Source organism: Bidens hawaiensis, unplaced genomic scaffold (genome assembly GCF_021521415.1).
Source record: "Bidens hawaiensis isolate Kalapana, Puna unplaced genomic scaffold, B.hawaiensis_p1.1 tig00004192_1, whole genome shotgun sequence".
NCBI classification, from domain to species: Eukaryota; Viridiplantae; Streptophyta; class Magnoliopsida; order Asterales; family Asteraceae; genus Bidens; species Bidens hawaiensis.
The window spans coordinates 602,279-674,367 of record NW_027491249.1 but is presented as its reverse complement, the minus strand read 5'-3'; the positions used below and the strand labels follow the sequence as shown (position 1 = coordinate 674,367).

At 35.5% G+C, this 72,089-nt stretch overlaps 2 pseudogenes; both read right to left on the bottom strand.

Annotated features, from left to right (window-relative positions):
- Positions 1–907, bottom strand: part of LOC143625681 (putative protein arginine N-methyltransferase 6) — a 6,043-nt pseudogene extending 5,136 nt beyond the window's left edge.
- A 46,104-nt stretch (positions 908–47,011) lies between these two features.
- Positions 47,012–53,049, bottom strand: LOC143625680 (putative protein arginine N-methyltransferase 6; annotated as a pseudogene).
- Positions 53,050–72,089: the final 19,040 nt, after the last annotated feature.

Here is a 72,089-nt window from a genome sequence, read left to right as displayed (position 1 = left end):
CATTAAAGGTATATTTTTTAGTAGTGAGTTCATTAAGTTTTTAAGGTATGCACGTAAAATCTGTCTGTCTTTGCTAATAAAAAAAAATAATTTAGGACACATGTCAATTTAACGTATCACATTAAATTGTCGCATTTTATGTACTAAGTGAATATAAAAAATGTAACATGTTAACTTTTTATTAGCCTTTTAAACTATTTTATCACATCGTTGATGCGTTGGGCATTATGAGTGTTGTGATAGGTGAAGTAATTCTCGGCTCGGAAAATCCAATCGAGAGGGTTCGAGCCATCAATGGTTGGTGGTTTGTGGGAGTTGATCGTGGGGTGGCGGCTGGTGTTGATTTCTGTGCCCGGGGCGTGGGACGGGTCATCGGTTGATTAGTGAGTTGCATCTGTTGTTGCATCGGTGACTCTTAAAGTGGGTTAGTGTCTAAGAACAACATAGAAGGAATAAGAACGCTAAAACAGTTTTCTTATTTTATTTCTCAAACAAAACGTACAATATATAGAAAACCAAAACATGATACTAATTGATAAGGAAGGAAATTAAAGATTAGTTGGAGTAATTTGGGCTTGATTGCTTGCCAGTGCTTTCTGGATATATTTCTTTGCCAACTCATCCACATCTATATATATATGCGCTGATAAGATGTTGGAGTATCAATGGACTCATCTTTATTCGAATGATTATGATTATTATGAACCATCGCGAATCGTGACGGTGCTTTCTCATGACCACTATAATAGTTGTTGAAGTTGGTTATAGAGGCGTTACCGCGAACTACATCATCAAGATCCGGTGCTTGAGCATGGGTTCCACGGTTCACACTAAGCTGACTAAGCTCATTAAGTGATTTCCAAACATTTTTAAAAGCAGAGTAAGATGGAGCTTTAATGTTACTCATGTAATATTCCACCCTGCGTTGATCAGATTCGTCGTTCCTATTCGCCGTTGATGATAACATGAATGGAGGAGCTTGGGTTGCATAATCACTGGAATGGGTTGAAGTTTTAAACACAGGCTAGAAATAGTGTAGGGAGTCAATGGCATCAATACTCTAAAGCCTTCTAATTTTAAATTCATTTTTTAACATTCGTTGATATTATTAGTTGGTTTTGTGATTTGTTTATAACTAATTAACCCTCTTGGCTTTGTTGGTTTTATGTAGCGGTGTCAACGGTTTGGTTTAAAATCATAAAACTGTTCACCGTTTTCATTTTAAGGTGTTTTCTTTAGACTTTCGGTGGGTCGGTTTTAAAAGTTTGAAACCATAGTAAATGGTTTGGTCTACGGTTCTCGTTTAAAACCGGCCGACGAAACGACCTTAAAGTTTAAGCATATTTTTGTTTTGATTATTTTATTTTATATTTCTATCTATTTATAATGTTTTATGTTTTAGTAAAAATAAAACTAGCTTATTAACCAAGCAATACTTTCTATTATTTTATATGTAATAATGTTCAAGTAGAATATATTACTTTGAATCATATTCACGCTTTCTTTTGTTTTAAATCTTTGTATGCGTTTAGTGTTCAAGTTTATGGATCATGTCAATACTTTCTGGTTTCCGCATTTTTTTAATAGTAAATTTGCTTTATTTTTTTGTGAATTTTAATCTTTTGCATAAGAGTCCATAAAAGGCCAATCCGTAACCAAACAAACTGTTTATAACGATTCACTTTGGTTTGTTTTAAATTTGAATGATTCGGTTTTGATTTTTTATTATAGAATCTCTGTACTAACTGTTTGATCTAAAATAGTCAAAACCAGATCACGAACACCCTATTCGTATTCAATTGTTTGTAAAATTTGTATATTAAGTTTAATAACATTTTGAAGGAATAATGTTGTACTCAAACTACCAATAACTAATACAAGAAAAGACCAAAGGTATCATGAGATACATAAGAAAGTCTAAAATCATTTGATTAAGTTCATAATCCAATTCGCTTATTTTAACAGTTAAATTTTAAACTTATTTATTTTATCAAATACGATCCTGATTTTAAAATTAGAATTATACCCTTCATTAATATCTTCATATCTCTATATCTTTTAAAAAATATGTACATCTATTTGGATGTTTTAAAAACCGGTTTTTAACTCATATCGAATTGGACTGTTGTTTTTCTTAATAAACAATTGAATGCAAATTAAATGGCATGATAAATTGTTGTTTTTCTTAAAAAAAAATTCAATATAAAAACATATGTGCCAGCTTATTACACAAGGTGCTGTTTGTTTTTAAAGACAAAAACTGTCTGCAATCTGATTTCATGACTGCAGCTGAAGATGTGTTCTGAAGGTCTGCAATCTAAAAATATAATATTGTTTGTATTATAAACTGAGTATCGTCTGCATAAGCTGAAAATTAGTTACCTATCATACATATCACAGTAGATATAAGTCATTAACGTCTGTAGAATAGTAAAATAGTTGGTGGTGGGCGGTGGGTGGTGGTGGTGATGGACGGTGATGGTGGACGGTGTTGGTGGCAGATGGTTGGTGGTGGTGGTGGGTGGTGGTGGCGGACGATGGGTGGTGATGGTGATGAACGGTGATGGTGGTGGGTGGTCGACGATGTTGGTGGCGGATGGTAGGTGGTGGTGGTGTATGGTGGTGGCTGACGGTGGTTGGTGGTAGTGGACGACGGTTGTGGCCGACGGGTGGGTGGTGGTGGTGATGGATGGTGGTGGTGGTGATGGTGATGGACGGTGGTGGTGGGTGGTGGATGGTGTTAGTGGCGGATGGTAGGTGGTGGTGGTGGGTGGTGGTGGCGGACGATGGGTGGTGGTGGTGGACGATGGTTTGTGGCCGACGGGTGGATGGTGGTGGGTGGTGGATGGTGGTGGTGGTGGTGGTAGTGGACGGTGGGTGGTGGCGGTGATGGACGGTGGTGGTGGCGGACGATGGGTGGTGGTGGTGGACGGCGGTGGTGGGTGGTGGTGGTGGCGGACGGTGGGTGGTGGTGGACGGTGGTGGTGGTGGCGGCGGCGGCGCATGATGGGTGGTGGTGGTGGACATTGGGTGTTGGTAGGTGATGAGTGGTTGTTTTACACATTCCAAATATATATAAATGAATGCTTTTATTCATAATTTTATGTTAAACAATCTTTATACAAGTGGTTTTTATATTTCATATGTTACAGAGTAAACAAGCTAAAACGATGCTTAAAAGTTTAAACTTTACTCACTATTATATATTGGTACTTGTAACGTTGATCACATCATATATGTTAAAAGATTGTGATAGTGAGAATTACAATAATGAATCAAACTCTCGTTGAATTGAATATGAATGTAAATCTAGTTTGATTAATTATTGTGGAGATAATTTATTATGCCAATAATTTATTTGAGCAGGTGACATTTGATGTAATGGTGGATGACCACATGTGGTCTAGTAATATGGTTTTATAACATGTGTACCTAAACCGATCAGAACAAGTGGGCTGCAGAATTTAATCATCACCGGCCCATCATGAAGGAAATTACAGCCCACAAGAAAAGGGCATATCATACGAGAGGTTTCGGGGGACAGGGGGGATTATCGAGAGTTTTTGGGAACAGAGGAGGAAAAGGGCAGCAGCCTAGGGCTGCGTGCACAGAAAATTAGAGTTGCTAGACGCATTTGGATCAAGGGCAACACACAAGAATGAGCGGCTAAAATCACCCGTGGTTTCCTTCAGGTGGACGGTTCGTAGGGTTTAACACTTTTCTCAATATTATTCATGTTTGGATTTGTTTTTGACATTGACAACGTTGTATAAACAAACTGATGTGTTGGTTTATTTAAATTATTTGCATGTGTTAGTAGTCTTTGCTTTACAACTTGTTCGGTTGATGACAAAACCTAGTAGCTTGTTGGATGACATAAAGTAAGTTGATTCACACTAGTAAATAGGGTAATTGAGCAGTAAAAGACCTGATGACAAAGACCTCTTTTTAATTACCACTTAAATTAACTAACTTTCCAGCACCATGTTTATGTGGTGTCGCATTAATTGATTAAATTGAGTTTTGTGTGACACCTAGAACATGAAATCCGGAAAAGGTAGCATTTTCTTTAAATTGTTTTTTAAAATCAATCTTTCAAATTTTGCTTGACATCGTTTGTCCACCATAGTTAGTTAATATTAGAGTAAATAATCAAACATATTTTGTAACACTGACCACATGTTTCTCGTGAATACGATACCTTACTTACTCTATCTATATAGTTTATTGAGGTTTTTGCATGACTAAAATGACGGTCATCAAAATGGCGCCGTTGCTGGGGAGCTAGTGCGCTTAGTGTTATATCGTTTGTTTGAGTTTTCTAAAAAAACGAATAATAATAATAAAAATTCAAAAATACAAAAGATTTTTCTTGTTTTTTTTTGTTTATTTCTGTTCCATTTTACCTCGGGTATTTTAGTTCTTTTTGCAGGTTATTTTTAACAGAAAATCCAGAAACCTGAGCACGCTATTGTCACCATGAGCAATGATAGTTATTTTTGTTATTGTGAAGGGCTGCATCACTATCGAGATAGTCCAGCAATTTCACAAAATAGGCAAATGGGTCAGTATGGGTCAGATGATAACTCCATCAATGAAAAATTGGATACAATTATTGAGTTAATGATGGATATTCAGAAAGGCAACGAGATCAGAGATAAGGAAATCAAGGCATTGTCACAACAGGTTGGAAAATTAACTGAAGAAGTGGCAATCATCAGAAGAGATCAAGGTAAGCTTTGTAGTACTACTCAAATATGTCCAGCTCACAAATCCTTTAACACAACGAGTGTTCACGTAAATGAGGCAAGTACTCGCCCTCTTTCTGAATTCTTTGTTGTTGAAACTCATTATCCACAATGTGTTGAAGGTGGGGTGAATGATATAATTGAGTCTCAGAATGAGGGTGAACATGATCAGGAAATTAAAAGTTTTACAAAATCTAAAAACGATTCAAATAACAAGTTTGCTGAAAGTAGTAATTTGAATGTGAAAGTTCCATTCCATTAGCTTTACTTGCATTAAAAAATTTAAGTAAACGGGAACCACCTAAGGGCGAAAGGTGGAAAAGTTTTGAAAAAGTGAAAATAAATAAACCGTTTCTTGAAAAAATTATAGAGAGTTCTGATCATGTTGAGTGTTTAGAAGAGTTAAGTACCCATAAACGATGTCACAAATTTCCTAAACAACTTGATTTAGCTGCTAGTGTGAACACTGTTTTGATGGGTACCCTTCCCCCCAAAACTTCAAGATCTAGGAACACCTATTATTTCAATACTAATAGGTGATTTTAAATTAGACATGGCTTTATTGGATCTTGGATCTTGTGTGAGCATTTTACCGGGGAGTTTGTATGATCAATATGAGTTTGGGCCACTACAAAAAGTAAAAATCACAGTGGTGTTGGCTGATCAAACTCCTATGTGTTCTAGGGGGATTGTAAAGGATGTGATTGTAAAAGTTGGTGAATTAGATTATCCTGTGGATTTCCTCGTGCTTGATTGTTTGTGTAAAGAATACACAGCCGACTGCTATTCTAGGCAAACCGTTCTTAGCTACAACAAAGGCTATTATTAATTGTGTTGAGGGAATGGTTAGAATGAGGTTTGGGGAAAGGAAAATGAGTTTAAAGGTGTTTTCTAATTCATTGAATCATAAAACTAACAATTGTGGATCTTCTGAGAAGGAGAATCAAACAGAAAAGAAAGAATGTTTTATGACTGACAGGTTAAAGGAAGAGAAAGTAAAGAAGAAGGCAAGAAGGAGAAGAAGAAAAAAGGCCAAGAAATTGTTAGAGTATGATTATTACAGAGAAACTTGTAAATTTTATGATCTGGTATGGGAAAAAACTGATGATGAGAATAGAACAAGTTTAGGAGCGGAAGGAGGCAAGCACCCCACGAGACCACCATGAATGGCACATCAGGTATGGTCTGGCTGAAGACCTTAACAAAAATTTAGCGCTAACCGGGAGGCAACCCGGCCTTGTATTAAGGTACGTGTATATTATGTTGTATTTAAAACTTTGTGGGTGTAGTGTACTATAAACCCTCATGAGACCATACTCGTCCACCCGGGCTACTAGGGGGTTTAAAGGACTTGTTGCGTATGCTAAATGCAATCGTGATTCCTACGAAAGTGAGTTAGGTCTTTTAATATGTGTACTTGTTTAACAAAACTCAATATGAAACTAAATATTTGGCTTGGTAATTTATTATTATTATTATTATTATTATTAATTGAATAAGAAATTTGTAAAATTCTTAAAAGAGCTAAGGTATAATATCTGTGAGAATTCTACACATTTTTAAAATTTGTAGATTAATTCAAGTCTTTGAGAAGACGGATCATCCCAAGCCAGCAATGGAACTGTGCTGCTAAATATCAGGTGATATTGTTTCATGCTTTGTTTTGTCATTCTAGTTTATGTGTTAAAAGTGTAATTGTATTATTGTATAGTTGTTATGACAATCACATAAGACCCGATTTTAAAATTAATAATCAGTAAATTTTAACCCCGTCCTCGCTAATGTCATTTTAAAAAAGCTAAATTTTTAACATTGAGGACAATGTTAACCTCAAGTGTGGGGATGGGGGAAAATTGAAAATTTTTATTGCCTCATAGTAGCTTGAATGTGCGCAAAAGCCGAAATTGTAAATTGTTAATTACCGTTATTAATGCCAAGTTAAAGGTCTTTGGTCATGGTTAGCTTTTAAGCTTCTCGAAAGTATTCTCATCAAATATTGAAAGTGTCAGTATTGAAAATTGGGTATGACCTTATACCTTACTAGTATTAATGATGATAATTGATGAACCATCGATCAATGTGTATGTGTTGCACGAGAGTTTGCTTGAGGGCAAGCAAATGGTAAGTGTGGGGATGTGATGAGTGGTTGTTTTACACATTCCAAATATACATAAATGAATGCTTTTATTCATAATTTTATGTTAAAAAATCTTTATACAAGTGGTTTTTATATTTCATAGGTTACAGAGTAAACGAGCTAAAACGATGCTTAAAAGTTTAAACTTTACTCACTATTATATATTGGTACTTGTAACGTTGATCACATCATATATGTTAAAAGATTGTGATAGTGAGAATTATAATAATGAATCAAACTCTCGTTGAATTAAATATGAATGTAAATCTAGTTTGATTAATTATTGTGGAGATGAATTCATTATGCCATTAATTTATTTGAGCAGGTGACATTTGATGTAATGGTGGATGACCACATGTGGTCTAATAATATGGTTTTATAACATGTGTACCTAAACCGATTAGAACAAGTGGGCTGCAGAATTTAATCATCACCGGCCCATCATGAAGGAAATTACAGCCCACAAGAAAAGGGCATATCATACGAGAGGTTTCGGGGGACAGGGGGGATTATCGAGAGTTTTTGGGAACAGAGGAGGAAAAGGGCAGCAGCCTAGGGCTGCGTGCACAGAAAATTAGTGTTTCTAGACGCATTTGGATCAAGGGTAATACACAAGAATGAGTGGCTAAAATCACCCGTGGTTTCCTTCAAGCGGACGGTTCGTAGGGTTTAACACTTTTCTCAATATTATTCATGTTTGGATTTGTTTTTGACATTGATAACGTTGTATAAACAAACTGATGTGTTGGTTTATTTAAATTATTTGCATGTGTTAGTAGTCTTTGCTTTACAACTTGTTCGGTTGATGACAAAACCTAGTAGCTTGTTGGATGACATAAAGTAAGTTGATTCACACTAGTAAATAGGGTAATTGAGCAGTAAAAGACCTGATGACAAAGATCACTTTTTAATTACCACTTAAATTAACTAACTTTCCAGTACCATGTTTATGTGGTGTCGAATTAATTGATTAAATTGAGTTTTGTGTGACACCTAGAACCTGAAATCCGGAAAAGGTAGCATTTTCTTTAAATAGTTTTTTAAATCAATTTTTCAAATTTTGCTTGACATCGTTTGTCCACCTTAGTTAGTTAATATTAAAGTAAATAATCAAACAAATTTTGTAACACTGACCACATGCTCATCGTGGATACGATACCCTACTTACTGTATCTATATAGTTTATTTAGGTTTTTGCATGACTAAAACGACGGGATTGGATGGTGCGGATCTGCATCTTCCACGAACTCATATCCGTCATGTGGGTTATAAACCCAACTCCCTGTCATTGTGAGTTACCTACACACATGAAACACAAAGATACCAAGCGTAAAATCAAACAAATAAAACTAAAAACAAAAACAAACTAGAAAAACAAAACAAAACACTAAGCTAGCACTTTGCGTGTTGATTCTCTGGCAACGGCGCCATTTTGATCGATGTCGAAAGGTCACTCAAAAACATTTGTAAAATACCTTTACTAGATAGGGCAAGTAAGGTGTCGAATCCACAGGGAATTAGTGGAAAGTGCTAATCAAGTTTAATGTTTTTTAATTATTATACTAGGGTGGAGAAACGATGTCAAGCGGTTTGGAAAGTAATTTGGTTGTAAAACAACTTATGAAAACAGTGACTACACTTCAGGTTCGGGATATGCAATAAACTGACTGACAATAATTTATACAAGTCGGGAAATCACATAGACATGATTTGTCATTAGAATAGATAAATGATTACTAGACACAATAGTTTGGTTATGATGATTCACAGAACTTAATTTGAAGAATTGACATAACTGAACACGGTCTATCTAATTACCAGTTCATTAATATAAAACTTAGCTTCTATCAATGATTAATGGTAACGGTTCAATGACGATAAGAACTTAATCCTAAATGTTGATGAACACAAACCAAATAATTGATGATAAACGAAAGTCCTAGAAACACAACGGTTTAATCAGTTCCAATAAACATGTAGATTCATTAAACAAAAGATTAATCAAAACTAACTCCCAATACATGTAATGTTCATAAAAATAATCAGTTCATATGCAAACCCTACACCTGAAGTGGTCACGAGTGGTTTAGCCTTGCCTCTTCATCATAATTAGCTTGATTATGGATTGAAAGGATGAAACCATGGATGATTATGGTGATTGAGAGGTGTTAAGATGGTGGAGAATGGCCCCAAAATCGCCCAAGTATGTTAGGGTATGAAGCATAGGCGGCCTAGGGTTTAACAGGGCTTAAAATAGTCAAGAAAAACCTAAAAATCGCGTTTTTCCACCTAGGCCACCATAGCCTACGGTCTCCCCACCGTAAGCTACGGTGGGACCGTAGCCTACGGTCATCAGACTCTGCTTTACGGTAACAACCCTCTCGCACTGATTTGCCCATAACTTCTTCGTTATAGCTCCGTTTTACGCATCGTTTTCGGCCACGTCTTTGTCTTCAAATTCATTATCATTACATTCAATAAAATCTTCATTTACATTCCATCTCATATGTTCCAATTTAGCTCCTTTAAGCTCCACTCACCTGTAAACGTAAAACCACTCAAAGTAATCATGTCCAAGGCATATAAACACATAAAACACACAATATAACTTACTTAAAACACATTATTTCACCCATACATCAGCTGCTACATCTGATTGAAGGGGAATTTTTTTTAAATAGGAAATTAAAGAATGGCGAAATTGTTTTTAGGAGGGAGAAAGAGTTGTAATGGTTTCTAGGAGATACGCAGCGGATCTCAGATTATATATAGGGTATGTCAGTTTGTTTCAGGTGAGGTGGACAATTATCTGGTGTTCCGCCATTTGAAATGGCAGGTGTGATACTTTTATTGTGTGTTCCGCCATTTCAAACGGCGGATGTCACTTTTTCTGATCCGCCACTTTAACTGGCGGTTCACGTTTCCCAAAGTAACTTACCCCTATATGTAGAAAAGACATCTATCATCTTGACATCCGCCATTTCAAATGGCAATGACATCTGTCATTTCAAAAGGCAATTGTAATAATACATGTACTACCAGATTTGACCTTTGATGATTGACACGTCCAATATCATTTTTCTTTTTATATGTATTAATATATGCTTTTTACTTTTATTTTATTTTTTAAAATAGCATTATTTATAAAATAATATAATTAATTATCAAAAACTAATTTGTGTTATCAAAAGAACTAATATGTTTTTACTTTTATTTTTTAATTGTTAATAATCAATTAGTATTATTAAAAAGTTAATAATTAGTATTATTAATTAAAATTAAAAAGCTAATAAATATAAAAATTGAGTTATTTTTGTTTTATTAGCTTTTTAATGAAATTAACCAGAACATGTCAGTAAAATCTAGGCGATGATAAAACTAAACGTTGTCGGTCCCAAGTGTTGAGGCGGTCGGTTTCGATTACGTGCGTTATTGTATTGGAGATAAAACTAAAAAAATTATAAAAGTTGAGGTGGACCAATAGAGTAGCATTGGTCAGTAAAACTCGATCATTAGTAAAACCCGACCGTTGTCGATCCCCAATGTTTAGGTGGTCAGTCTACGCGAATTTGGTCGGTTTCGTCATGTTCGTTACGATGCCGGAACTAAAACAAAATCAACATTCGGTTTGTTTTCGTTACATTTGTTACTGAATTGGAACTAAAACAAAACGCGTTGAGTTTACACAAATTCGGTCAGTTTCTATCACGATCGTGACAACACCGAAATTAAAACAAAAAATAAAAAATAAGTTGGCATTCAGTCGGTTTTCGCCATGTATCGGAACTACAACAAAACAAAAAGAATAAATTAAAAAAATACCACCAACAAGGTGCCGTAAAGTGGCTCAATCGGGGCTTGCGGCACCAAAGTTTCTAATTGTTATATACGAGGGGCTTGACGGCACCAAAGTTCTAAATTATATTATATAATAATAATAATTATTATTATTAGCTTTTTAATAATACTAATGAATTATTAATAATTAAAAAATAAAAGTAAAAACAGATTAGTCCTTTTGATAATACAAATTAGTTTTTAATAATTAATTATATTATTTTACAAATAGTGTCTTTTTAAAAAATAAAATAACAGTAAAAACATATGGTAATAAATATATAAAGTAAAATGACGTCGGACTTGTCGATCATCAAATGTCAAATCTGATAGTAGATGTACTATTCATATTTGTCATTTGAAATGGCGGATGTCAACACGACACCTGCCATTTCAAATGGCATGTCTTTTTTACATATAAGTGCAAGCTACTTTGGGAAACATGACATCCGCCGTTTTTGAAATGGCAGAACACACAACAAAAGTGCAACATCTGCCATTTCAAATAGCGGAACACCAGATAATTGTCCACCTCATCCGACACAAACTGACATACCCTATATATAATCTGAGATCCGCCATTTCAAATGGCGGATCTCCTAGAAGCCATTACAACTTTTTCTCTCTCCTAGAAACCATTTCACCTTTCTTTAATTTCCTATTTTGAAAAAAAATTCAACTGAAGTGGTGCCATATATTGTCCAATGCAGTCTCGTAGATCTGGTTCGGGATCATGCTGATAACATTGATGTTTACAATAATCAGTGTATCCAGGTGACGACAATAGTCGAGTAATCTCTTCATCAGTCAAAACTGATCTTTTTTTGATGCGCTTGTTGGATGGTTGTTTCCCATTATTGTTAGTGATCTTTTTGTGATGCGCTTATTGGATGGTTGTTTCCCATTATTATCTATATCTATGTGTATATCTATATTATATTATTAAGTATAAGTGATGGGCATGCATGGTAATATGATCTCCGGCTCCCAATGGACGTGTCAATGGAAGGAATTGATTGAACAATTGGTTTTTGTATTGTTATGATTTGTTAGTGATAACCCAAAATATCTGTTTGTTTGTATGTGCTCTAATTTCCTGTAGAATATCGTTTTTGTAAACGGATGCTTTTGTTGCAATTAAACTTGGGATTTTTGTTTTTAGAGTTGGATTTTCAATTCATAAATACCCGATCATTTATAAGAGATTAATCTTGATTGTGTATAACTCGTTAGCTATTTAGAAACGCCAACTGTAATATCATCCTGCAAGAGTTTTCACCAGATGGGCTGTTCATTATTACGTTACTGTTGACCGTGATTTCAAAATTCTCATTTTATAGCCAGTAATTACGCAATTTATAAATAAGATTTTCTTTTTTTATATATCATAGGTCTCTGTGTTCCCGAAGAAACCTTTAAATGGAGCTCATGAGATACAAAGTTATTGCCTTGGTTATGTCTTTAGTAAATAGAAAGGAATACGCTTTACAGATTTTCTTCAAACATAGCCTAAAAGCTTTATAGTGTCAGTTCAATGAGAGTGCACCTTAGGCTGTGTGTAGCGGGGGGTGTACAAAATATTGAATTTCATAGAATACAAAAAGGAGATTACAACTTAAATAATACAACAAATGAATACTAAAAGACTATAACATAAATGAACTCATAAATTCTCTAATAATCATCTAATATCCCCCCTCAAGAGAGACGGTGGTGGACCTAAGCGAAGCATCCGACGAAAGTAGTCAAATTGAGGACGAGGAAGGCTTTTTGTAAATATATCTGCCACCTGAAGCTTGGTTGGAACAAACTTGGTATACAACTTACCAGAAGCAACTAGTTCACGAATAAAGTGATAATCCAAATCAATGTGCTTGGCTCACTTGTGAGAGATAGGATATTGAGTGAGGAATAAATCACTTTGGTTGTCACATAAAATAGTCGGGCGATCAGGCGGTAAGGCATGAAGTTCTTGAAGAAGATGAGTGAGCCATACAATCTCAGCAGCAGTATTTGCCATAGCTCGATATTCAGATTCACAACTGGAACGAGCAATAGTAGGTTGTTTCTTAGCACTCCATGAAATAAGATTGCCCCCCCCCCCCTAAAAAAAATAGAGTAGCCATAAGTGGATCGACGTGTTTCCAAGCAGTGAGCCCAATCAGCATCAGAATAACCCAGTAAAGAAGTATGAGAGGGCTTACAGTAGTGAAGACCAAAGGCAAGAGTGCCCTTGATATATCTAAGAATCCGTTTGACAGCTTCATAGTGCGTAACTGTCGGGGCACGCAAAAACTGACTAACTTGATTAACAGCATAGGATATGTCAGGACGAGTAATCGTGAGATACTGAAAAGCCCCCACAATCGAACGATAATGAGTGGGATCTGAATATAAAGTACCTGCAGACAAAAAAGAAACATTAGTGGGTAAAGGTGTCAGTGCCGGTTTGGCATCCAACATCTTAGCACGTGTAAGTATATCAGTCGTGTACTTGGATTGGTTTAAAAAGATTCCATTTGAAGTATAAGTAATTGCAAGCCCAAGAAAGTAGTTGAGCTCCCCCAGATCTTTGATGGAAAATTCTTGATTTAGACGCGTGATAAATGATGTGAGAGTATGAGGCTGATTGCCAGATAAGATCAAATCATCAACATACACTAAAGGATACATAAGACAAGAATTTCGTTTGAAGACAAACAAAGATGGGTCAGCACGACTACATGTAAATCCATTGTTAATAAGGAAGGTGTTAACACGATGAAACCAAGCCCGAGGAACTTGTTTGAGCCCATATAAGGCTTTATTTAATTTACATATATGAGAAGGAAAGTTGGAGTCAACAAACCCTGGCGGTTGTTCCATGTATACACTTTTAGTGAGATGCCCATGAAGGAAAGCATTGTTGACGTCTAACTGATGTAATTTCCATTGGTTGATGACAACTAAGGAAAGAACTGTGTGAACGGTTGCAGCTTTAACAACAGGACTAAACGCGTGGAAGTAATCAAGACCCGATGTCTGACTGAAACCTTGAGCCACAAGACATGCTTTGTGACATTCAATAGTGCCATCGGAATGAAATTTTGTACGAAAAAGCCATTTAGAACCAACAATGTTGCGATTAGAAGGGCGAGGAACAAGAGTCCACATGTTATTTCGATGAAGAGCATCGATTTCACGTTGCATCGCAAGCACCAATTCTCATCGTGAGAGGTAGTTTTGAAAGATTTAGGATCAGATGAGGCTAAAAGGGCATGATGGAGCGGAAGGTTTAGTGTATGTGAAAAGTCGGCACGATGACGTGGTTTGAATACGCCCGATTTGGCATGAGTTGTCATTGAGTGAGTTGGCATGGAGGGTGGTGGAGGTGGTGGGGGTGTTGGAGAGGTGACGATTGGAGGTGGCAGGGGTGTTTGAGAGGTGTCGATGGATGGTGGGGGTATTGGTGAGGCTAGGGAAAGAAGAGAGGCGTGAGTAGTTGATGTGTGATCAGTAGTGTTTGGAACTGATGAAGCTTGTGTTTCACTATGGATGGTGGGTTGAGAATTGGATTGCATGGGGAAACAATCCATGCATATAGGGCATGGTGAAGAAATCATATTGGCTGAAGTGAAAGGAGATGGGTTGCTATTATTTGTTGGGCCGTGAGAACATGTGTTGTGACTTGGGTTAGCAATATTTGAGGGGTTATTAGAATTAAAGGTGGAAACAGTAGGTGTTTCACTTATGTGCACAGCAGGGCTAGTGGCTGAATTATGGTCTAAAAATGATGTAATATCAAGGGCAGAAATAGGTGTTGCATTATGTGTACCAACAAATGGAAATACAGTTTCGTCAAACCGAGCATGGCGAGTGATATACACACGAGAGGTGGTTGGATCGAGACACCTGTAGCCCTTATATTTGGAACTATAGCCAATGAAAATGCACGGTAGACTCCGAGGTGCAAGTTTGTTTGGAGCATAATCACGTAAAAGTGGGTACACCCGACATCCAAATGCCCGAAAATATGTGTATGCGGGTGGTTTGTTAAATAACACTTCAAATGGAGATTTACCATTAAGAAGCGGTGTGGGTAGACGGTTTATAATGAAGACGGCAGACGAGAAGGCATCGACCCAATAAGTGGGTGGTAGTTTAGCATTAAATAGCATAGCTAAACCAGTTTCAACAATATGTCGGTGTTTTCGTTCCGCCTGACCATTCTGTTGTGGTGTGTAAGGACACGACACATGGTGAAGGGTTCCATTTTGTTCAAAGATCTTTCGAACCCGATGGTTTAAAAATTCGGTTCCTCCATCACTTTGAAAAACTTTTATTTTCTTGGAGAATTGAGTTTGAACAAAGGGCACAAAAATAGATAGGATGTCAAAGAACTCAGATTTATTATGAAGAGGGTAAACCCACGAAAATTGTGAAAAAACATCAATAAAAGATACATAATATAAATAACCTTCAACCGATTTGACCGGTGACGGTCCCCATAAGTCACAATGTATAAGATCCAAAGGTTGAGTAGCCCGTTTATTATTAATAGTAAATGGTTGTCTTTTAGCCTTTGCTAATTGACACGGAGCACAAAGGCCCGGTTTAGGCAAAATAGACGATAAAGATAAGTGTCCAAGTTTTTGTAACAAAACAATAATATCAAATGGGACATGCCCTAATCTTGAGTGCCAAATTTCAAAAGAGGCTTTAGGACGAGAGGAAGATGCTACCAAGGCTTCATGCTTGGTGTGAAGAACATAGATACCGTCTTCACGGCATCCTTGGGCTAGAACTTGTTTGGTTCGGCGATCCTGTATATAAAAATAAGGATATGAGAAAAGTACATCCAAACCATTATCTCCGGTTAGCTTACCAACCGAGAGGAGGTTCCTTGTAAGATTAGTAACCACCAAAACATCATTTAAATAAACGGAACCAAAAAGATGCATGTTACCCGTATGTGAGACCGGAAGACTTTTTCCATTACCAAAAAACACGTGAGGATACTAAAAGACTATAACATAAATGAACTCATAAATAATACAACAAATAAATACTAAAAGACTATAACATAAATGAACTCATGAATTCTCTAATAATCATCTAATAGGGGGCTACACATCGGGAACGATTTTTGACGTGTGACGTCCAGTCAGCAAACGGGGGGCTTTTGTTTTAGGGGTGAAGTTAGCTTTTGTTTACAGTCAGGATTGTCGACAGGGGTATTTAGTCTCTGGAAGCGGTGATGCAACATTAAGAAATATTACAGCTATAACTTTTTAATAGCTTGGGTAGTAATATTTTATTCTCTGCCTAATAACTTAATCACCAGTAAGAAATATTACAACTTTAATTTTTTAATAGCTTGGATAATAATATTTTATGCTCTGCCTAATAACTTTGACACTCTTGTGCTTTAGGTTCGTTTGTGGGATTATGCATCTGGAATGCTTCTTCATACATTTGATGTTGGATCACAGGTTTCTTGTTTTTCTTTCAAATTAGCAGGTTGAAGTAATATAAAAGTTTATACTCATACCTATATTGGTTGGTTATAGGTAGGAATTTAGGAAGCTAACGGATCAGAAAGCAATCATTATGCAATTACAGATCTTTGTACAACATCTGATGGCTCATCAATTTGTGTAGCTGTTCAAAGGTAAAGTCTTGTGAACTTCAGTTATTTCTTTGTTCAATGAGGAGCTTGAACACTCTAATATTGTAATATTAAAATGCAGCGTGCCAGGAATATTGTTGTTGAGTTCTGATCTTTTTGCTAAAACTCTTTCTGTTATAAGGGTAAGTAACTGCACTTCCAAATCCATCTCAAATTCATGAAATTAGAATGTGAATTAGGTGTTTTAATTGAAGTGTGTATGATTTAAATTGATTTGGGAAATTTATTTATTTGTGGAATTGATTTTATTGATATAGGTATAGAGCATGATTTTGAGAGGTTGTTCAGTCGCATGTGGCGGATCCTTTTAGTCGATCACTGCATGTTTCTTCTGGTTTAAGATGCAAGTTAACGGGTAATGATTCTATATCCTTCTTCATTTGTCCTAAATTGAAGTTTACCTGGTTTTAATCGTGCGATTAATTGTACATGTTTGATTGGGTGGTTTTAGCTTTAATTAGCTTTGAGTTTCGTCCATAATTCATAGCATTTCCATCAAGTCATATCTTATTCATCAGCACTAATCGTGGTCAACTTCTAACAATTGGGTTCTTGCATTGAACTTCATGACATCTTACAAGTTATGTTGTATTATCAAATCAAATGACATTCATTTTATAGCATGCGTTAACCGCTTGCTTGAAACTTTTGTTTGCAGTATTTAACGATTGTTTTGCTTCAGAGCGATGTTCCTGCTATAATGCTCGGACCGCTATCGCTCCTAATTCCACCTGGTGCTATGTTTGAGTTTGCTGGTTGTCGCATTTAAGCTTCGTGGAGCATATAACATGATGGCAAACTTTCTAAAAGAACAACTGGCATAAGGTGTCATATGTTCATCTTCTGGTAATCATGCTCATGGGTTGAACTAGCAGCTAAAACATTGGGTTGTAATGCTGTGATCGTCATGCCAATCACCACACCACAAATAAAGATTTGCTCTCTTTTTGCTTGAGGATATGCTTTTCAGTTGTTTATTATGACAAATAGTAACGTATTTTGTTATTTTTTTGTAGTTTATAGGGTCTCCTGAGGCAGATCCTCATGTGATCAATTTGATGGACTACAAGTAAGTTACATCTCCTTAATATATATATATATATATATATATATATATGTATATATGCTAAGTTTCTTTGTTAAATGGAATGGTTTTATGATTCTTATGGTTGTGCACGGTTCGGTTTGGGCTAAAACAAGCCAACACACCTACATTTTGTTTTTTTTTGTTTCTAAAAACTGTTTGGCTTCGGGTTTTCGGTTTTTGATTTGGTTTTGTCATTCGAGCTTGAAATCTCTGGGCCGGGAAAAAAGTTTAGGCCCAAAATAATGAATGAATTTAGGCCTAAATCATTATGGTAATCAACAATAACAAGTAATGTTATACATTTTGGCTAAAATAAGTTACATATTTTTTCAATATTTATAAATTACTTAAGATAAACAATAAACAAGGAAAATGAAGAATTTCAGTTCGGTTCGGTTTCTTTTGTTCTTATTACATGCAAAACCAAAACCGAACTATAAGTTCGATTTTCACAAACACATAAAAGCAAACAATCGGTTTTTGTTTTTCATTTGTTTTTTGGTATTGGATCGTTTTTTTTTTGGTTTCATGTACACCCCTAAATATTCGTTTTAACAATTTAATAAGATCTTATATCGATATTGACCATAAATTAATAAATGAACTTTACCAATACATTTAAAGATGTTTATATACATTTTTAATTATATTGATAGATTCTGAGAAAAAAAACCTTAATTGAGCCTATACTTGGCTTGAGCTCATGTACTACCTTAAACTTTCATTGCATAAAATAATAGAACAAGCAGATAAACTAAAAACAAAGCAGGAATTTGTATTGATAATGGATCCGAGCTCTTTTCTTGTATAGGGATGCTTGTTGTTAGACTTTTGAATGAGAACGATTTCTAGCGACTTGATGCCTTAACAAGGTTTGTTTTTGAAAGGATCAGGCCTAAACATGTCGGGTCTGCATTTTTGACTGAGCCTATTTTTGCTTGTATCACTCAATCCTTTCTAAATGCTCTTAACAATGGTGCAATGCCGTGCAGGTTGACTTGTATTCTGTTTGACTTTCTAGATGACGGTTCCAAATCTCAATTTTATTGTTTACAGAGTAGTGAAGAAGCAGACTGTGAAAGGGCATATGATGCTCAAACTGAGCTTTATTTGTCCGACCGAACAATACCACCTGAGCAAGTACGATTTTTTTTTATCATTTTCCTTCTTAAAGAATAAAAATCAGACAATTTAATATGACTTATTGTAGGATGCTATGACAGAAGCACACAAAGAAGCTGTTCAGAAGGCGGTGGTGAGTTTTAACTCCATTGCAGTGGGATCTGGTTCTTCTATACAAAAAATATGATAAATGTTTACATTTTTTGAGAAAGGCTTTTGAGGCAATTATTCTATGGTGTTTTTTTAAAAGATTGTTAAATGTCATGTTTTACGACTTTTATTTTATATCAGGATTATAAAAGGAACGCGTTTAGGGATGCTTACTTGCAATGTTCAAATTCCATACAGCATTTTGAAGGTGTCAATACTCTACTACAAAAGTAACCATTTTTATTACTTTAGTTTAGGCCTGTAAACGAACCAAAAATTCAGTGAACACCCATTCTATTGTCGGTGATTATTTTTATTCATGGATATTGAATAATCTGAATAAGATAATCAGTTGTAATGATCATTGTTGTTTATGTTTTGGAATTGGGTGTTTGGCAAATATTAAGTTGTTTACATATGCCTTTTGATAATATGTTTTGTTTTTTTGAAATGTAATTATGTAGAACTCGAGGGATATGCTGATGATGAGGAAATAAAATTGAGTTCTATCACCTTGATGTTTGTTAAACTACTTTCCGTATGGTATACTGTTATTACTATGCCTTAGTGATACAAATATTTTTCTTTTATTTTTAATTCTTTAGCTGGCAATATACTTCAGTTATGTTTTCAATATCATTTTTATCATCTGGTTATTCTTTAGAAAGTAATGTACTTATCGTATAATTTTAAATGGGTTGATGGGTTAAACTGATTAAATAATGTACAACCAAACATGACCCGTTTATTAAACGGATTAGAAGTCATCACAATTTGTGGTGCTAAATAGGTCGTGTTCACTGGTTGGCGGTTCTAACCTAACGCGAACCCGAAAATTTGACACGAACTAAATCAATATTTTAACCTTGCCTTAAAGCACTAAAAATGAGTCTTCTTTATATACTTGAACCACCTACTATTTACAAGATACCTTCCAAAATCCCCAAAATGCCCATGCAGTATAATTCGTTGAAACTGATCTGAAATGTGTATGGTATGAACTCTGTTAGGATTAAACGCACACACGAAACCGAACACACACACGAAAGCAATAAACGAACACGAGGATTTAACGTGGTTCGGTCTAAACTGACCTACGTCCACGGGTGGCAACTAGGTATATCTTTATTGAGTGACCAAATATTACAAGTACATAATGTTGTTTATATAGAGACTGAACTAGGGTTAGTAAATTATTATGCAAGAAATCTAAACCGGGCCGGGCTTGGGCCCGACCGCCCACACCCGTCTCCTCTTTTGACTTCATATAATAAACCGGGCCAACAAGGCCTACGAACCCAACAATCTCCCACTCGGAGGCCTTGAGTACTCTCGTCTGCACTCCTGATTGTACTTCTGTAATCTGAATATTAAACTTCTTCTAGTTGCCAACGCCTTCTCATCAATTAACCTGAAGGCCCGTTGAAGCTCCCCGGAGCTCCAACACGTCAGTCACGGCTGAAACTGCCCCTGACCCATTCTCTGTCCCTACCGGCTCCCACTGTAACGAACTACCGGATCCTGAGATAACCTGAGAACAAACACTCTCCATATTCAGCAAGTAATTCATTGGAGAGACTTTTACAGCTGGAATACTGGTTTTCTTAATCCACTGTCGACCTGGAACTGTAACTGAAACACGACCTGTGCTCCCACTGTCACGATGTCCCCCAACTGATTTAACCTTCCTAGCTCGTTCATCCTGAATCTTCACTTTGGCTCTGGGTTTGTTACTTGCAAAACGAACCTTCTTCTGCCCACGAGATTCTGTGAACCGGATTTTGTCTTTCACCAAAACTGGATCCACTCCTTTCGATGACATATCGACCATATACAACGAACCCATTTTCTTGCCACGAGTGTAACAATTCCGGCAAATTCAGGTATACCCTAGCCGGAATATACTATATACGTGTTTTTTAATACTGAATATATGAATTATAATGTGTTTATACGAGTATATAAGGTTCAAAGTACGAATTATACTCGAATACACAGCTAGTCGTATTGAAATTACGATTAATCGATGAACGGTTATTGAAACCCGAACGAATCGGGGATTACATTATAGACGAAATATATAGTGTTTAGTGATGTTTACGAAGTATTAAAGCTTCGGGATAAGTGAATTATAGCACAGAAAAAGGATTTCGATTTATTAGTACGTCGGTACGATAAACGAAACCTTTAACATCAAACCAAGCAAGAGACGATCGATCAAGCCGAAAAAGATGCACAATTACCGACAATATGATGTGTTAAGTCAATAAATGTCATGGTTTAAGTTTTTAAAGTTTTTAAATCGGTTTTATATAAATTTAAATTTTAAGCCGAAAAACGACCGTTTTGGCCTCGTTTTGAGCGGAATTAAACGTTTTACCGAAAAACGAACTGAACCAGATTATCCACAACATTATCCAGATTGCGTAATCTGAATGTGTGGCCAAGAATGAAGGTGTGGGCCCCACCCCACACCCTTTAATGGACCGATCGGCCAAGGGGTTACAACCCTTGGCTTTCATTTTCTTTTTTTACAACCAACAAACTCTTGATCATCATCCTCTCTTCAACATTCATCCAAAACCTTTGATTTCTAACAAGATTCTCAAGGTATAAACTTGGTTTTAATGGTTGATTCATAGTTTTTAATTCCAAATCTTGAGAAAATGAGGTTTCAAATGAAAAATGGGTGAAAACCCGAGATGAAACCGATTCTTGGAGGATCAAGTGATGTATACAAGTTATACAAAGGATCTTGGTCCAAGAAAGTAGTTAAATGAGTCAAAAACGAATTTTTACGGTCAAAATCTTTGTTTTGATGTTTTAATCGAAACCATGAAAGAAATGGCTTGATTGTGGGTATAACTTACTTGGTGTGGTGTTGTTGTGCTTGTAAGTGTTGTATCTAGTGGCTAGCAAAGGCTAGAAACCAAGATCTTTGCGATCTAACGCTAGAAAACACAAGATAGTTCGGTTTTCGTGTGATTTAGATAATTTGGACAGATTGTGATAGACTTAGAGTTGGGTCACGAAATTTCACAGAGATGATCTACACATGAAAATATGAGATCTGTGAAGTTTTGGTAATTTTTGGATAAAGGATGAATATTTGGTGAATTTAATGCTCGGTTTTGGCCAAAAATGGTGAAAAATAGCTAAACATCATGAAAAATTCTGGAAAATTTAAGATAAGCTTTTTATAACATATAAAAGTCACACACAAAATTTCAGGTTCATTGGAGAAGTCTAAGTAGGCTTTTCGGTAAAACGAGTTCTAGGGATTTCTAGCTCGGTTTTGGTAAAAATGGCATGAAAAATGAGTTTTTAGTTCTGGAAAAATTACAGGGAACTATGTGGGTGACAGGGGTCATCCCAGAAAAATTTGGGATTTTTCGAAGGTCGTTTGGTATTTTCGACATATTTGGTGTTTAAATGACGTTTAAAAATGGTTAAATAAATTTTAGATATGAAAATTAATTCTGTAAAAATTTTATAAAATTCCTTTTTGTCAAAATATAGTTTGTACAAAATTTCAAGGTCCGAGACTAAACGGATATTTATTTGTGCTAAATGGAACTTAAAAACAAACTTTTAAAGCTTAAAACGAGTAAACCGGCGAAGTTCGCCTAAGCGAGCTGACTGGTGTTTGAAAACCTTAAAAATGGATGATTTTTATGAAACTAAGTTAATCAAGTAAAAATAAATCATCCGAAAATAATTCGGATGATTTGGGTAATTTTACCCGACTTAACCGTTTCCGGTGTATTAAAGGCGGAAACGGGCCTCCGCGGCCAAACGGGGTGTCTAACCGAGCTCTAATTTCACCAATTTAATGAAAATATCAATAACAACTATTTTCAGGTCGTGTGTGGTCAAACTCATTTTTTGAAAACATAAAGACGGATAACCGTGCTAGGCACGCAAAACGAGAAAACAAACTGACGGTAGTTTTGACTAAAGAACTCTAGGTGATATCACTAATCTAAGTCCTGAAAAGTATTTCGGGGTTAACATTCTCCCCGGATCGTGTACGGTACTGGGTTAACAGTGTCCCCAGACGTACCGGTTAACACGAATTTAAGTTATATTGATAGAAATTGTGTAGTAACGATTTGGGGGATCGTATTACAGATCTGTACCAGTAGCCGTGCACCGTAGTACATCTTGCTCACAAGAAGGTGAGTTTTCACGAGCCCCTTTTTACTGAACTGTTTTAAATATTTTCCCGGGGCGGAAAGCATGTTTCTATCAAAGTGTTTAAGTACATGCTAATCGCATGGAAACAAATGTATTTATATAATGTTTATTGTACGGAAATCGTACGGTAATGTATTAAGATGGTAATTAACTGAGTTGCTAATATTGTAAGGCCCGAAACAGTGTTCTGGGGTAACCGAGTTCCCAGAGGTTATTAAATGTGTTTCTGGGGTAACAGAGTTCCCAGAGGTTATTAAATATGTTTCTGGGGTAACAGAGTTCCCAGAGGTTATTGGAAGTATTCTGGGGTAACAGAGTTCCCGGAGGTTAATCGATATGTTTTGGGGTTAATAGAGTTTTCACTTGTGAACTCAGTATAATTACATCACTTATTTATGATTTTTATAATGAATTGTCATGGTTTATTTAAATTAGTGAAACTCACCAACTATTCGTGGTTGACCCGTTTTCTTTACATGCTTTCTAGGTACGCTCAAATTGGAATGAGTGATATGTGTTCGATGCTGTGTGCTATTTTGTGGAAGTCTAGAGATCTATATTTTGCATTAAATATGTTAATGTACTATCGGTAACACTTATGTGATAACGCTTAGATGGTTATGAAACTCAGAACAATGTAATACGTTTAAGTTAATGTGGTGGTGTTTTCTTTATAAACAATGCTGTTGATATCAGATGTGTCTGTTGCACCCCGTGTATGTTTCCGTTGCGGTTACGGGGTGTTACAACGAGCAACAACGAGATTCTCTTTGACTACTTTCCACTGCCCATTCCCGAACTTAACATCGTGCCCTTGGTCATCCAACTGCCCAACTGATATCAAACGTTTCTTCAAACTTGGAATAACCCTCACGTCTTTCAAAGTCCAAGAAGTACCGGCTGAAGTTATCAAATCAACGTCTCCCATACCCTTAACCTCTAAAATATCATCATTCGCTAGTCGAACCTTTCCAAAATCCCCAAATTTAAGATTCTTCATCGTTTCACTACAGTGAGTGGCATAAAACGATGCACCAGAATCCATCACCCAAGCATCAACGCTACTCTCAACACTACAAACCAAAGCCTCATCACTACTGACCCCGTCATCTGTGTCGTCTTCTGTAATGTTCACCTCTTTCTTACCATTCGGACACTGATTCCTGAAGTGTCCTTTCTCTTTACAACCCCAACATTCAATATCCTTACGAGTCTTAGACTGACTCCTCTTCCTGCTCCCACTGCCTCGCTGTTTTCCCCTACCTCTACCTTCTGTGACTAGCATATTGCCTGTTGATTCACCTGAACTTCTGCGTCTTGAATCTTCTCCCAGAATCAGATCTCGAATCCCATCGAAAGTAATATTTGTAGACGAACTACAAACTGCAGTCACTGTTTGCGACCAACTGTCGGGCAAAGAGGATAATAACAAGAGGCCTTGAACTTCATCATCAAACTTAATGTCAACTTACACTAAGCGGGACAAGATCGAATTAAGATTATTGATATGAGTTGTAACTGACCCACCCTCTTTCATTCTTGTTGTCACTAGCTCTCGGATAAGATAGACTTTATTCGCTGCCGAAGGCTTCTCATACATGTTGGATAGCGCCTCCATCATACCACGTGCTGTGGTTTCTTTCATGATGTTAAACGCCACATCTTCCGACAACGACAAAGTAATGCAAGCCCTAGCTTTCCTGTCTAACTTCTTCCAATCTGCTTCTGACAACTTTTCTGGTTTTTCATCCTCAAGCACTACATCCAAATCTTTCTGACAAAGTAGTGCCTCAATCTGCATCTTCCACCAACCAAACTTCTGTCCGTCAAACTTCTGTATCGAAACTTTTCCGTCTTCTGCCATGACAATGACTAAAACGAAAAACTGGATAAAACAGAGACAAACACAGTAATCACACGGGCCTGAACTTAACAACTGTTTTACTGAACTCTGTTAAATAATCAACCTATTTTAAACGCAGCGGAAATACGAACTATATATCAGAAACTGAAACGATAAAACCTGACAAACGCGGTTGGTACTGGTTCTTGGTTTCTTTAACGCTTCTTCTGACTCGACAACCGTTCTTCTAAAAAAATAGGATCTTGATTTTCCTAGCTTGTGCTTTGCTATAATAAGATCTTGACCCGACCCAAATTTATTTATGGGCCAAACTGTCCCAAGAATTGGGCCACACAAGTTCAACCAAATTGGGCTTACTGCCCTTGTATCTAGCCCACCAAATTAAAAGGAAAAACAATATGGGCTACTGCCCTTTGATTCCACGAGGCCCAAAAAAATGAAAAAAACACTTTTCTGGTCCAAATTCCTTTTAATCTGCACCACAATTCCAAGCGACGCCTTTCTCACCCAAAAGTAATAATTTCTCTACCGCAATCTTTAAATCAGCGACCAGTTATTCTGAACAAATTCCAACCGTCGCGGGGGTTACGGTCAAGACGAAATTAGTGTGGCGGCGGCGGTTTTCTGCCAACGGAACACTAAAACAAACGGCTGCTACCGACTTTAGATATCCGACCTACTGGTGCGGTGTGACGGGATGGTTCAACGTGTTCTTCGTGTGATCCGAACCTAAGCTCTAGATACCACTTGTTAGGATTAAACGCACACACGAAACCGAACACACACACGAAAGCAATAAACGAACACGAGGATTTAACGTGGTTCGGTCTAAACTGACCTACGTCCACGGGTGGCAACTAGGTATATCTTTATTGAGTGACCAAATATTACAAGTACATAATGTTGTTTATATAAAGACTGAACTAGGGTTAGTAAATTATTATGCAAGAAATCTAAACCGGGCCGGGCTTGGGCCCGACCGCCCACACCCGTCTCCTCTTTTGACTTCATATAATAAACCGGGCCAACAAGGCCTACGAAGCCAACAAACTCTTGGTTAAACTGTATGAAGATTAGAATTCTTGTTGGTTACATAAGGATGATTTCTTCTGCAAAACTATATCTCACAAATTCCACTGGTTGAAAATGGGCTATATGACTGAAAACAAAGTTCATGGATGTTAGGGGCAAATTTTTTAATTTAATTAACTATTAACTTTGTTTAGTTTAGAATTGGTTTTACTTACAAATTGATTAATTGCTTGATTTTTTAATTACTGTTTAATCCCAGCTCTATGATACCTTAATTTGTTTAGGGTCTAGGCATTACAATGTTTACTGTTGAGACTTTCATCTTACTGTAATATAGACATGATTAAAATTATTTACCATCTTAGTTTTGAATTTAGTAAATCAAACTTATATTGCACACTAATCTAATCTGGACATATTTTCCTGTCTTTTTTTTATACAAGTTTGAAAATACATTATTGCAAGTAGCCAAGTCCAAGACCAAGTATTTAGACCATATTCTCTCTTTTAGGTAGAAGATGTGAAGCATGAAGATGCAACATTTTTTTTGTTTGAACTTCCTGGCATTTGTTTTTAGTTAATACTTTATTTGAATGCTTTGAGAGCGTTGTTTTTAATTGATATTTTATCATGTGCAATGCAAATTTGAATATATATATATATATATATAATAACATAATTCGGATATCCGTTTTACTATAAAAAATTGGATATCTGGTTTTGAATACCCAAGACTAAAGTGGCTCATTTTATGGATGGAACAGATTAATACTCTGGTGCTATATGGGTGCATTAAGGTTCAAATCCTAACCTTCCTGTTTAATTGTGAATAATATTTTTGTTGGGTGGGTTAGTTGATGGAAGGGTTGGTAAATTATTTTGAAAATTACAAACTATAGCAAATGATGATACCATAACGAACCAATGTTCATTAACTAAAAAAAATTAAATACGATTTTATTTAACTTAGTTTTTATGATAATCTTATATAAATATGCTACTTTGTGAAGCCTAAACTATACAGATTACAATATGACTATTCAAACTGTCGGTACCTTAACAAACCAACCCCTACCCATCACTTTACCTTTTTACAATTAGTTGACCGACAACTTTGTGCCTTCAATTTGAGCATTTCTTTCATCTCCTGAATTAGTTTCTAACTTCAGCAACTCACCAATTGACTCACATTCAATTTAATTTGAGCATTACTTTTAGCTTGTGACTAAATTTCAACTCTAACTACTCACCAATTAACAAAAATTTAATCTTTTATGTTGGTTAAAAATCACAAAACACATTAACCTACGTTACTAACAAATATTTCACAAAACATGATGTGACCCCTGCCCAAAAAACATTCAACAAACCATATGCATATGTGGCAACCTATTACACACCGCACAAAATATTACAAACGAACACGAGGGGATAATTTGCGTAAACCCGCAACAACGCGCGGGCACTTTTGCTAGTTACTTGTAAGGAACAATTAATCCCCAAAATAATAATAATATTATTATTATTATTCCATACAAATAAGTCAAAACTTACTATTCAGGTGCCACGTATTGTCTGATGCAGTCTTCTAGAGCTGGTTCGGGATCAGATAGTTGATTACATAGATCCTCCTCCTCCTCATTGGTCTCGATATCTATATCAAAACCGGCGTTATAAGAGTCTTGGCCAGCATCAATGCGATCATAAGCTGCTACATCTGACTGGAGGGGGCCATATATTGTCCGAAGCGGTCTCGTAGATCTGGTTCGGGATCAGGTAGTTGATTACATAGATCATGATTATGATTACAATATTCAGTGTATCCCATCCTCATTCGAGTAAAAAATTCTTCAGCCAAAAGTCATTCTATTGTGGCGCTGCGCTTGTTAGACGCTTGTTTCCCATTATTATTATTACTACTACCTGTAAGGAACAATTAATATATCCCCAAACCAAAATATTATTATACATGTCTGGTATGGTAAGGTACGGTACGGTACTTGATTTCAAAACAACAAGTACACAACTATATACATACATACATACATACCATGAGCAAGTGATTTTCTACTGTTGTTAGAAGACGCCGATTTGGTAAAAAAAGAAGAATCTACGACGCATTCCCATATCGAGTGCAGCAGCGGCAACGGGTTTCCCTGCAACAAGTTAATTAATTAATTTCAAAACATAAACACATACCATTTGATTACATCGAAACAGAAGGCAAGCGGGCAACAAACTACGCCGCTACCCCTTTTTAAATTGAAAAACCCAATCTTTTAAAAATTACATTTGCTGATCTTGGAGTCATAACATTATTATGTATGACCCGTTGAACACGGGTAAGTAACTCCACACTTCAGGTGCGAAGAAACCAAAAGGAAACCATACATACATACATACATACCCTAAGTGATTTTGTTCTTCTGCCATCATTATTACCTTCACCTGCTGCAGCGGGTGTAAGAAACAATATACATACATATATATATATATATATATATATATAGGGGAATTATAAAATGAAAACTCACTTGAGTTGTGAAAACCCTATGTAACATCGTTTTTTTTTGTTACACACATAATATATGTTGTAACATTTAATATAAAACAATGAAAACTAAAAAAAATGTTTTGCTATTTTTTAACATTTTTTTACTAATTTTTATATATGTTTTCATGAGAGAGAAAAAGTTATATTTATGTTTATATTTTTTATTAATTTTAATTGTGAACCACAAGATTCAAACTTTAATTAAAAACATGTGATTGAGAATGGTTTTATAGAGTTTTCACAACTCAAGTGAGTTTTTATTTTAACCTTACCCTATACATATATAGGGGAGATTTCAAATGAGAAACACTTTGAGTTTTAAGAACTCGAAAGAACTCAGCGCAACACATTTTTTTTTAGAATTTTTTTTACACATGCGTAATATATATAGGTTACATACATGTAAAAAAATTACAGAATTTTTTGCGCACCGAGTTGACTTTTTACACATGCGTACCGGACGTAAAAGTTAGTGTAATCAGTTACATATTTATTCTCTCTCCTACTTTAACTTTTTTGCCAGATTTAATCTCAACCATATATTCTAATCCATTTAATTAAATGTGTAGCATAGAATGGAGTTCTTAAGTTCTTAAAACTCAACATGTTTCTCAAAAGATCCATCCCATTATATATATATAGGGGATGGATCATGCGAGAAGTTATATTATAGCGAGAAATGTGAGAAATGAATTTAGACTATTGATTGTGTTTAATCAATAGTCAACAATAGAAATGGTATTATCATAAATAAAGACACATATTTATGAGTTATGACATATTTTTAATTAAAAAGGGTATACATGTCTTTTGTGGTGTTGGCCTAATTAACCAGACATTAATGTATTCGGCGGTTATTTTTCTAGCATAATCAATGCTTATAAGATGATTAATACTAGTTTAAAACATACACATGATACATAAAAACATACACAACTTGTCTCAAGTGACTACACGACATTAGTTTTGCCTACACTACATTAGTTATGACAACACAACATTTGAAAATGTCCCTACACTACATTAAATATGTCCAAAATACATTAGTTATGACTACATAATATTTGAAAGTGTGCCTACACTACACTACATTAGTTTTGCCTACACAACGCTAGATATATTTACTATACGACACTTGAAAGTGTGCATACACTACATATGAAAGTGAGTCTACGTTACATCAGTTTTGCCTACACATATGATATGTCTACACATTAGTTATGACTATATAACGCTTGAAAGTGTGCCTACCCTATATTAGTTTTGCCTACAGTACATTTGATATATCTACACAATATTAGTTATAACTACACAACATTTGAAAGTAAGCCTACATTACATTAGTTTTTCCAAGACTATATATGATATGTCTACACTACATTAGTTATGACTATACAAAATTTGAAAGTGTGCATACACTAGATTACGTAACTTTATCTACATTACATAAGATAAGCCTATACTACATTAGTTGATTAAAATCAAACCAAAAAAAAAAAACACTTCACATTAGCGATCATATAAAAAAATTAATTAGCCATGTGTTAGAATAAAATGATTTTAGATCAAATGGATTTTAATTGTTCAAATTTTAGATGAAATAAATAATAATAATAACAACTTATCATTTGTTTGTAACTTAACACTAATTAAACCATTAAAGAGTATGAGTTACAAAACAAAACATTTTATATTTTACTAACATACCCTTTTATTTAAATAATAAGAAATTAAAAAAGAAATCATTTGATTGGTTATAATCTCTTCTCGCACTTCTCACACTAAAAAACGCTTCTAAAATGAACCAAATCCTATATATATATATATATATGGATGAGTATCAATCAACAACACATATAGCCGATTTGTTATTGCAAAATAATAATAATAATAATAATAATAATAATAATAATGTATGAATGAGCTTTATGGTGGTGGTGAGTCTTTTTTATTATTAACATTCATTATTATTATTATTATTATTATTATTATTCTGTTTTTGTTATGATTCTATGTATGTGCACCCCACCACCTTCTACTAACAATAAATAACCAACCACCCCTCCAACTAAATATAAATAAACATAGCTCATTAGACTTCACTTCACTCCTTACTTACTTACCCGGCATACACATCGCAAGAGACTTCTATCAGATCGCACCACGCTCATGACAGAAGTTGTCTCATAAACTGAATAAAATATAACCTACAGGCGACAAAGTTTAAAAAATAAAAAATAAAAAATACTTCAGCTTCCAAGCTTCATACTACAAACATCCTAGCGTCAACTACAAACGTCAAGCTTCCAGCTTGAGGGTTTTGATAAACAAGCCCCCAAAAAAAACTGCAAAATGGGTATATACATTGGTCTAAGATTTAGAGGTATGCCACTAAGCTGAAAATGCATGATTAAGACTTAAGAGCTATATAATGATAAGAAGGTTATAACTACTTCATTTAACATTCAAACAAAACTCCAAAATCTCTAACATGCATACAAACTAATAAAATAGATAACTAGCTAGTTAAATTTATTACAACCATTTTTTGTAAAATATATAAATATATTCCACTTCATCATTCATTTTATATAAACAACTTCGAAGTTTTTATCTTCATTTCCTATATGCAATGGATCCACCTGGATTTGAATAATTTTGATGAACCATTGCGGATCGTGATGGTGGTTCTTCATGAACACGATAATAGTTAGGGGCGATTGCCCCCGTTTCTCTTCTCCTGGGTCCCATTAAATTTACGTGCGGAAAGTCCCTTACGTTTGGTTGTTGATAATATCCACCTGGGTTCGTATGATATTGATGAACCATTGCGGATCGTGACGGTGGTTCATCGTGACCACTATAATAGTTGGGGCAATTGGCCCCGTTTACATGAGGGTCCCAGGCTGGATTCGTATGATATTGATGAACCATGGCGGATCGTGATGGTGGTTCGTCATGACCACTATAATAGTTGAGGTCAATTACATATTTGTTGTCGCGTGCTACGGCATCAAGACCCGGTGCTTGAGCATAGGTTTGACCTGGCCAACGATCACTGCCCCCGTTATGTGAGTACCCAACTTTTTGAAAATTCGAGTAAGATGGAGCTTTAACATAAGTTTTATATGTTGAGTTTCTATGAAATTAACAAGCTTAGTTAACCATTTAACTAGTCACAATTAAGGCGGAAGCGTGATATTTACAAACTAAACATATGTATCCATGTGTTTATATATGTATATGTTCATGAATAACCTAGTTTATTCATGTTATAAGATTACCAATAATCTATTTACTAGAAACCCGAAGCAAGGATCAAATGATACGGAAAAGCTAAACTATCAAGCTTGTAAACACTTACATTCTTAACCCTTTAAGAGTTTAGTAGATGGTTGAAGAAGATGATGATGTGAATGCTAGACTTTCAAAGGAAAACCCTCAAACGGAATATACCCCGAGCCTCCAACACACACCGAGCTATGCTAGGAAGCTTGAACACGAAAAACCCGAGACCCGAGCCCTTCTTTTTCTTTTGGCCGTAAACAAGAAAGAAAGAAAGGAAGAAGTTGTGTTTTTGTTACTTGAAAGTCTTTTTATAATGTTATCTTTTTGATCATCATTTATTTTCATCATACATAAACATACACCCATGATGTTAGGTATATATATGATCATGTATCCATTACCAAATATATGACATGATGTGATCAAGACTATGGGGTGTGGGGCCCACCCAAAACCGGCCCCAATTATATCTTTTTTTTTTTTTTTTTTTTTTTATTTTATATTTTTATAAAATATATAAACACCCCATCTTTTATAAACCATTTTATAAAAGAATACATAGTTAAATAATTATTCCAATAATAATTATTTGAATAAATAAATTAACCAATTAATTTATTTAACACTTTCAAGTAAATATTCAGAAACCCGATTTTCTGAATGTATCGTGTTCTGTATTTGTTTTATAGATCTTATCTTAACAAATATATAATTGGTGTGTGTCTAACTCGTTATTGGGTATGACCCGACTTGGATCAAACACGGCTAGCCGCATTAACCTAATTATGTGTCTCGGGCATATGGTATTCCAACAATCTCCCACTTGCACGAGACTCATAGGAAGTTAATGCTAATGGTGAATACCGCCTAACAACAGGTCACCACCCCTAGTGTGTTTGACTAAGTGCCATTCAATAACATCATCCCCTTCAAGTCCATACTTGATATGACATAGGTAAGTCTTATCATTACATCCCTTTGTTACTAGATGTCCTGTCAAATCGAAGAGACACAGATTGATCATTCTCTCATTGATTTAACTTAACAGGCCTTAGACATCTAAACTCTCAACACATAAGAGGAACAAATCCCATCTTGACTGCATACATCCTTGTTGACATCTCGTATGATATCTGAGCTCTTTCTTTTACGTCATCGTGTTACCGAAAAACAAAGAAGAGAGTCAAGTTATCAGACTTGATGAAAAACCAGATCCAATATGCATCTCAGGTCAAAGGACACAATAATACTCGCCTTTACTCAAGGATTACTTATGATCAGTTGCACTAACTCTATGCAGTGATCCTTGAGAGCGGATCATGTCCAATATTTGTATCCCACAAATATTTATAAACCTTGGTGGCAAACCTATGCCCTATATTCATCACATGAATATCAACCAATCCCAGTTCATAATAATCTTACCTTCATGCCTGTTCCCACAAGCATGATCGACTACGGACGTTTAGAACAACATAAGTCATTCATGGATTAAACATGCAAATATAGAACATAACTCATTGAATAATTAAACATAATTAATTTTCATGAGATACCCATTATATTCGTTCTTATACAAACACTAAACACAGATTAAATCCACTCACTAGAATACCGAAGTCCTAATGCACAAACATGACCCTCATGCTTTGGCCTATCGAGGAGCTTCGTGAGTGGGTCCGCAATATTTTGATCGGTATGAACTTTATGAATACATATCTTTCTCTTTTCAACTTCATCCCTTATGTAGTTGAATCTGCGCTCAATGTGCCTCGTTTTCTGATGAGCACGAGGCTCCTTGATCTGTGCAATAGCACCCTTATTGTCACAGAATATCTCTAGGGGCTCCTGAATGGTAGAGATAATCCCTAGATCCATGATGAACTTTTTCATCCATGCAGCCTCTTGGGCTGCCATTGAAGCGGCGATGTACTCAGATTCTGTAGTGGATAACGCGACAACATCCTGCTTCGAACTCTTCCAAGAGACAGCGCCTCCATTCAAAATGAAGACATATCCCGACTGTGATCGAGAATCATCTCGGTCAGTTTGGAAACTCGCATCCACGTAACCCTTTACGACGAGTTCCTCCTCACCAGACCCATATATTAAAAACATATCCTTAGTCCTTCTAAGGTATTTTAATATATTCTTGACAGCCATCCAATGACTGTCACCTGGGTTGTGCTGGTATCTACTCGTTATGCTTAAAGCATACGAGACGTCCGGTCTAGTGCACATCATTGCATACATAATAGATCCTATTGCCGAAGCATAAGGAACATGCTTCATCCTATCCTGCTCTTCCTTAGAGCTAGGACTTTGGGATGAGCTTAACACGGTTCCTCTAGGAATAGGTACCAAACCTTTCTTAGAGTTTTCCATCCTGAACCTTTTCAGGATTTTATCAATGTACGCACTTTGATTGAGTCCGATCAATTTCCTTTGTCTATCCCTATAGACCTTTATTCCCAAGATATATGTCGCTTCTCCAAGATCCTTAATTGAGAAACGACTACTTAACCACGCTTTAACGTTTTCCATACTTGGTATATCATTTCCAAATAAAAGTATATCATCGACATACAAAATAAGGAAAATGATTATACTCCCACTAGCCCATTTATACACACACGCCTCATCACTGTTTTGGACGAAACCAAACGCTTTGATTTCTTCATTAAAACGATGATTCCACATCCGTGATGCTTGTTTCAACCCGTAGATTGATTTCTTTAACTTACAAACTTTATCTGGATTAGATGGATCGACAAAACCTTCAGGCTGAACCATATGGACATCTTCCTCAAGATATCCATTTAGAAAAGCGGTCTTGACATCCATTTGCCATATCTCATAATCAAAATGAGCTGCAATGGCAAATAATATCCTAATCGACTTAAGCATCGCGACCGGCGAGAAGGTTTCATCATAATCAATCCCTTGAGTTTGCGTGAAACCTTTTGCTACAAGTCGTGCTTTGTAAGTATCTAAATTTCCATGCATATCGGTCTTCCTTTTGAAGACCCACTTACATCCAACCAGTTTGGAGTTAAGTGGATGATCAACCAATTCCCAAACTTGATTATCGTGCATGGATTGCATCTCGGCGCTCATGGCTTCAAGCCACTTGTCACAATCAGGTTGTGACATAGCATCTTTGTAGGAGATCGGTTCATCCGAATCGACCAAGTAGCAATCATCCACAAGAAATCCATATTTCTTGGGAGGTCGACTAATCCTATTAGATCTGCGAGCAACGTGTGTATGATCAACCATTTGATCATCTTCAACATCCTCGTGTTGAAAGCTAGTATCGACCAACTGTGTATCATCCAGTGATTCTTGAACCTCTTCAAGTTCCACTCTCTTTTCACTAGGTCCTTCCATAAGGAACCTAGTTTCTAAGAAGTATCCTTTGCGTGAAACAAACACTTTTTGTTCACTAGGATCATAGAATATATATCCTATATCATCCTTTGGGTATCCTATGAAGATACACCTGATGGATCGAGCCTCAAGTTTATTTGGGGTGTCACGTTTAACATAAACTATGCATCCCCATACCCTTAAATATGAAAAGGATGGAACCTTTCCATGCCACACTTCATAGGGTATTCGATCCACCTTTTTGGTCGGGGCCATATTCAAAATACGAGCCGCTGTGAGTAGCGCATATCCCCAAAATGATGGCGGTAGTGAGCTTCGTGCCATCATTGATCGAACCATGTCCAACAGTGTTCGATTCCTCCTCTCGGATACTCCGTTATGTTGAGGAGTTCCAGGAGGAGTGAGCTGTGAAATAATTCCACAATCTCTAAGATGATTTTGAAAAGCATCACTTAGGTATTCGCCTCCTCTATCGGAGCGGAGTACCTTGATTGTTCGGTCGAGCTGATTTTGTACTTCATTTTGAAATTCTTTGAACATTTCAAAGGCTTCATGTTTGTGTTTCATTAGATAAACATACCCATATCGACTAAAATCGTCGGTAAAGGTAATGAAGTACCTTTCACTATTCCTACTAGTTGGCTTGAAAGGTCCGCATACATCCGTATGTATGATACCTAACAAATCCTTAGCCCTTTCATTTGTACCTTTGAAAGGCTCTTTGGTCATCTTGCCTTGAATACAAGATTCACACTCATCAAACGAACCTAACTCGTTTGTTTTCAAAAGACCTTTCTTTTGGAGAGTATTTATACGATTCTTGTTTATGTGTCCAAGGCGACAATGCCAAATGTAGGAATCACTCAAATCCTTTTTGAGTCTTTTAGTAGAAGTTTGATATAATGAGCTATTTAAGGTATTATCATGAACCAATTCATAAATACCGTTGTTTGGTACAGCTTTAAAATAAAAGATACCATTAGATGATACATGCATTTCTGATCTCACAAATTTAAAGTCAAAATTACATTGTCTAAGAAGGTGCACAGAAATAATGTTCCTAGTCAAACTAGGAGCATACAAAACATTTCTCAAAATAACTTCCAAACCACTTGGAAGCGATAAAGTGAAGTCTCCTCTAGCGACCACGTGCACCCTTGCACCGTTGCCCATGAAAAGATTCACTTCGCCCTTCTTTAAGTCTTCATTCTTTTTGAACCCCTGCAACCAATTGCAAATATGAGTTCCACATCCGGTATCCAATACCCATATGTTAGAAGAAATAAGATTTAGCTCAACATTAATCATAAAGACATTACCCGAGGTATGCGCCGCATTCCTCTTGTCTTTTAGCTCTTTTAGGTAGACCGGGCAATTGCGTTTCCAGTGTCCGGTCTCCCCACAACCAAAACAAGGATCATCCTTATGACCCCTCGGTTCCATAACCTTTTGTTTCTTTGCCATAACCGGTGATTTGCCCTTACCCTTAAGATGCACAGGAGGACCCTTTCTTTTGGCTACCTTAGCCTTAAGATTGGGTTGAGATCGATTCTTGGATCTACCTTCATTGATCGCAAACATGGGTAAAACCCTTTTGCCCATGCTCGCCTCGGCTGTTTTAAGCATTGAGTGAAGTTCTCCAATGGTTTTGTCCCACCCGTTCATGTTATAATTTAATACAAAAGTGTCGAACCTTTTCGACAAAGAGTTAAGGATCAAATCCGTTGCTAACTCTTTTGAGATGGGACAATTGAGCTTGGCGAGGCGATCAATGTAACTTTTCATCTTAAGTACATAAGTTGAAACTGGTTGATTATCATCCATTCTACATGCATGCAAGGCTCGAACCGTTTCGAACCTTTCAACTCTTGATTGCTTAAGGAACATTTCCTTAAGTTGAGTAATCATGTCGTACGCATTATGGTTTTCGAAATCCTTTTGGATTTCGGGAACCATAGTCGCCAACATGAGGCATGACACTTGAATGGAATCTTCCGTGAGTTTGACCCAATTCATATATTCGACCTCACTTCCCTCTTCCGGTTCTTCGGGGATAGGTGTTTCCAAAACATGATATAATTTTTCTTGTTTTAGAACAATCCTTAAATTTCGGAACCAATCCGAAAAGTTATTGTGGTTAAGACGGTCTTTAGCGAGAATAGATCGGAGAGATACGTTTTGGACGTTAGGGATTATGTTGTCGTCGACGTGTGCGGCCATCTGCAGAATTTTAATTAAGTTCATTTTAGTGTTTTACCTTTTTAATTATTAATACCCTTTTATATATATACCAAATATAATTAATAATTAAAATCTAGAATCCAACGATAAACCCGACTCCGGTTAGGTGACCTTTTTCCCATTGTCGATTTATCAAGGTAGTTATTCATAACAATTGCAAACCCTTTTGCAACTTCTAGAGTTTATGGGACCGGTTCGAAATCATATTTCGTGTCGGCATGTTTATCCCATCAACACCTATTAGACCCCATGTTTGGGTGACCCTCTTCACATGGTTCTAATTTAAGTCGTCCTACTTGTATCAACTTGTAATATTAACATACAAACGGTTAGGTGACCTTTTTCCCATTTATATGCCAATATTACCTTAACATATTAATTTACTCTTACGCGGTTAGGTGACCTTTTTCCCACTAAGAGCTTACTAATATGTTAAGCGTTATACAAAAGGATGGTGTTTAACTTATTATCCTTAATTTTAAAAAGGGATTTTTAGTTTTAATAATTCTAGTTGTAAAACTTTAAATCATGTTCTAACATGCATTTAGTAACATGATATTTTGAAACCATTTTCAAAATTCTAATTTATAATAAAGCCATTTTATTATGGGCGTGAGACGGCTAGTTAATAAATCCATTTTATTAAACTATGTGTCACGTAATTACCGATAATTATTAGAACCCGTTTTATGCTTTGTTAATTAATTCTATGTGACGAAGTTGATATCCTAATATCTAACAACCACACAATCAAACAATCAATTAATTAACAAGCATACACAATTATACTAGACACGAGCCACTAAATTAGACCACACTTGTTAGCCGAAACAAGTGTGTGTCTTAGGTCCAATCCTAAGGGACACATGACACATGGATGTTGTAGCTCCCACTCGATCCCGCATCCAAATGCTTCGAGCATCTTCTTCAACCCCGTTGTGATCCATTGGGCTTGAACTTGGGCCTTAGCTTCCATAAGCTTCCATTTGGGCTCAATTGGTGGGCTTAGGTCCTTTTGGGCTTGAATCCCTTAATGGGCTTGTGAGACCCATTATCACCATACCCGGCCCAATTAGGCCCAAACTTCCAATTTTGCAATCTTCTTTATTTTACAAAACAAATGTCCTAATACATTTTTCTATAAAATAAAGATATTACAAATAACCTATTTATTACATACCCATATGAATAAATAATTACAAAATTACAAAATTGCCCCTAATTAATTATTACAAACCGAAACTTGAATAATTAACTACAATCACAACATCAACCACAAACAAACATCCACTTGGTCTACGGCTCGGTCTAGTATTAACAAACATAACCCGTTATGTCTTAGGAACCCGTTCCAAAACCCCTTGGCTTTATCGGGCCTAGCCCAACCCATTTGGGCTTGACCCAATAACTAGATTATGGGCTTCGGCCCACATGTGCAAAACACATGGGCTTCGGCCCAATTAAAAAACTCATGGGCTCGGCCCATTTAACCAAAAATGGGCTTCGGCCCATATAGCTTTTCCCTTTTATTTCCGGTTAGCCCAATAACCATATCCAAGTGGGCTTCGGCCCAAAATCACCCGATTTGGGCTTTGGCCCATATAATCGGTTTTATATTTTTTTTTTTTTTTTTTTTTTGAACAAAGCCAAAAATATAACAAGATTAAATACAAAAAAATATGCATGTTAATTTTTGTATAAAATCTTTCAAGGGGAAAAAATATAAAACCGAGAACCCGAAGCTTAGTTTCCCGTATCCCGGCTCTTGATGCCATTTGTTGAGTTTCTATGAAATTAACAAGCTTAGTTAACCATTTAACTAGTCACAATTAAGGCGGAAGCGTGATATTTACAAACTAAACATATGTATCCATGTGTTTATATATGTATATGTTCATGAATAACCTAGTTTATTCATGTTATAAGATTACCAATAATCTATTTACTAGAAACCCGAAGCAAGGATCAAATGATACGGAAAAGCTAAACTATCAAGCTTGTAAACACTTACATTCTTAACCCTTTAAGAGTTTAGTAGATGGTTGAAGAAGATGATGATGTGAATGCTAGACTTTCAAAGGAAAACCCTCAAACGGAATATACCCCGAGCCTCCAACACACACCGAGCTATGCTAGGAAGCTTGAACACGAAAAACCCGAGACCCGAGCCCTTCTTTTTCTTTTGGCCGTAAACAAGAAAGAAAGAAAGGAAGAAGTTGTGTTTTTGTTACTTGAAAGTCTTTTTATAATGTTATCTTTTTGATCATCATTTATTTTCATCATACATAAACATACACCCATGATGTTAGGTATATATATGATCATGTATCCATTACCAAATATATGACATGATGTGATCAAGACTATGGGGTGTGGGGCCCACCCAAAACCGGCCCCAATTATATCTTTTTTTTTTTTTTTTTTTTTTATTTTATATTTTTATAAAATATATAAACACCCCATCTTTTATAAACCATTTTATAAAAGAATACATAGTTAAATAATTATTCCAATAATAATTATTTGAATAAATAAATTAACCAATTAATTTATTTAACACTTTCAAGTAAATATTCAGAAACCCGATTTTCTGAATGTATCGTGTTCTGTATTTGTTTTATAGATCTTATCTTAACAAATATATAATTGGTGTGTGTCTAACTCGTTATTGGGTATGACCCGACTTGGATCAAACACGGCTAGCCGCATTAACCTAATTATGTGTCTCGGGCATATGGTATTCCAACATTATAACCCATTGTGCGTTTATCCTCGGTCGGGAATGGAGATTTATCTTCCCTATTGTCCGTGGATAACATGGACAGAGCTTGGATTTGATCCTCATAACTAGAATTCATTTTGGTGAGTGGAAAAAGAATAGTTAATTAAGTGAATAGGTTGGTGTTTTAAGCAAATATTGCAAGAGATACTTGTAGTCCATCAAGTCAAAGTCAATACTCAACTTTTTTTTTCTTAATCTAGAAAGGCATCGATTCTCAACGAGTCAATGGTCATTTACGTGCTTTTTTTAGCCACACATTTGGCATACTATTCCAATAATAATTTGTTTAAAGTTATCATCCACTAAAGCATCAAGTTCCCATCCCACCTCATTTTCTTCAATTATGAGGTAAACATATGTGACTAATAGTAATAGCATAAGTTCATTAGCTTTTTAAGGTGTGTAAAATATAGTTGTAGCCAGTGTTGTAGTAATCGCTAGTCGATAGTCGGACGGTGGGGTGAGGACTAGCGATTAATCGGGATTCGTCGGATCGGACTTTAATGTATATTTTTCAGTTTTATATATACACGCACACATTTTATATGTAATTTTCAATTTTATGCATACACAAACATATTTTGGCCGGAAATTGGCTTGAATCTCGTTGGAAACCGCTAGTTTTTGCTCCAATTTCGCAGAAACCGCTGATTTTGGTCGGAATCTCGCCGAAAACCGCCGATTTTGGCCGGATTTGACCATTGACCGACTAATTAGCCGACTAACCCAAAATTAATCAGTGAAATAGGGACTAGCGATTAATCCGGGATTAATCGGTGCCTAGTTGTGATGTTTGCAACACTGGTTATATCAATAATAATGGTAGTATATAATCTATTAGGTGTTTTTTATTGATAGTAGTTACGCAATATAAGAGCATTCTCAATCCATTTTTCAAATTCTGTGAGTGGGTTCTCCACTTTTTAAAGATTGTTAAAAGTGATTGTGAGAGTAGGAGAGAGAAAATATTATTGCTCACGGTTAAATTTGGAGAACCACATGTTCATTTATATAATTTTTTAATGTTTTTTGAAAGTGGTTGTGAGTGAAAGAGAGAGAAAAAATAATGATATAAGTATAAAAAAAGTATTCTTTAATTAAAAATGAAAAAAAAATGGTGTTTTTATTGTAATTATAAAAATGAAGATGGAGAATGGATTGAGAATGCTCTAAGGGCATATGTGCCGACTATGGACGTTTATTCAAGTGAAACCTATGTCATGAACATTTTTCACTCTGTGGTAGGGATGAGCAAATTCGATACCGGTACCGATTAGACCGAATCTGGTACCAAAGTTTTGAGCTTCGGGATCGGTATGGTAACGGTACCAGTATTTTTCGAATTTTTACCTTCATTACCGGTACCGTACCAGTACCGAACCGAATATTTCGGTACCGGTACCGATTTTATGATTTTCAGGATCGGTATTTTCGGTAACGGTACGGTACCGAGCTCATCCCTACTACTTTGCGATGGCTTCACAACAAATGCGTGAACTGTGTTTTCTTTTCATTTAACGTATCACATTAAATTGTAGCATTTTATGTAGTAATTAAGCGAATATAAAAATTGTAACAGGTTGCTAACTTCTTTTTAGCCTATTCAACTATTTTACCACGTGGTAGATGTGTTGGGGCGTTGGACATTAGGAGTGTTGTAATGGTTGGTGGTTGAGGGAGTTGATCGTGGGTTGGCGGCTAGGGCGTTGATGGGCTCCAAGTTGGAGACGGTTTAGCAGTTGATTAGTGAGTTGCATTGGTGCATGACTCGTAGAGTGGGTTAATCTTCAAAAATGAAAGTGAAAGAATAAGAACATTAAAACAGTTTTCTTATTTTATTTCTTAAACAAAACTTACAATATATAGAAAACCAAAACACAATATTAAATCAATAAAGAAGGCAATTAAAGGTTAGATTTAAAACATAACTTGCAATGGATTGTTGGCAATCAAAATTTGAGTTTTACTTCAATACCTTCTTCGGTGCCAGCCGAACCAACTCTTTACTGATTTTGGGTTTAATAGTTTGTGTGACATTCGTCAATTTCGGTTTAATGTTGTATCCGTTTAATGTAATTGTTTTTTTTTTTTTTGGATCTTCTTATTTTAATAAAGATGTTAGATTATTATCTATGTTAACTGATTTTTATCTTCATTGTATTTACGCGTGGCTTGATTAATTATTCAAAAATCGTTTAAAGTATATAACATGTGCATTTTGATCCCTAAACTATAGTTTTATCCATTCTTGATCCTCAACCAAACCCAAGGGACCCTATTGCAAATTAACTAAAACCTTCCCCCCCCCCTTTTCTTCCTCACCCCGTCACCACCGACGACCCCCCCCCCTTTCCATCTTTTTGATTCAATTAACCCAGGAATCACGGAATTGGACGCGCATATTCGTTTCTTGTTCAACGCGAAATCAAACATTATAGAAAGTTTGTTAATTGACAGCTCGATCATATCAATTTCTTTAACTCTAGGGCCGCGGACTAAGCTGACCTTGTTAGCCTATAAATACTCAACCAAAACACAATTAACTTGTACCTCACACTCCCTAGCACTCTGCGAACCTAAGCCCCATCATAATTGCAGCGTTGAATCAATTCTTAGACTCGTTTGATCTCACCCTTTGGCCGAAACCCTAGCTCGTCGTTCTCATACCATCCGTAACCATTTCAGGTAAATAGTATATGGGTTAGGGTCGGATTTTAATGGTTATTAAAATCCCTCTGTCAATTTTAAGCATTTCATAGATAAGCCATACAAGGTAGGGGTTCTGCCCGATTATTTTATTATATTTGGCTTAGACCATAGTCAGGGGTATAGTCTATACCTTGATCAGATAATAAGTGAAATATAACTTTCATAAGATAAGGTTATGAATAAAATATTATTCTTTATTATAAAGATATTTCTTATGAATGAAGAAATGGGATATATATATATATATACGTTTCTTCATGATGAAGAAACGTAGTATATGAATGTTTTATAAATGAAATGAATATCAAGGTTAAGGTTATGCAAATAGACTTAAGGTGTATAGCTAGATTGTAGATCTAGTTATTTATAAAATATTATTCTCGTACTATAGGTCCGAGATAAACAGCAAGCATTTCTGAGTGAGATACATTGATATCACAAAAGGTGAATACGCCCAAACCTTTTTATAGTGTGAAATGTTTTATGACGTGAATACGTCTATGTACTGTATATTTTGAAAAGATATTACTCTTTAAAACTATGGACTGTTATCCATATGTAAAAGAGTTGTGGAAATATTTGCATGAGGGTTGGTTCAAATCCTCTAAAACGTTTTGATACAAGATAGTACTAAACACTCAGGCTAAATACACATGTGTCTGGATCCATACATAAATGTTTTGTAGTGGGCACACTACAAACATACTGACCATATGGCAAGTGACTATCTCTATGGCGAGTGAAGTCCGATTATGTGGTCTATTGGTATTTTTAGTTCCGATGAGATGGGATGAGACCCACTGAGTCGTTGACTGCTATTGGTGTTGTGTCATAACGAATATGATTTGTATATGATTATGTATGATGAATTATGAAAACCTTTTTGTTGAGTCAGCGTTATTCACCAGCACATAGCTGACGTATTTTCCCCACATTTCAGGGAAATAGTAAATGTTAGAACAGACAAGCAAGACAAATAAGAAGATTGAGGACATAGTCATTAGAGGTGATCTGATGACTCAGATATTTAAAATACTGTGAAGAATCATATTTTAAAATGACATGTATTTTAAAACGGGTATTAAATTCCCGAGATTTCAATATAATGATATTTTATTCAAAAGACTTATGCTAAAAGAACATAACTTTGATATATTTATAAAACAGGTACCTACTATTGGTCATACGCCTAGGCCCTAGGGCGGGGTGTGACATCCGCCCTGCTTGGCGTGGACTATTTACAATGGATCCACCTAGATTCGAATTAATGAGTTTGATGAACCATTGTGAATCGTGACGGTGGTTCGTCATAACCACCACCATACTTGCGGATGGCGAGTGCCAGCATATCTTCTGGCTCCATATCTTTTCTACTAGGTTTGGAGGGGCCCGTGAATTTTACACGCTGAAAGTCCTTTACTTGCGGCGAATAATTTTGATGAACCATTCCGAATCGTGACGGTGCAGGTTCCTCATGATGACCATAATCCTTTACGCGTGGCGAATAATTTTGATGAACCATTGCGGATGGTGTTGGCGCTTCATCATGACCACTATAACAGTTGGGGGCGAATGCCTCCATTTCTTTTCTATCGGGTACGCCCCTGGGTTCCATTAACTTTCCACGCGGAAGGTCCCTTACGTTTGTTTGTGGATAATATACGATTTTGATGAACCATCGCGGTTCGTGATGGCGCCTCCTTACGACCATTATAATAGTCAAGGGCGGTTCCCCACTTTTCTCTTCTACTAGGTACACCCATGGGTCCTATCTTACTAACATGAAAGTCCCTTTCGATTGGTTTTTGATAATTTGCAATATTTGCAAAGTATCCACCCAGGTTCGAATAATTTTGATGAACCACCGCAGATAGTGAAGGTGGTTTGGCATCAACACTATAATAGTTAAAGTAGCCAGTTGTAGAGTTGTTGCGCACTACAGCATCAAGACCTGGTGCTTGAGCATAGGTTTGACCTGGCCAATGATCACCGCTCCCAATAGGCGAGTTCCCAACTTTTTGAAAAGCCGAGCAAGACGGAGCTTTAACGTATGCTTTATAACCCACCGCGCGTTTATCGTCGGTCGGGAACTGAGATTCATCGTCACTATTGTCCGTGGATGATACATCTTGATCATAATACATTTTTGTTGAGTGGTAAAAGAATAGTTTACATGAATATGGGTTGGTGTTTAAGCAAATGCAAGAGATGCTGTAGTCCACCAAGTCAATGTCAATAGTCAACAATTTTTTCTCTTTTTTTAGAATCGCATTGATACTCAATGGTATACCAATAGTTAGCCACACATTTGGCATACCATTCCAATAATTATTTAGTAAAGCATCAAGTTCCCATCGGAGGTAAACATATGACTAATAATAATAGCATAAGTCACTAATAGAAAATACACCTTTAATACGCGTCATTAAAGGAGGTAGATGACACGTAGAAGCGTATCAAGGAATGCCATGTCATAAAAGAAAAATGACATGCATTTGTGTGTCAACTGTTTATGACATGCATTTATGTCACTCTTTTACGACACACAATGTGTGTCAAGAAAACCTCTGTCATAATTAAGATGACCTACATTTGTGTGTCATAAATGCGTGTCATGATTTTAGCCGTTTTAAAAATATATATATTTCTTTTTGTAGAATTACCATTTTTCACATTAAATGACAATTAATAATCATAATACAAAATAAAATACATATGTAGCAAAGCAATCCATTTCATAACATAATAACAAACATTACAAAGTTAACAATATTTTTTCCTAAATTAAAGTTTCAATACAAAATTTCACCGCCAAATTACGTTTGCAACAAAAGTCGACCAATCTTCACGAATTCCTACAACAAATAAAGTAATTTTAGATTAAAAAAAAACCAATCTTAACTCTATATATATTACTAGTAATTATCATAACTAGTAACTAGTGTTATACATTATTTCAATTATATTACATGTATGTACCTTGTCCAGAAGAGAATTTTAGGAGCCACACACCAACTGGCCTCATGTGTTTAAATTGAATTGTGCCTATCTGTGAATAATATTATAACTGTTAGTTTACAATGACAACAAGTGGTTCCAAATGATATTATAATACACATCACCTGATAAGCAAAGAGATGTGAGCTCTTGAACCTGTAGGACTAACCAGTCACCAGATATGTGGTTACATACCGGGTCCTTCTCAATGAGATGTCATAAAGGGGCCACTGCAAGATGTCTCGAAGTTGGCTATTGCAAAGGTGAAAATTTTCAGAACCATAAAAATGCATTATAAACGTACTTTAAAAGTTGTTATCAATAATTACCTGTCTTGATGAAAGAGTTGACAGGAGGATTTTCACATGAAAATGAACTGTAACTGCTAGGGAGCAAAGAAGATAAGCTGTGTAAAACGAACACTCCTGTCGAATTAACAAAACAATACATTAATAAAAAGTCTAAACAAATAGTCTGTAAATGAAAAATAAAAAATCAAAAACAAATAGTCTGTAAATGAAAAGTAAGGTTACTTACTGAAGAAATCGAACCGAGCTTAAATGAGCTCCAGCTTTTATTGTGGCTCAATTAACAAATTTATTAATTGAATGCATCTACATCCATTCATTTATGTTAGTAAATGTTTGTTTATAGCATTCGTTCATTAACTTTCATTTATGTTCGTTAGTTTATTGTTTAAGTTCATCCGTTTATATATTTCTTTGCTTATGTTCGCTTATATTCATGACCCCTTTGTTTATCCTATTAACGAACGGACATAAACACGTTCATTTTCTTAATAAATGAAAACCAAAAATCGTTTAATTGTTCACATTCGATCGATTGTTCAGTTAAAGTTAAGCGAACGACCACAAACATGCCCCGTTCGTGTTCGTTAGGTTTGTTTACAAGTCTACCTAAATCAATTTATTAAACAGTTATGTCCATACTTAGGTCAAAAATACTACTTTTCTACTCACACAACTATTTCATGTGTTACATATATATACCTAAACATACAACTTTCTCATGTTATGTAAAAAAATGAAAAAAAAATACTACATTTTTATTACCATGGTGAAGTATCCCTGCTTTTCAGCCTATTATTTCTTTCATCCACACTGCAACAAAAAAAGTCAAACAAGTATTCGTTATATTAGAAAAGAATGAGGTTCTAGAAACTATTTAAAAGGAGTAACTCACTTGTATTAAAGATGAATGTTAATGCACCGAAAGTTATCTAAGCATCGCGTTATTGTAACACCGCCGTAAATAACCTGATCCTGCTCCACGTCTATTGGATCATAGAAGTACACCATCGTCTGTCAAAATTTAAAATATATTTAGTAATTGATACAAAAACAATATATAAACTAAGCGGCCATTTTGACCCATTTACTTATGAACGGGCCGATTTGGCATATACCTGTTGCCAATGTGTAGGAGGATCCTCAGGTGCAGTGGAAAGTACAAGTGCATCATCTGGACTGGCTCGTTTCCTCCGATAACTACCAGAAGTCTTTGTTTCAGTTGACTGTTCAACAGTTATAAGCGCTCGGTTATTATTAGGGGTCCACCAAACTTAACATCAAACCAAAATGCAAACCCATGGAAAGGAGCTGAAATAAAATAATATTAATATTCAAACAACTGTCAGATTAAGTTATCACAATATAAGCAAAGGACTTTACCTCCAATCATAGATTGAAACTTAAAGTTTGATGTCACTGATTCTGCTTCTTTTTCTGTGACTGCATAGCAATCCACATGCTTTACCTGTTTCCACTGAAAACAAAATTTATAATATATGAAAATAACATTAGTTTCTAGAATTGAAAATAGGTACCAAATGCGGCCATGTAAGAACATTTTCTCCACTGATCGTCTCTACAGATGGCACCTCAAAGGCGCAACATTTTGCTACTTGCATTATTGGAGACACTGCAATATATATGAAATTATTAATATTACACATACATGATGTTGGTAAATTAAACTCATATTATCTTTTTAACTCACTGTAAATCCCATAGACATTCCGCCAGAAATCAACACTTTCTGCAATCGGTCGCGATTTGTAACAGGGGCCATGTATAGCTGCAGAAATACAAGTAAAAAGTATTAAATTTCATATTGTTTAAAAGTTGTAAATGTTGACAATTAGGGATGAGCGTTTTCGGTACGGGTACCTATTGGTACCGGTACCGAATTCGGTACCGGTATGGTACCGTCAGTACTGAATCGGTACCAAGTTTTGAGTTTTCGGTATCGGTATGGTATCAGTACGGTTCGGTACGGGCTCGGTATTTCCCGAATTTTTCACGAAATACCGGTACCGGTACCAACTATTTCCGAATTTCGGGATCGGGATTTTCGGGATCGGTACCAGTACCATCCGGAGCTCATCCCTATTGACATCATTAACAGCATTATACCAAACTGCTAGAAGCGGCAAGACATACATGATTCGCAATATTGAGATAATTCCTGTACCACAGCCAAAATTTAAAACAACCTATAATACAAGCAATTAAAAAAAAATCATATATTAAAATGAGCAAATGAAAGAAGCTAAAACTACAACGAATATAAACTAATCACACCACAAACAAGTTCTCAATTTCAAATACCTTAAATATTGATACTGAAAATGTAACACCCCGGCTAAAGCGGAAACGCCCGAGTGTAACATACAGATTGCTCAAACACACGTGACACTATTAGGTGACCATAATAACATTATTTCATTTAAATCTTCATGTAACACAAGTTTATCAAATAATACAAGTTGTAACAAATAAATAAACAAATGCTAGGTTGTTCTTTGAATATCCTATAAGCATGCTATGTGTCTTCTAACTTTCATCCTCGTATCTTTACACCTGTAACATATGTATAAAATAAAGTCAGCTATAAATAGCCAGTGAGTTTCCACAGTTTAAGTACGTACGTAAAAACCATACAATTCATGGACAAGTGATAAACGAACAAGTAAGTCCTTTACAGTTGGTAACAACCAACGTACTTGGGTAATCGCGCAAGTAAGGTCCTTTCCAATTGGTAACAACCAACGTACTTGGATAATGAGGCCCTTTTCCACTCGATACAAATGGACCGGAGTGCAAAGGGAGGCGTATGATCATACTTAATGAGGCTTCACAATCGTGCAAGTAATATTCGTGCAAGTAGCACACAAGTCCATATATGAATTGTAGTTTGTAATAGAAGAAACAATGCTTGAATTTTTATAAGGATACATATGCTACCCCAAAACATTAAAACTTTAAAAAGGGGTGGTGAAAAACTCACCTTGAAATCGAAGACAAACTTGTAATAAAAGCCGAAAGCACAATAACGAAACCGAAGCAACCGAAAGTGCGTTAAAGAATCCGAAACGATTGAACTTCTCGAACTATAAAATAAAATCGCATATTTAAAGACTATCTAACGGGATTATTAAAGTTAATTATTGTCCAATTTTATTGGAAATATATATTGTTTTATTTAGCTTTTATTATTTTAAGGCATGAATTTATTTAATATTATTTTTAGGCTTTAACGGAATTTTAACGAACTAAGAATTATTTTAATATTATGATCTTAACACTAATATGTGAGTTAAAATGTACGGATTTTAAACGAGAAATTTATCTAGTACAATTATTTTAGCGTTTATAAATATCTAACGAAAAGGAATATAAAGTTGATGCAATAAGCTAACGGTTTATAAACTAACTTTAACGGTTTAAAAATATTTTCAGCTAACAAATTGAATTATAGTTTACCAAATTATCTTTACCGAATCAAAGTTTAACGGATTAAAAATAACGAATTAAACTCAAAAGAATTATGGTTAACGAAATAAAGTTAACAAACCAATTAATCTTAACGGATTAATGATTAATGAAATATAAGCTTAACAAATTTTAAGGTTAATGAATTGAATCTAACGTAACGGAATCTAAACGAGAAATTTATCGTTTTAACGAGTTTGGAAGTTGGTTTTTACATGGAAAATGGTGAGATAAAACTTATACTTATTTATAAAAAAAAAATATTGTTTAGTTTAAAAGTGGTTTTATTGATTTAAAATGATTTTTAAATACATAAATCATTTAATTAATATAACTAAACAAGCTGTTAAAAGAAAATACAAAAAAAATATAAAAACGCTTGACCCGGGTTTCGAACCCGGGTCCTTATGTCCATAAGCACACACAGTAACCAACTGCTCCAGCTTGTATGCTTGAACTTGGAACAGAAACAAAAATTTATATATTTTAACATGAAGTTCATCTTCTTCCCATAGAAACCCTAAATTTCAATTCTCCTAATTAGTTCCATATTAGTTTAATTAAGGTTGGGGGTTTTAATTAACGTTGAACAATGAAACAAAACTAACTAACTATTACCTGTAAGTATTTTAGGTTGACGGCGACAGCGGATGGCCGGAAAAACGGACTGTAAGGAATCAATGGCGTATTATAGAGTGTTTGTTAGATCAATTGATGGTTGTGGACGAGTTTAGCTTTAGTTAAGGGTCCTATTTATACTAGTAAATGGGAGCGTAGGCTCGTTAATGGTATTAATTTGATTAACCCGAATTCCGGCGAATGACACGGGAATTAAACCGCAATTATAGAGTGTTATAGTATAATTAATATATTAGTTATCATATAATATCGAGGTTTAAAGTCGTTCGGCTAATTTAGCGGGTCAAAGAGGCGAAGATTGAGGTGTTTGGAGGTTGGCCGGAACCGATTTCCGGTGGCCAGAAAGCCGGGCCGGAAAAACGGGTAGGGGGGAGGGTTGGGTGGCTGGGTTTTTAATAAATAATATATTTTGAATTCCAATGTTACACATTAGGCCCTTGTACTTTTCAAGACTCTTAAAAACATAGAGTAAACTAATCTTTCAAAATGAACCTTGAACTTTAAAATGTCTTATAAATGTAACATAGGTTTATAACTTAGAAAATTTTGAAACTATACTCTTATAGTTCGCGAGTCGGTTGAATAGAAACGTTAACTCTCGAAGTTTTAATAATTGACCGCAAATAAAAAGAATGCTCGAGCGATTAACTTCAATCGTCGGGACTATTTATTAATGATAAATATTAATAAATAAAAATACATCGAAACGAATTTGAGATATATATATATATATATATTAAAATTGCAAATGAACAAATTGCATTACAAACTGGTTGATTTTCTGTAACATTTGTTACTTTTCAAACCCGAATACCCAACCCATTTCAAATTTTTGGTTTTTGTTTACAAATATATATATATATATATATATATATATATATATATATATATATATATTTGTAAACAAAAACCAAAAATTTGAAATGGGTTGGGTATTCGGGTTTGAAAAGTAACAAATGTTACAGAAAATCAACCAGTTTGTAATGCAATTTGTTCATTTGCAATTTTACAGAGCATTTGTGCATTACACATTGCAAATCAGAGATGGACATAAGATACGCTCTAATTCATCAATTCAAATTGTGATTTCTAGTCTAAAAACACAAACCTAGGGTTTCAAAATTGCAATCATTGAATACATAGGCTCCAATTCGCGGATTCAAACTAAAGTTCCGGCAAATTAGGTACAACTACAGGAAAACGTGTTCTAATTCGATTTCCAGTTCCAAAACACAAAACCTAGGGTTTCAAAATTACAATTACTGAAAGATTAATCAAAATTGAAGACGGAAACACAAAACCTAACCGAATTTATGCACCAATTTTTAGCTTAATCAAAATTGAAGACGGAAATTGATCTGTTGATGCATCAGTAGATCTGTAATTGCGAATCTGAGCCGTAATCGTGAAAAAAGACAAAGACGCCATGCATCAGCAGATCCGTAAAGCCAATTTATGTACCAATTTAACACAACAAGTAAAAGATTATACCGTAATAGCGAGCAATCCGAGCCGTAATCATCAATTAGATGCAGATCCGTAAATCCAGAGCCCTAGAAATCATCAATTGGACTTATGAGATGAGAGAGGTCAAATGATGAGAGGTGGAATTAGGTTACTGCCATGGAAGATGTGCTTAGAATTAGGTTACTGCCATGAGAATTGAAAGGTGTACGATGAGATGAAAGTGGGTTTTGTAACAAGCCCTATAAATTAAAAAGTGACACTTAAACATGGCATACACTCAAAAGTGTATTCAATGTTTTTTTTAACCTTTAATGACATTAAAACAATTACACGTAAAATGCTTGTCATCGTTTCTTCAAGTTTTAATAAAAGATGACATATTTTAGTGATACGTGGTTTTTACCTGTTATAAAATGACTATATGTCATAATTGGCGTGTCATTAAAGGTATATTTTTTAGTAGTGAGTTCATTAAGTTTTTAAGGTATGCACGTAAAATCTGTCTGTCTTTGCTAATAAAAAAAAATAATTTAGGACACATGTCAATTTAACGTATCACATTAAATTGTCGCATTTTATGTACTAAGTGAATATAAAAAATGTAACATGTTAACTTTTTATTAGCCTTTTAAACTATTTTATCACATCGTTGATGCGTTGGGCATTATGAGTGTTGTGATAGGTGAAGTAATTCTCGGCTCGGAAAATCCAATCGAGAGGGTTCGAGCCATCAATGGTTGGTGGTTTGTGGGAGTTGATCGTGGGGTGGCGGCTGGTGTTGATTTCTGTACCCGGGGCGTGGGACGGGTCATCGGTTGATTAGTGAGTTGCATCTGTTGTTGCATCGGTGACTCATAAAGTGGGTTAGTGTCTAAGAACAACATAGAAGGAATAAGAACGCTAAAACAGTTTTCTTATTTTATTTCTCAAACAAAACGTACAATATATAGAAAACCAAAACATGATACTAATTGATAAGGAAGGAAATTAAAGATTAGTTGGAGTAATTTGGGCTTGATTGCTTGCCAGTGCTTTCTGGATATATTTCTTTGCCAACTCATCCACATCTATATATATATGCGCTGATAAGATGTTGGAGTATCAATGGACTCATCTTTATTCGAATGATTATGATTATTATGAACCATCGCGAATCGTGACGGTGCTTTCTCATGACCACTATAATAGTTGTTGAAGTTGGTTATAGAGGCGTTACCGCGAACTACATCATCAAGATCCGGTGCTTGAGCATGGGTTCCACGGTTCACACTAAGCTGACTAAGCTCATTAAGTGATTTCCAAACATTTTTAAAAGCAGAGTAAGATGGAGCTTTAATGTTACTCATGTAATATTCCACCCTGCGTTGATCAGATTCGTCGTTCCTATTCGCCGTTGATGATAACATGAAGGGAGGAGCTTGGGTTGCATAATCACTGGAATGGGTTGAAGTTTTAAACACAGGCTAGAAATAGTGTAGGGAGTCAATGGCATCAATACTCTAAAGCCTTCTAATTTTAAATTCATTTTTTAACATTCGTTGATATTATTAGTTGGTTTTGTGATTTGTTTATAACTAATTAACCCTCTTGGCTTTGTTGGTTTTATGTAGCGGTGTCAACGGTTTGGTTTAAAATCATAAAACTGTTCACCGTTTTCATTTTAAGGTGTTTTCTTTAGACTTTCGGTGGGTCGGTTTTAAAAGTTTGAAACCATAGTAAATGGTTTGGTCTACGGTTCTCGTTTAAAACCGGCCGACGAAACGACCTTAAAGTTTAAGCATATTTTTGTTTTGATTATTTTATTTTATATTTCTATCTATTTATAATGTTTTATGTTTTAGTAAAAATAAAACTAGCTTATTAACCAAGCAATACTTTCTATTATTTTATATGTAATAATGTTCAAGTAGAATATATTACTTTGAATCATATTCACGCTTTCTTTTGTTTTAAATCTTTGTATGCGTTTAGTGTTCAAGTTTATGGATCATGTCAATACTTTCTGGTTTCCGCATTTTTTTAATAGTAAATTTGCTTTATTTTTTTGTGAATTTTAATCTTTTGCATAAGAGTCCATAAAAGCCCAATCCGTAACCAAACAAACTGTTTATAACGATTCACTTTGGTTTGTTTTAAATTTGAATGATTCGGTTTTGATTTTTTATTATAGAATCTCTGTACTAACTGTTTGATCTAAAATAGTCAAAACCAGATCACGAACACCCTATTCGTATTCAATTGTTTGTAAAATTTGTATATTAAGTTTAATAACATTTTGAAGGAATAATGTTGTACTCAAACTACCAATAACTAATACAAGAAAAGACCAAAGGTATCATGAGATACATAAGAAAGTCTAAAATCATTTGATTAAGTTCATAATCCAATTCGCTTATTTTAACAGTTAAATTTTAAACTTATTTATTTTATCAAATACGATCCTGATTTTAAAATTAGAATTATACCCTTCATTAATATCTTCATATCTCTATATCTTTTAAAAAATATGTACATCTATTTGGATGTTTTAAAAACCGGTTTTTAACTCATATCGAATTGGACTGTTGTTTTTCTTAATAAACAATTGAATGCAAATTAAATGGCATGATAAATTGTTGTTTTTCTTAAAAAAAAATTCAATATAAAAACATATGTGCCAGCTTATTACACAAGGTGCTGTTTGTTTTTAAAGACAAAAACTGTCTGCAATCTGATTTCATGACTGCAGCTGAAGATGTGTTCTGAAGGTCTGCAATCTAAAAATATAATACTGTTTGTATTATAAACTGAGTATCGTCTGCATAAGCTGAAAATTAGTTACCTATCATACATATCACAGTAGATATAAGTCATTAACGTCTGTAGAATAGTAAAATAGTTGGTGGTGGGCGGTGGGTGGTGGTGGTGATGGACGGTGATGGTGGACGGTGTTGGTGGCAGATGGTTGGTGGTGGTGGTGGGTGGTGGTGGCGGACGATGGGTGGTGATGGTGATGAACGGTGATGGTGGTGGGTGGTCGACGATGTTGGTGGCGGATGGTAGGTGGTGGTGGTGTATGGTGGTGGCTGACGGTGGTTGGTGGTAGTGGACGACGGTTGTGGCCGACGGGTGGGTGGTGGTGGTGATGGATGGTGGTGGTGGTGATGGTGATGGACGGTGGTGGTGGGTGGTGGATGGTGTTAGTGGCGGATGGTAGGTGGTGGTGGTGGGTGGTGGTGGCGGACGATGGGTGGTGGTGGTGGACGATGGTTTGTGGCCGACGGGTGGATGGTGGTGGGTGGTGGATGGTGGTGGTGGTGGTGGTAGTGGACGGTGGGTGGTGGCGGTGATGGACGGTGGTGGTGGCGGACGGTGGGTGGTGGTGGTGGACGGCGGTGGTGGGTGGTGGTGGTGGCGGACGGTGGGTGGTGGTGGACGGTGGTGGTGGTGGCGGCGGCGGCGCATGATGGGTGGTGGTGGTGGACATTGGGTGTTGGTAGGTGATGAGTGGTTGTTTTACACATTCCAAATATATATAAATGAATGCTTTTATTCATAATTTTATGTTAAACAATCTTTATACAAGTGGTTTTTATATTTCATATGTTACAGAGTAAACGAGCTAAAACGATGCTTAAAAGTTTAAACTTTACTCACTATTATATATTGGTACTTGTAACGTTGATCACATCATATATGTTAAAAGATTGTGATAGTGAGAATTACAATAATGAATCAAACTCTCGTTGAATTGAATATGAATGTAAATCTAGTTTGATTAATTATTGTGGAGATAATTTATTATGCCAATAATTTATTTGAGCAGGTGACATTTGATGTAATGGTGGATGACCACATGTGGTCTAGTAATATGGTTTTATAACATGTGTACCTAAACCGATCAGAACAAGTGGGCTGCAGAATTTAATCATCACCGGCCCATCATGAAGGAAATTACAGCCCACAAGAAAAGGGCATATCATACGAGAGGTTTCGGGGGACAGGGGGGATTATCGAGAGTTTTTGGGAACAGAGGAGGAAAAGGGCAGCAGCCTAGGGCTGCGTGCACAGAAAATTAGAGTTGCTAGACGCATTTGGATCAAGGGCAACACACAAGAATGAGCGGCTAAAATCACCCGTGGTTTCCTTCAGGTGGACGGTTCGTAGGGTTTAACACTTTTCTCAATATTATTCATGTTTGGATTTGTTTTTGACATTGACAACGTTGTATAAACAAACTGATGTGTTGGTTTATTTAAATTATTTGCATGTGTTAGTAGTCTTTGCTTTACAACTTGTTCGGTTGATGACAAAACCTAGTAGCTTGTTGGATGACATAAAGTAAGTTGATTCACACTAGTAAATAGGGTAATTGAGCAGTAAAAGACCTGATGACAAAGACCTCTTTTTAATTACCACTTAAATTAACTAACTTTCCAGCACCATGTTTATGTGGTGTCGCATTAATTGATTAAATTGAGTTTTGTGTGACACCTAGAACATGAAATCCGGAAAAGGTAGCATTTTCTTTAAATTGTTTTTTAAAATCAATCTTTCAAATTTTGCTTGACATCGTTTGTCCACCATAGTTAGTTAATATTAGAGTAAATAATCAAACATATTTTGTAACACTGACCACATGTTTCTCGTGAATACGATACCTTACTTACTCTATCTATATAGTTTATTGAGGTTTTTGCATGACTAAAATGACGGTCATCAAAATGGCGCCGTTGCTGGGGAGCTAGTGCGCTTAGTGTTATATCGTTTGTTTGAGTTTTCTAAAAAAACGAATAATAATAATAAAAATTCAAAAATACAAAAGATTTTTCTTGTTTTTTTTTGTTTATTTCTGTTCCATTTTACCTCGGGTATTTTAGTTCTTTTTGCAGGTTATTTTTAACAGAAAATCCAGAAACCTGAGCACGCTATTGTCACCATGAGCAATGATAGTTATTTTTGTTATTGTGAAGGGCTGCATCACTATCGAGATAGTCCAGCAATTTCACAAAATAGGCAAATGGGTCAGTATGGGTCAGATGATAACTCCATCAATGAAAAATTGGATACAATTATTGAGTTAATGATGGATATTCAGAAAGGCAACGAGATCAGAGATAAGGAAATCAAGGCATTGTCACAACAGGTTGGAAAATTAACTGAAGAAGTGGCAATCATCAGAAGAGATCAAGGTAAGCTTTGTAGTACTACTCAAATATGTCCAGCTCACAAATCCTTTAACACAACGAGTGTTCACGTAAATGAGGCAAGTACTCGCCCTCTTTCTGAATTCTTTGTTGTTGAAACTCATTATCCACAATGTGTTGAAGGTGGGGTGAATGATATAATTGAGTCTCAGAATGAGGGTGAACATGATCAGGAAATTAAAAGTTTTACAAAATCTAAAAACGATTCAAATAACAAGTTTGCTGAAAGTAGTAATTTGAATGTGAAAGTTCCATTTCCATTAGCTTTACTTGCATTAAAAAATTTAAGTAAACGGGAACCACCTAAGGGCGAAAGGTGGAAAAGTTTTGAAAAAGTGAAAATAAATAAACCGTTTCTTGAAAAAATTATAGAGAGTTCTGATCATGTTGAGTGTTTAGAAGAGTTAAGTACCCATAAACGATGTCACAAATTTCCTAAACAACTTGATTTAGCTGCTAGTGTGAACACTGTTTTGATGGGTACCCTTCCCCCAAAACTTCAAGATCTAGGAACACCTATTATTTCAATACTAATAGGTGATTTTAAATTAGACATGGCTTTATTGGATCTTGGATCTTGTGTGAGCATTTTACCGGGGAGTTTGTATGATCAATATGAGTTTGGGCCACTACAAAAAGTAAAAACCACAGTGGTGTTGGCTGATCAAACTCCTATGTGTTCTAGGGGGATTGTAAAGGATGTGATTGTAAAAGTTGGTGAATTAGATTATCCTGTGGATTTCCTCGTGCTTGATTGTTTGTGTAAAGAATACACAGCCGACTGCTATTCTAGGCAAACCGTTCTTAGCTACAACAAAGGCTATTATTAATTGTGTTGAGGGAATGGTTAGAATGAGGTTTGGGGAAAGGAAAATGAGTTTAAAGGTGTTTTCTAATTCATTGAATCATAAAACTAACAATTGTGGATCTTCTGAGAAGGAGAATCAAACAGAAAAGAAAGAATGTTTTATGACTGACAGGTTAAAGGAAGAGAAAGTAAAGAAGAAGGCAAGAAGGAGAAGAAGAAAAAAGGCCAAGAAATTGTTAGAGTATGATTATTACAGAGAAACTTGTAAATTTTATGATCTGGTATGGGAAAAAACTGATGATGAGAATAGAACAAGTTTAGGAGCGGAAGGAGGCAAGCACCCCACGAGACCACCATGAATGGCACATCAGGTATGGTCTGGCTGAAGACCTTAACAAAAATTTAGCGCTAACCGGGAGGCAACCCGGCCCTGTATTAAGGTACGTGTATATTATGTTGTATTTAAAACTTTGTGGGTGTAGTGTACTATAAACCCTCATGAGACCATACTCGTCCACCCGGGCTACTAGGGGGTTTAAAGGACTTGTTGCGTATGCTAAATGCAATCGTGATTCCTACGAAAGTGAGTTAGGTCTTTTAATATGTGTACTTGTTTAACAAAACTCAATATGAAACTAAATATTTGGCTTGGTAATTTATTATTATTATTATTATTATTATTAATTGAATAAGAAATTTGTAAAATTCTTAAAAGAGCTAAGGTATAATATCTGTGAGAATTCTACACATTTTTAAAATTTGTAGATTAATTCAAGTCTTTGAGAAGACGGATCATCCCAAGCCAGCAATGGAACTGTGCTGCTAAATATCAGGTGATATTGTTTCATGCTTTGTTTTGTCATTCTAGTTTATGTGTTAAAAGTGTAATTGTATTATTGTATAGTTGTTATGACAATCACATAAGACCCGATTTTAAAATTAATAATCAGTAAATTTTAACCCGTCCTCGCTAATGTCATTTTAAAAAAGCTAAATTTTTAACATTGAGGACAATGTTAACCTCAAGTGTGGGGATGGGGGAAAATTGAAAATTTTTATTGCCTCATAGTAGCTTGAATGTGCGCAAAAGCCGAAATTGTAAATTGTTAATTACCGTTATTAATGCCAAGTTAAAGGTCTTTGGTCATGGTTAGCTTTTAAGCTTCTCGAAAGTATTCTCATCAAATATTGAAAGTGTCAGTATTGAAAATTGGGTATGACCTTATACCTTACTAGTATTAATGATGATAATTGATGAACCATCGATCAATGTGTATGTGTTGCACGAGAGTTTGCTTGAGGGCAAGCAAATGGTAAGTGTGGGGATGTGATGAGTGGTTGTTTTACACATTCCAAATATACATAAATGAATGCTTTTATTCATAATTTTATGTTAAAAAATCTTTATACAAGTGGTTTTTATATTTCATAGGTTACAGAGTAAACGAGCTAAAACGATGCTTAAAAGTTTAAACTTTACTCACTATTATATATTGGTACTTGTAACGTTGATCACATCATATATGTTAAAAGATTGTGATAGTGAGAATTATAATAATGAATCAAACTCTCGTTGAATTAAATATGAATGTAAATCTAGTTTGATTAATTATTGTGGAGATGAATTCATTATGCCATTAATTTATTTGAGCAGGTGACATTTGATGTAATGGTGGATGACCACATGTGGTCTAATAATATGGTTTTATAACATGTGTACCTAAACCGATTAGAACAAGTGGGCTGCAGAATTTAATCATCACCGGCCCATCATGAAGGAAATTACAGCCCACAAGAAAAGGGCATATCATACGAGAGGTTTCGGGGGACAGGGGGGATTATCGAGAGTTTTTGGGAACAGAGGAGGAAAAGGGCAGCAGCCTAGGGCTGCGTGCACAGAAAATTAGTGTTTCTAGACGCATTTGGATCAAGGGTAATACACAAGAATGAGTGGCTAAAATCACCCGTGGTTTCCTTCAAGCGGACGGTTCGTAGGGTTTAACACTTTTCTCAATATTATTCATGTTTGGATTTGTTTTTGACATTGATAACGTTGTATAAACAAACTGATGTGTTGGTTTATTTAAATTATTTGCATGTGTTAGTAGTCTTTGCTTTACAACTTGTTCGGTTGATGACAAAACCTAGTAGCTTGTTGGATGACATAAAGTAAGTTGATTCACACTAGTAAATAGGGTAATTGAGCAGTAAAAGACCTGATGACAAAGATCACTTTTTAATTACCACTTAAATTAACTAACTTTCCAGTACCATGTTTATGTGGTGTCGAATTAATTGATTAAATTGAGTTTTGTGTGACACCTAGAACCTGAAATCCGGAAAAGGTAGCATTTTCTTTAAATAGTTTTTTAAATCAATTTTTCAAATTTTGCTTGACATCGTTTGTCCACCTTAGTTAGTTAATATTAAAGTAAATAATCAAACAAATTTTGTAACACTGACCACATGCTCATCGTGGATACGATACCCTACTTACTCTATCTATATAGTTTATTTAGGTTTTTGCATGACTAAAACGACGGGATTGGATGGTGCGGATCTGCATCTTCCACGAACTCATATCCGTCATGTGGGTTATAAACCCAACTCCCTGTCATTGTGAGTTACCTACACACATGAAACACAAAGATACCAAGCGTAAAATAAAACAAATAAAACTAAAAACAAAAACAAACTAGAAAAACAAAACAAAACACTAAGCTAGCACTTTGCGTGTTGATTCTCTGGCAACGGCGCCATTTTGATCGATGTCGAAAGGTCACTCAAAAACATTTGTAAAATACCTTTACTAGATAGGGCAAGTAAGGTGTCGAATCCACAGGGAATTAGTGGAAAGTGCTAATCAAGTTTAATGTTTTTTAATTATTATACTAGGGTGGAGAAACGATGTCAAGCGGTTTGGAAAGTAATTTGGTTGTAAAACAACTTATGAAAACAGTGACTACACTTCAGGTTCGGGATATGCAATAAACTGACTGACAATAATTTATACAAGTCGGGAAATCACATAGACATGATTTGTCATTAGAATAGATAAATGATTACTAGACACAATAGTTTGGTTATGATGATTCACAGAACTTAATTTGAAGAATTGACATAACTGAACACGGTCTATCTAATTACCAGTTCATTAATATAAAACTTAGCTTCTATCAATGATTAATGGTAACGGTTCAATGACGATAAGAACTTAATCCTAAATGTTGATGAACACAAACCAAATAATTGATGATAAACGAAAGTCCTAGAAACACAACGGTTTAATCAGTTCCAATAAACATGTAGATTCATTAAACAAAAGATTAATCAAAACTAACTCCCAATACATGTAATGTTCATAAAAATAATCAGTTCATATGCAAACCCTACACCTGAAGTGGTCACGAGTGGTTTAGCCTTGCCTCTTCATCATAATTAGCTTGATTATGGATTGAAAGGATGAAACCATGGATGATTATGGTGATTGAGAGGTGTTAAGATGGTGGAGAATGGCCCCAAAATCGCCCAAGTATGTTAGGGTATGAAGCATAGGCGGCCTAGGGTTTAACAGGGCTTAAAATAGTCAAGAAAAACCTAAAAATCGCGTTTTTCCACCTAGGCCACCATAGCCTACGGTCTCCCCACCGTAAGCTACGGTGGGACCGTAGCCTACGGTCATCAGACTCTGCTTTACGGTAACAACCCTCTCGCACTGATTTGCCCATAACTTCTTCGTTATAGCTCCGTTTTACGCATCGTTTTCGGCCACGTCTTTGTCTTCAAATTCATTATCATTACATTCAATAAAATCTTCATTTACATTCCATCTCATATGTTCCAATTTAGCTCCTTTAAGCTCCACTCACCTGTAAACGTAAAACCACTCAAAGTAATCATGTCCAAGGCATATAAACACATATAACACACAATATAACTTACTTAAAACACATTATTTCACCCATACATCAGCTGCTACATCTGATTGAAGGGGAATTTTTTTTAAATAGGAAATTAAAGAATGGCGAAATTGTTTTTAGGAGGGAGAAAGAGTTGTAATGGTTTCTAGGAGATACGCAGCGGATCTCAGATTATATATAGGGTATGTCAGTTTGTTTCAGGTGAGGTGGACAATTATCTGGTGTTCCGCCATTTGAAATGGCAGGTGTGATACTTTTATTGTGTGTTCCGCCATTTCAAACGGCGGATGTCACTTTTTCTGATCCGCCACTTTAACTGGCGGTTCACGTTTCCCAAAGTAACTTACCCCTATATGTAGAAAAGACATCTATCATCTTGACATCCGCCATTTCAAATGGCAATGACATCTGTCATTTCAAAAGGCAATTGTAATAATACATGTACTACCAGATTTGACCTTTGATGATTGACACGTCCAATATCATTTTTCTTTTTATATGTATTAATATATGCTTTTTACTTTTATTTTATTTTTTAAAATAGCATTATTTATAAAATAATATAATTAATTATCAAAAACTAATTTGTGTTATCAAAAGAACTAATATGTTTTTACTTTTATTTTTTAATTGTTAATAATCAATTAGTATTATTAAAAAGTTAATAATTAGTATTATTAATTAAAATTAAAAAGCTAATAAATATAAAAATTGAGTTATTTTTGTTTTATTAGCTTTTTAATGAAATTAACCAGAACATGTCAGTAAAATCTAGGCGATGATAAAACTAAACGTTGTCGGTCCCAAGTGTTGAGGCGGTCGGTTTCGATTACGTGCGTTATTGTATTGGAGATAAAACTAAAAAAATTATAAAAGTTGAGGTGGACCAATAGAGTAGCATTGGTCAGTAAAACTCGATCATTAGTAAAACCCGACCGTTGTCGATCCCCAATGTTTAGGTGGTCAGTCTACGCGAATTTGGTCGGTTTCGTCATGTTCGTTACGATGCCGGAACTAAAACAAAATCAACATTCGGTTTGTTTTCGTTACATTTGTTACTGAATTGGAACTAAAACAAAACGCGTTGAGTTTACACAAATTCGGTCAGTTTCTATCACGATCGTGACAACACCGAAATTAAAACAAAAAATAAAAAATAAGTTGGCATTCAGTCAGTTTTCGCCATGTATCGGAACTACAACAAAACAAAAAGAATAAATTAAAAAAATACCACCAACAAGGTGCCGTAAAGTGGCTCAATCGGGGCTTGCGGCACCAAAGTTTCTAATTGTTATATACGAGGGGCTTGACGGCACCAAAGTTCTAAATTATATTATATAATAATAATTATTATTATTATTAGCTTTTTAATAATACTAATGAATTATTAATAATTAAAAAATAAAAGTAAAAACAGATTAGTCCTTTTGATAATACAAATTAGTTTTTAATAATTAATTATATTATTTTACAAATAGTGTCTTTTTAAAAAATAAAAATAACAGTAAAAACATATGGTAATAAATATATAAAGTAAAATGACGTCGGACTTGTCGATCATCAAATGTCAAATCTGATAGTAGATGTACTATTCATATTTGTCATTTGAAATGGCGGATGTCAACACGACACCTGCCATTTCAAATGGCATGTCTTTTTTACATATAAGTGCAAGCTACTTTGGGAAACATGACATCCGCCGTTTTTGAAATGGCAGAACACACAACAAAAGTGCAACATCTGCCATTTCAAATAGCGGAACACCAGATAATTGTCCACCTCATCCGACACAAACTGACATACCCTATATATAATCTGAGATCCGCCATTTCAAATGGCGGATCTCCTAGAAGCCATTACAACTTTTTCTCTCTCCTAGAAACCATTTCACCTTTCTTTAATTTCCTATTTTGAAAAAAAATTCAACTGAAGTGGTGCCATATATTGTCCAATGCAGTCTCGTAGATCTGGTTCGGGATCATGCTGATAACATTGATGTTTACAATAATCAGTGTATCCAGGTGACGACAATAGTCGAGTAATCTCTTCATCAGTCAAAACTGATCTTTTTTTGATGCGCTTGTTGGATGGTTGTTTCCCATTATTGTTAGTGATCTTTTTGTGATGCGCTTATTGGATGGTTGTTTCCCATTATTATCTATATCTATGTGTATATCTATATTATATTATTAAGTATAAGTGATGGGCATGCATGGTAATATGATCTCCGGCTCCCAATGGACGTGTCAATGGAAGGAATTGATTGAACAATTGGTTTTTGTATTGTTATGATTTGTTAGTGATAACCCAAAATATCTGTTTGTTTGTATGTGCTCTAATTTCCTGTAGAATATCGTTTTTGTAAACGGATGCTTTTGTTGCAATTAAACTTGGGATTTTTGTTTTTAGAGTTGGATTTTCAATTCATAAATACCCGATCATTTATAAGAGATTAATCTTGATTGTGTATAACTCGTTAGCTATTTAGAAACGCCAACTGTAATATCATCCTGCAAGAGTTTTCACCAGATGGGCTGTTCATTATTACGTTACTGTTGACCGTGATTTCAAAATTCTCATTTTATAGCCAGTAATTACGCAATTTATAAATAAGATTTTCTTTTTTTATATATCATAGGTCTCTGTGTTCTCGAAGAAACCTTTAAATGGAGCTCATGAGATACAAAGTTATTGCCTTGGTTATGTCTTTAGTAAATAGAAAGGAATACGCTTTACAGATTTTCTTCAAACATAGCCTAAAAGCTTTATAGTGTCAGTTCAATGAGAGTGCACCTTAGGCTGTGTGTAGCGGGGGGTGTACAAAATATTGAATTTCATAGAATACAAAAAGGAGATTACAACTTAAATAATACAACAAATGAATACTAAAAGACTATAACATAAATGAACTCATAAATTCTCTAATAATCATCTAATATCCCCCCTCAAGAGAGACGGTGGTGGACCTAAGCGAAGCATCCGACGAAAGTAGTCAAATTGAGGATGAGGAAGGCTTTTTGTAAATATATCTGCCACCTGAAGCTTGGTTGGAACAAACTTGGTATACAACTTACCAGAAGCAACTAGTTCACGAATAAAGTGATAATCCAAATCAATGTGCTTGGCTCACTTGTGAGAGATAGGATATTGAGTGAGGAATAAATCACTTTGGTTGTCACATAAAATAGTCGGGCGATCAGGCGGTAAGGCATGAAGTTCTTGAAGAAGATGAGTGAGCCATACAATCTCAGCAGCAGTATTTGCCATAGCTCGATATTCAGATTCACAACTGGAACGAGCAATAGTAGGTTGTTTCTTAGCACTCCATGAAATAAGATTGCCCCCCCCCCCCCAAAAAAAATAGAGTAGCCATAAGTGGATCGACGTGTTTCCAAGCAGTGAGCCCAATCAGCATCAGAATAACCCAGTAAAGAAGTATGAGAGGGCTTACAGTAGTGAAGACCAAAGGCAAGAGTGCCCTTGATATATCTAAGAATCCGTTTGACAGCTTCATAGTGCGTAACTGTCGGGGCACGCAAAAACTGACTAACTTGATTAACAGCATAGGATATGTCAGGACGAGTAATCGTGAGATACTGAAAAGCCCCCACAATCGAACGATAATGAGTGGGATCTGAATATAAAGTACCTGCAGACAAAAAAGAAACATTAGTGGGTAAAGGTGTCAGTGCCGGTTTGGCATCCAACATCTTAGCACGTGTAAGTATATCAGTCGTGTACTTGGATTGGTTTAAAAAGATTCCATTTGAAGTATAAGTAATTGCAAGCCCAAGAAAGTAGTTGAGCTCCCCCAGATCTTTGATGGAAAATTCTTGATTTAGACGCGTGATAAATGATGTGAGAGTATGAGGCTGATTGCCAGATAAGATCAAATCATCAACATACACTAAAGGATACATAAGACAAGAATTTCGTTTGAAGACAAACAAAGATGGGTCAGCACGACTACATGTAAATCCATTGTTAATAAGGAAGGTGTTAACACGATGAAACCAAGCCCGAGGAGCTTGTTTGAGCCCATATAAGGCTTTATTTAATTTACATATATGAGAAGGAAAGTTGGAGTCAACAAACCCTGGCGGTTGTTCCATGTATACACTTTTAGTGAGATGCCCATGAAGGAAAGCATTGTTGACGTCTAACTGATGTAATTTCCATTGGTTGATGACAACTAAGGAAAGAACTGTGCGAACGGTTGCAGCTTTAACAACAGGACTAAACGCGTGGAAGTAATCAAGACCCGATGTCTGACTGAAACCTTGAGCCACAAGACATGCTTTGTGACATTCAATAGTGCCATCGGAATGAAATTTTGTACGAAAAAGCCATTTAGAACCAACAATGTTGCGATTAGAAGGGCGAGGAACAAGAGTCCACATGTTATTTCGATGAAGAGCATCGATTTCACGTTGCATCGCAAGCACCCATTTCTCATCGTGAGAGGTAGTTTTGAAAGATTTAGGATCAGATGAGGCTAAAAGGGCATGATGGAGCGGAAGGTTTAGTGTATGTGAAAAGTCGGCACGATGACGTGGTTTGAATACGCCCGATTTGGCATGAGTTGTCATTGAGTGAGTTGGCATGGAGGGTGGTGGAGGTGGTGGGGGTGTTGGAGAGGTGACGATTGGAGGTGGCAGGGGTGTTTGAGAGGTGTCGATGGATGGTGGGGGTATTGGTGAGGCTAGGGAAAGAAGAGAGGCGTGAGTAGTTGATGTGTGATCAGTAGTGTTTGGAACTGATGAAGCTTGTGTTTCACTATGGATGGTGGGTTGAGAATTGGATTGCATGGGGAAACAATCCATGCATATAGGGCATGGTGAAGAAATCATATTGGCTGAAGTGAAAGGAGATGGGTTGCTATTATTTGTTGGGCCGTGAGAACATGTGTTGTGACTTGGGTTAGCAATATTTGAGGGGTTATTAGAATTAAAGGTGGAAACAGTAGGTGTTTCACTTATGTGCACAGCAGGGCTAGTGGCTGAATTATGGTCTAAAAATGATGTAATATCAAGGGCAGAAATAGGTGTTGCATTATGTGTACCAACAAATGGAAATACAGTTTCGTCAAACCGAGCATGGCGAGTGATATACACACGAGAGGTGGTTGGATCGAGACACCTGTAGCCCTTATATTTGGAACTATAGCCAATGAAAATGCACGGTAGACTCCGAGGTGCAAGTTTGTTTGGAGCATAATCACGTAAAAGTGGGTACACCCGACATCCAAATGCCCGAAAATATGTGTATGCGGGTGGTTTGTTAAATAACACTTCAAATGGAGATTTACCATTAAGAAGCGGTGTGGGTAGACGGTTTATAATGAAGACGGCAGACGAGAAGGCATCGACCCAATAAGTGGGTGGTAGTTTAGCATTAAATAGCATAGCTAAACCAGTTTCAACAATATGTCGGTGTTTTCGTTCCGCCCGACCATTCTGTTGTGGTGTGTAAGGACACGACACATGGTGAAGGGTTCCATTTTGTTCAAAGATCTTTCGAACCCGATGGTTTAAAAATTCGGTTCCTCCATCACTTTGAAAAACTTTTATTTTCTTGGAGAATTGAGTTTGAACAAAGGGCACAAAAATAGATAGGATGTCAAAGAACTCAGATTTATTATGAAGAGGGTAAACCCACGAAAATTGTGAAAAAACATCAATAAAAGATACATAATATAAATAACCTTCAACCGATTTGACCGGTGACGGTCCCCATAAGTCACAATGTATAAGATCCAAAGGTTGAGTAGCCCGTTTATTATTAATAGTAAATGGTTGTCTTTTAGCCTTTGCTAATTGACACGGAGCACAAAGGCCCGGTTTAGGCAAAATAGACGATAAAGATAAGTGTCCAAGTTTTTGTAACAAAACAATAATATCAAATGGGACATGCCCTAATCTTGAGTGCCAAATTTCAAAAGAGGCTTTAGGACGAGAGGAAGATGCTACCAAGGCTTCATGCTTGGTGTGAAGAACATAGATACCGTCTTCACGGCATCCTTGGGCTAGAACTTGTTTGGTTCGGCGATCCTGTATATAAAAATAAGGATATGAGAAAAGTACATCCAAACCATTATCTTCGGTTAGCTTACCAACCGAGAGGAGGTTCCTTGTAAGATTAGTAACCACCAAAACATCATTTAAATAAACGGAACCAAAAAGATGCATGTTACCCGTATGTGAGACCGGAAGACTTTTTCCATTACCAAAAAACACGTGAGGATACTAAAAGACTATAACATAAATGAACTCATAAATAATACAACAAATAAATACTAAAAGACTATAACATAAATGAACTCATGAATTCTCTAATAATCATCTAATAGGGGGCTACACATCGGGAACGATTTTTGACGTGTGACGTCCAGTCAGCAAACGGGGGGCTTTTGTTTTAGGGGTGAAGTTAGCTTTTGTTTACAGTCAGGATTGTCGACAGGGGTATTTAGTCTCTGGAAGCGGTGATGCAACATTAAGAAATATTACAGCTATAACTTTTTAATAGCTTGGGTAGTAATATTTTATTCTCTGCCTAATAACTTAATCACCAGTAAGAAATATTACAACTTTAATTTTTTAATAGCTTGGATAATAATATTTTATGCTCTGCCTAATAACTTTGACACTCTTGTGCTTTAGGTTCGTTTGTGGGATTATGCATCTGGAATGCTTCTTCATACATTTGATGTTGGATCACAGGTTTCTTGTTTTTCTTTCAAATTAGCAGGTTGAAGTAATATAAAAGTTTATACTCATACCTATATTGGTTGGTTATAGGTAGGAATTTAGGAAGCTAACGGATCAGAAAGCAATCATTATGCAATTACAGATCTTTGTACAACATCTGATGGCTCATCAATTTGTGTAGCTGTTCAAAGGTAAAGTCTTGTGAACTTCAGTTATTTCTTTGTTCAATGAGGAGCTTGAACACTCTAATATTGTAATATTAAAATGCAGCGTGCCAGGAATATTGTTGTTGAGTTCTGATCTTTTTGCTAAAACTCTTTCTGTTATAAGGGTAAGTAACTGCACTTCCAAATCCATCTCAAATTCATGAAATTAGAATGTGAATTAGGTGTTTTAATTGAAGTGTGTATGATTTAAATTGATTTGGGAAATTTATTTATTTGTGGAATTGATTTTATTGATATAGGTATAGAGCATGATTTTTTGAGAGGTTGTTCAGTCGCATGTGGCGGATCCTTTTAGTCGATCACTGCATGTTTCTTCTGGTTTAAGATGCAAGTTAACGGGTAATGATTCTATATCCTTCTTCATTTGTCCTAAATTGAAGTTTACCTGGTTTTAATCGTGCGATTAATTGTACATGTTTGATTGGGTGGTTTTAGCTTTAATTAGCTTTGAGTTTCGTCCATAATTCATAGCATTTCCATCAAGTCATATCTTATTCATCAGCACTAATCGTGGTCAACTTCTAACAATTGGGTTCTTGCATTGAACTTCATGACATCTTACAAGTTATGTTGTATTATCAAATCAAATGACATTCATTTTATAGCATGCGTTAACCGCTTGCTTGAAACTTTTGTTTGCAGTATTTAACGATTGTTTTGCTTCAGAGCGATGTTCCTGCTATAATGCTCGGACCGCTATCGCTCCTAATTCCACCTGGTGCTATGTTTGAGTTTGCTGGTTGTCGCATTTAAGCTTCGTGGAGCATATAACATGATGGCAAACTTTCTAAAAGAACAACTGGCATAAGGTGTCATATGTTCATCTTCTGGTAATCATGCTCATGGGTTGAACTAGCAGCTAAAACATTGGGTTGTAATGCTGTGATCGTCATGCCAATCACCACACCACAAATAAAGATTTGCTCTCTTTTTGCTTGAGGATATGCTTTTCAGTTGTTTATTATGACAAATAGTAACGTATTTTGTTATTTTTTTGTAGTTTATAGGGTCTCCTGAGGCAGATCCTCATGTGATCAATTTGATGGACTACAAGTAAGTTACATCTCCTTAATATATATATATATATATATATATATATATATATATATATATATATGTATATATGCTAAGTTTCTTTGTTAAATGGAATGGTTTTATGATTCTTATGGTTGTGCACGGTTCGGTTTGGGCTAAAACAAGCCAACACACCTACATTTTGTTTTTTTTTGTTTCTAAAAACTGTTTGGCTTCGGGTTTTCGGTTTTTGATTTGGTTTTGTCATTCGAGCTTGAAATCTCTGGGCCGGGAAAAAAGTTTAGGCCCAAAATAATGAATGAATTTAGGCCTAAATCATTATGGTAATCAACAATAACAAGTAATGTTATACATTTTGGCTAAAATAAGTTACATATTTTTTCAATATTTATAAATTACTTAAGATAAACAATAAACAAGGAAAATGAAGAATTTCAGTTCGGTTCGGTTTCTTTTGTTCTTATTACATGCAAAACCAAAACCGAACTATAAGTTCGATTTTCACAAACACATAAAAGCAAACAATCGGTTTTTGTTTTTCATTTGTTTTTTGGTATTGGATCGTTTTTTTTTTTGGTTTCATGTACACCCCTAAATATTCGTTTTAACAATTTAATAAGATCTTATATCGATATTGACCATAAATTAATAAATGAACTTTACCAATACATTTAAAGATGTTTATATACATTTTTAATTATATTGATAGATTCTGAGAAAAAAAACCTTAATTGAGCCTATACTTGGCTTGAGCTCATGTACTACCTTAAACTTTCATTGCATAAAATAATAGAACAAGCAGATAAACTAAAAACAAAGCAGGAATTTGTATTGATAATGGATCCGAGCTCTTTTCTTGTATAGGGATGCTTGTTGTTAGACTTTTGAATGAGAACGATTTCTAGCGACTTGATGCCTTAACAAGGTTTGTTTTTGAAAGGATCAGGCCTAAACATGTCGGGTCTGCATTTTTGACTGAGCCTATTTTTGCTTGTATCACTCAATCCTTTCTAAATGCTCTTAACAATGGTGCAATGCCGTGCAGGTTGACTTGTATTCTGTTTGACTTTCTAGATGACGGTTCCAAATCTCAATTTTATTGTTTACAGAGTAGTGAAGAAGCAGACTGTGAAAGGGCATATGATGCTCAAACTGAGCTTTATTTGTCCGACCGAACAATACCACCTGAGCAAGTACGATTTTTTTTTATCATTTTCCTTCTTAAAGAATAAAAATCAGACAATTTAATATGACTTATTGTAGGATGCTATGACAGAAGCACACAAAGAAGCTGTTCAGAAGGCGGTGGTGAGTTTTAACTCCATTGCAGTGGGATCTGGTTCTTCTATACAAAAAATATGATAAATGTTTACATTTTTTGAGAAAGGCTTTTGAGGCAATTATTCTATGGTGTTTTTTTAAAAGATTGTTAAATGTCATGTTTTACGACTTTTATTTTATATCAGGATTATAAAAGGAACGCGTTTAGGGATGCTTACTTGCAATGTTCAAATTCCATACAGCATTTTGAAGGTGTCAATACTCTACTACAAAAGTAACCATTTTTATTACTTTAGTTTAGGCCTGTAAACGAACCAAAAATTCAGTGAACACCCATTCTATTGTCGGTGATTATTTTTATTCATGGATATTGAATAATCTGAATAAGATAATCAGTTGTAATGATCATTGTTGTTTATGTTTTGGAATTGGGTGTTTGGCAAATATTAAGTTGTTTACATATGCCTTTTGATAATATGTTTTGTTTTTTTGAAATGTAATTATGTAGAACTCGAGGGATATGCTGATGATGAGGAAATAAAATTGAGTTCTATCACCTTGATGTTTGTTAAACTACTTTCCGTATGGTATACTGTTATTACTATGCCTTAGTGATACAAATATTTTTCTTTTATTTTTAATTCTTTAGCTGGCAATATACTTCAGTTATGTTTTCAATATCATTTTTATCATCTGGTTATTCTTTAGAAAGTAATGTACTTATCGTATAATTTTAAATGGGTTGATGGGTTAAACTGATTAAATAATGTACAACCAAACATGACCCGTTTATTAAACGGATTAGAAGTCATCACAATTTGTGGTGCTAAATAGGTCGTGTTCACTGGTTGGCGGTTCTAACCTAACGCGAACCCGAAAATTTGACACGAACTAAATCAATATTTTAACCTTGCCTTAAAGCACTAAAAATGAGTCTTCTTTATATACTTTAACCACCTACTATTTACAAGATACCTTCCAAAATCCCCAAAATGCCCATGCAGTATAATTCGTTGAAACTGATCTGAAATGTGTATGGTATGAACTCTGTTAGGATTAAACGCACACACGAAACCGAACACACACACGAAAGCAATAAACGAACACGAGGATTTAACGTGGTTCGGTCTAAACTGACCTACGTCCACGGGTGGCAACTAGGTATATCTTTATTGAGTGACCAAATATTACAAGTACATAATGTTGTTTATATAGAGACTGA